The 53,676-nt window shown below is 37.2% G+C and overlaps 1 protein-coding gene across 3 annotated transcripts; it reads left to right on the top strand.

The window, feature by feature from the left end:
* The first annotated feature begins 11,437 nt into the window (after positions 1-11,437).
* sgsm1a (small G protein signaling modulator 1a) lies at positions 11,438-53,252 on the top strand. 3 transcript variants are annotated; one of them, XM_084413556.1, is made up of 27 exons: positions 11,438-11,515; positions 11,631-11,674; positions 24,750-24,825; positions 38,027-38,189; positions 38,495-38,647; positions 38,768-38,835; positions 40,127-40,272; positions 41,907-42,044; positions 42,276-42,400; positions 42,789-42,856; positions 43,483-43,646; positions 43,799-43,928; positions 44,175-44,339; positions 44,816-44,942; positions 45,520-45,584; positions 45,710-45,855; positions 46,277-46,405; positions 47,498-47,680; positions 47,826-47,897; positions 48,090-48,686; positions 48,831-49,478; positions 49,554-49,678; positions 50,974-51,056; positions 51,186-51,295; positions 51,413-51,509; positions 51,930-52,097; positions 53,033-53,252. In XM_084413556.1, the coding sequence occupies exons 1-27, from the start codon at positions 11,497-11,499 to the stop codon at positions 53,119-53,121; spliced, it is 4,098 nt and encodes a 1,365-aa protein (XP_084269682.1). In that variant the 5' UTR covers positions 11,438-11,496; the 3' UTR covers positions 53,122-53,252. The 3 variants fall into 3 exon arrangements, with proteins under 3 accessions (XP_084269682.1, XP_084269681.1, XP_084269683.1); XM_084413555.1 differs by having other exon boundaries at positions 48,090-49,478; XM_084413557.1 differs by lacking the exon at positions 44,175-44,339 and having other exon boundaries at positions 48,090-49,478.
* The last annotated feature ends 424 nt before the right edge of the window (positions 53,253-53,676 follow it).

Raw genomic sequence — 53,676 nt, 5'->3', positions numbered from 1 at the left:
CTAACTTGCGTAAAACAATTATAAAACTCATCTGTTGATCCTTTCATTTATACATTGGATATAGAGAAGGAAAGTGTGATATATTTTCATCAGCCAACAAAGAAGCAGCTCAGCATTACTGAAATAAGCCATTTCCTGATGAACTCATTTTGTCATGGAAACTGAGTAGTGTGTATGATAGAGTGGACATAACTGTGGTTTATTATTGTATATTTCAGAATTGTTGACATAAGTGATGTGCCATTTCTCGGCAGCTTCATTTGCCAGCCGTCTTTTGTGTGTGTGTGTGTGTGTGTGACATGGTGCACTCGCTTGGAAAATACACTTGTCCATACACAAAGCCAAGTTGCCAGTAAGTGTAGCATTGTCTATTTACAATTAGCATGTTAGTGTAATCGATTGCCATCTTTCGCAATAAGAAAGCACAATTTACTGTAAAAAGCTATTTGACTTATGAAATATTGTCCTTTTTGAAACAAGGTCCATATCAGAGCTTTGGTGCAGTGCTCACACGCAGGAGAAAAAAAACTACTGGCTCATGGGGACCCATATTCGAGTCTGACCTGGGCCATATCCCGATAGATCCCTTGGTCTCTTTCTCACCCTTACTTTCCACTTTTCTATAAAATAAAGCCACAAAAAATGATAAAAAATGCAGTACGTTTTGCCCAGCCTATAGGCCTATAACATCATAATGTGTAATTTTTAGGCAGAAGGGGTTTATTTTGAGGTATAAGAGTTATGTAAGAGATATTAGAGTTATGATATGTATGATAGCTCTTCTCTGCAGTTGCATTTGTCAGACAATTCAATTATGTTTTTAATAGGAGACTGTGAAGGCCCCTGGAGAAGGAAATGCACACTACTGGCAGAACATATCGACAGTCTTGGGCTGCCAAGTGAGGTGTGGTGTCTTCATTCAGACTTGCATGGTAAAGAGGCTCCTAAGCTTGACTGAACGAACCTGGAATACTTATTAAGGTATTGAATCAAAGGATCAATGTGCGATACGATGTTATTTTTGTAGTTTGAGAAACTTAATGGAGCTCTCAGCATCATAGGTAATTAAAAAGGTTATCCTATCAAATCTAGGCTGTAAAATCCTTTTTGAATCTTTTGTGTAGAGGTGTTGTTTAATTAATTTAATAATGTTTTATTAAAATCTATCTATCTATCTATCTATCTATCTATCTATCTATCTATCTATCTATCTATCTATCTATCTATCTATCTATATATCTATCTATCTGTCTGTCTGTCTGTCTATCTATCTATCTATATCTGTCTGTCTATCAGTCTGTCTGTCTGTCTATCTATCTATCTGTCTGTCTGTCTATCTATCTATCTGTCTGTCTGTCTATCAGTCTGTCTGTCTGTCTATCAGTCTATCTATCTATCTATCTATCTATCTATCTATCTATCTATCTCTATCTATCGGTCGGTCTGTCTGTCTGTCTATCAGTCTATCTATCTATCTATCTATCTATCTATCTATCTATCTGTCTGTCTGTCTATCTATCTATCTATCTATCTATCTATCTATCTGTCTGTCTGTCTATCTATCTATCTATCTATCTATCTATCTATCTATCTATCTATCTATCTATCTATCTGTCTGTCTATCAGTCTATCTATCTATCTATCTATCTATCTGTCTATCAGTCTGTCTGTCTGTCTATCTATCTATCTCTATCTGTCTATCTATCGGTCTGTTTGTCTGTCTATCTATCTGTCTGTCTGTCTATCTATCTATCTCTATCTGTCTGTCTATCGGTCTGTTTGTCTGTCTATCTATCTGTCTGTCTGTCTATCTATCTATCTGTCTGTCTGTCTATCAGTCTGTCTGTCTGTCTATCAGTCTGTCTGTCTGTCTATCTATCTCTATCTGTCTGTCTATCGGTCTGTCTATCTATCTGTCTGTCTGTCTATCTATCTATCTATCTGTCTGTCTGTCTATCAGTCTGTCTGTCTGTCTATCAGTCTGTCTGTCTGTCTATCAGTCTGTCTGTCTGTCTATCTATCTATCTGTCTGTCTATCAGTCTATCTGTCTATCTATCTGTCTATCTATCTGTCTATCTATCTATCTATCTATCTATCTATCTATCTATCTATCTATCTATCTATCTATCAGTCTGTCTGTCTGTCTGTCTGTCTATCAGTCTGTCTGTCTATCTGTCTATCTATCTATCTTGCATGGATTCAACTTTTTGCCTGTTGATTTTGCTCTTCCAGTCCATAAGTCATGTGCACCGAGGTGAAAACTGGATTTGTCTGGCCTCCTGTCCACCTAAATCGACCTTATCTCCTCTTGCCAGCTCAATCTACATGACAGCTTTCTCCTTTAGGTCTGCCCTCACCTGTACGATCATCATCACTGTGTCAATCAATCTTTCTGATATACAATATCAGCCTGTGGGAACACAGCAGCATGATCTAACTTCCTGCTCTTTCTGGAATATGTTATTGTGTTGTCATGGGAAATATGGATCTCTGTTTTATCTTTTTTTTTATTTTTTATATTTCTACATTATTGAGTAATATACTTTATTTTTAAAATGTTCATTTATTTGTATATTTTGTGATTACTTATATTTATCAGCAGTTTTAATATTTTGAGGCATAAGACACACTGTTATATTTGCTCATTGGTGTTTTAAGGTCACCACCTAGTGGACACTACCATGTATTGCAAGTTTTCATGAAATTGTTTTATGTCCTCTGTTCTAAACAACTTAAATTTGATTGAATTCCTCTGAAAAACGTCATGGATTTGGCTAGGGTGTTTTTTTCTGTTTGAAATAACTCTTTTAAAGGATCAAATAATGTTCTGTTCTCATAATCGTTTAACCATCTGTGATATAGGCTAAGTAAAATCCAGCAAAATTTCTTTTCATGCCGTTGGAAAAATAGAATTATGATAACTGTGTAAATTAACTGTGCTTTTTATTTTCACAAAAAAAAAAAAAAAAAAAAAACCTGTAGTAAAATGTAACATTATGCATTACTCACTTGACATACAATGCTCTTTAGAATCTTACTATTATGAATGATTATATACTGCAGTATGTGGCACTAGTGATTTACACTTTCCATCTCTGTTACTGTGAACAGCTGCGCACCTTAATTGACATGCAAGTCCTTAAAGCATCCAGAGACTTTCAAGACATTTGAAACACATCTGTACAAAAATTCACAATGCAACTGATTTTCAGATTTAATTTCAACCCAAGCTGGGACCGAGATGGGTCTTGTGCATGTTGCCCACTTGGGTCCCTCCTAAGAGCAATCCTACATGAAATCCATCTGGGCAATTAACATGGAGCCATTATGGAACCAGCGGACAATCCTAAATGGGGCCCATTTTTCAGCCCATTTCAGACCCATATACAAATGTTGTCTGGGCCCCTTTATATTGTTACAATGACGGTATATTATGTAAATGAACAATGTTTGCTCATTCTCCATGCTACCTGGACCAAGAAATTCACATTTATTTGTCACCCAAAATCCGCTGGATTATGCAAAACGCATCATCCGGCAGATTTTTGAATTCTCCAGTGCTTTCATGGAAAGATTATACTTCCGCATTCATATCCCCGACCACAGACAGTCGGATCGACAGAGGGTTATTAACAGAACAGTTATTGTAAGGGTATGTTTATCAATGAAAACAGTATTGTACTAGGCCTATGTCGACTCAAAAACAGCATTATTTAATTAGTATAAAATTTTAATACTTTTGCAACAGCTTTCCTACCTGTACGTGATGGCAACGACGTTTTGCTTCAAGGGATTGGACGAAACTGACAAGAATGGCAGTTCCTTTCAGTTTTCCCCTCCTTTTGGCCTAAAACACAGTTTTCGTGGTCACCCAGTTTGAAATGTTGACTACAAACAGAGGTTTTTCAGACTGATCGTCACGATGTTCTCTTCATATTTACGATTCTTTGCAGCTTTTAGCCACTGCCTACAATGCGCTGGATCCTTCACTGGAAACCAAAAGTAACCCACTCCCGCTAAATGTTTACTCTTTGAATTCTTGCACCCGGGAACAATACAAGCTAACTAAAAGTTTGCTAAGAAGAAGGGGTATAAAAACGATACCCTCATGTCATGATTCGATATCACAATACTGAAATAGATACAATATTATTGACCAAGACATATGGTAAAAGGTTAAAGGGATACTCCACTTTAAAATGAAAATTCTGTCATCATATACTCACCCTCATGTTGTTTCAATCCTTTATGAATTTCTTTCTTCTGCTGAACAGAAAGGAAGATATTTAGAAGAATATCAGTAACCAGACAGTTTCTGGTCTCAATGACTTCCATAGTATATTTTTTTCCTACTATGGAAGTCAATGAGACCAGAAACTGTCTGGTTACTGATATTCTTCTAAATATCTTCCTTTCTGTTCAGCAGAAGAAAGAAATTCATACAGGTTTGAAACAACATGAGGGTGAGTATATGATGACAGAATTTTCATTTTAAAGTGGAGTATCCCTTTAACAAAAAAATTGACTGTTGATTAAAATGCTAAAATGTATTGGGGGTGGAAATGAATAGGCTTGGACTTATTGGACAAACGCAATGCACAGGACAATGGTGACACTGATTCTGAAGCTGAAAATACCGAATTATTTTAGACAAATATGGTTGCTCAGTCACTGACTAGATATATTTAAAATAATGTAGGCCACTTTTTACTGGTAACAAAGACATTTGGCATTATCAGGACCCACAAATATTCCCCCATTGCATTATTATATATTATATTCAACATTTATATAGTGGTTTATTGTAGTTCTGACACTAAAACTGTAAACCTGAATTTTTCTCACACAGTAATTTTCATTTTGGGTGAACTTTACACAATACAGATTGTGACTATCCATGATACATATTGTCTGATTTTTGTATTGTGATATATTGTGACACGATATATTGTTACACCGCTACTTAGAACTATTTCCTACTAAAGCAAGGCAGTATTAGATTCTGACAAGCGTATCCATAGCAGACAGGTGGGTGTGGCCTTGGACGTCAATATGCCTAGTGCATTATGGGTTTTGAAGTTCTCTTTTGAGGGAACTTCACGCTGCGTCTGATGACGACACTATGGGAATGCCTCAGCGTGATTGCGTCTGAAGCACATGTGCAGCTATTCCAATCCTGAATGCCGCAACGTCACCCAGTGACATGTGACGGTGTACCACGGAAGCTAAAAAGTATACCCAAAGCATAGCTTCTGTGTCTTCAGCAAGCACTCTGCATTACTGTTCGTCCTATTTGGTGTTTGTTTGACCTGTAAGGCCTTATATACTTTAGATATGGCGAATAAGCGGTTCAGATCCTGTGTGAGCTGCATGGAAGTGGATCATGTGCGGTCAGCTCTCTTTACGACTTGACACGTGTTGTCTAACTCCAATAGAGTTCAGAATGTCTTTAAATGCCAATCCCAAAATAATTCCTTCGTTAATAATTTGTTACACAGAACTTTATTATATTAAATATTAATCAAAAATGCTTCACACCTTCACAAAATCCACACACCCAACCAAAAATCCACACATTTAACACCCTAAAAATGACATAATATTATTTATAATAAGTTTATTTAATTCACAGCTTATATAGTGTTCTGACCTCGACAACCCAACTGCATTTTACCGCAAACTTGCGACTAACGTTAGTTAACTTACTAAAGAAGGCGCAATCGATTGTTAGCTAAGGGTCAGGTCGGGTCGGGACTCCAACATTAACACACTGTATTGTATTGTATTCAGAATATAAAATATTTTTTGATCTCGGATGATCTCGTTTTCATAGAGACAGACGTGGTGTGCACGGAGGGGAGGGGCTCTGTGTGTGTGTGTGTGTATGTGAGAGAGACGCGTGAGTGACAGAGAGACGGAGGGAGAGCAGGGAAAGGAAATGCAGCTGAACGAATAAGCTGCGTGTTTTATATAGCGAAAAAAAAAAAAAAGAATAACGAAACACAATATGTGGCGGTCGGAAAAAAACTTTTCCAATTGTCTATGAATTCTATATTATTTTGCGGACACCACTTAGACAGCCAGGCATTGAGTGAGGACAATCTACTAAGTATCTCATCACTCCAGCGACCAGGAAAGGGGCCAGTGCAAATTACAGTGCCTGACATCGTACTTGCGAGTTCACACACATCTTTAATGTTAATTTTAGTGATCTCCAAATGGCGAAGTCGAACATTATTAGTGCCAACTTGAATAATAATAATCTTAGAGAATTTACGATTAGCATTAGTCCTAATTAGCACTTTTAAATTTGCTTTGATGTTAGGCACTCTGGCTCCCAGCAACATGTGACTATGGTGGTTGGTGTCTCTATTTTCACGTTCCGTGTAATAGAATCGCCAATAACTAGGGCACTTTCAACAGGATTCTCAGTGGGTGTTTCACATGGGAAGAATCTATTTGTTATGGTAATCGGAACGGAAGAGCGGTGTTTTGGCCCGCGACTTACAGCGTCTCACGATCACCCAGTTGCCCTGCTGCACGGGCTCTACAGCTGGAACCGAAGCAGTATCTAAAGCCCTCGCATTCTTACTATCCTCGATTCAAGTTTGGATACGTGTCTCTAGTTCTGATCTCCCTGCATTTATCACATGAAAAGCCCTCTGTGCTGACAGAGAAGGCTATGCTATACATGTGACACAAAGTGCAAGTGACAATAACAGGAGGATGATAGGTAATATTAGACTATATCTAATATATGTTGATGAGTTATATTGAATGATAGTAAATAGAGATTCAGTTTACAATTTACAATTCAATTGTATTGGCCGAGAAACAGGAGGCACGTTGTAAAAGCAAGCTAGATGAGCACTTCCTGCCGTAAAACACAACCTCCACGTCTGGGCCTACCATTCTTTCCGGACCTCTGTATCAAGGTGTCAAGGGTCCTGGAATAAGCTGTTTCGCCTCTTGTATCTCCAGCCCCCCAATCTCCAACTACGCTACTACAAGGAGATTTACAGTCAAAGACCCAGAACCAGATATGATGAATGAAGACCTGGAGTCAGGATTATAATAAATTGAAGACATTTTTTACTGAAGATAGCTTGCAGTTTCATCAGCAGAAGTCAGCTTCAAGACTCACAAGGTAATCACCATTGGCCTTTCAGGGGGGAGCAAATTCCAGAGAACTCACATCTCAGTATCCACCCAGTTTGGAATAGTTGCACACATGCTTCAGACGCAATCATACTGAGGTGTTCCCCATAGCATCGTCATCAGACGCAGCGTCTTGTTCCCTTCTCAGGGAACCATGGTTACTGTTGTAACCTGAGACATTTTCCTTTCTGCTGTAGCCAAGTTTTACTGAAAGCCTATTTTGCCAGCAGTGATGTACCCCTAATTTTCCCATCTCACCACAAGCTAACAAGTGTAGAATAACTCAACTGACATATTTCATATTTGCCAAGACACTACTTGAGAGTCATGTTAGGCTATTCATCATATAGAAGCTGGGGACCGGTATTTGTTTACTGCTATTAAAATGGTTTCCATTCTCTAGTGGAGCAAAGTTGAAAAAAAATGTTTTAAGGCTTCCCTCAAAAAGCCCACACAATTAGCTTAAGTGCTGTCAAGCACAAGAGCCTTGAATTAATTAATTAGGCATTCAAGGACTCAGTATTTGAATGATGACTAATAGCAGGGCTGTTGCTAATTCGTGGCTCAAACATGGCGGCACAGTGGGTATCACTGTCGCCTCACAGCAAGAAGGTCCACAATTTGAGCCAGGAGTCCTTTCTGTGTGGAGTTTGCATGTTCTCCCTGTGTCAGTGTGCGGTTTCTTCTGGATGCTCCGGTTTCCCCCACACAGTCCAAACTAAGACATGCAGGTTAAGTGGATTGGACATGCCAAATTGGCTGTAGGAGTGTGTGTGTGTGTGTGTGTGTGTGTGTGTGTGTGTGTGTGTGTGTGTGTGTGTGTGTGTGTGTGTGTGTGTGTGTGTTTTAGCACTGGATTGTGTTCCATCCACCATAAAGGTTGGCAAAGACACCCAATTTAAGATATTTTGAGCTAAATTAAAAGGGTTATGCATTAAATTGTGAGTTATTTTGAATTTAAGTTGAAAGAATGTGAGGAATGTGCTTAAATTATTTATTTATTATTTATAGATCAAATCTAGTAATTAAAGGTAAATAAAATATAATAAGTAAATAAAAAAAATATTATCAAAAGGAAATAAAATAAGCTTTCTGTAAAAAAGTATCATTTTAGGGCTTCGGGTCATTTTGACCTGCGAGGTAAAGATATGTTACAAAGTGCGAGGGAAGGATAAGGGTAAACTGAGAAACATAATCATGTTTAATGCAAGTACGTTTGGTGCCACTTTTTACCTCAGTTTCTTTTGTTTTATACTACAGTATCTAATAAAAATGTAATATTCCCAGAACTCTAAATTGAGCACCGATATTTAAATGAAGCTCGATTTGTGAATGAAGTGTGAAACTGTTTTCACACCATCTTCTCTATTTTTACCCTTTAACTGTAACTTGGTTGTCTTGATAAAATGTAATTATACAAACAATGAGGTGGCATTTCCCCTGAGAGATGGTGACAAGATCACACAGTTTCCCCAGACTTTACTTTTTCGCAGGAGTTTGATTGATAGGGGATCTGACCAATCATAATCCGCCATTTTTGTCCGACAAATCAGTCAGGAGAGTTAGATTAACGTTGCGGATTTGAACTTGAAAAACGGAGTGCAGTGCAAAGACGTCTTTCTGCGGTTAAAACAACATTCCTTCTTATGTTCATTCGTGTTTATTTGATGCTATAAATTAACTAGAAGGAAGAGATGATCGGTTCACGAGAAGCTTTAAGTGAGGCGCCACAGCGATCTGTCATGACACATTAAAGAGCATTAAAGAGCCACAAAACGGTATTTATTGTTAACATTTCTTTAAAAAATGACCAAATTTGAAAGTTGAGACTTTGTTTCATATCAAAAGTTACCCAAAGCCAGGTAACCTGGTCTGTCCTCTGTCAGCGCGTTGTCAGTGTCCTCTTTGCTCCGGGATGTATTTTTCACTGCGTGAGAACATGGTGTAGGGCGGCATGGCTTGTCAGACATAGCAACTGTAACTAAAGGGGGCGGGTCTTTGCGAACGGTCAATTTAAGGTAGCGCCAGAGAAAGTCTAATGAGGGGAGAAGTGCCACTCAATAAACTTCCGGTTGCAGTTCCACTCTTGTTCCATTTGAGGGCGCTCACAGGACGAGTGCAGAATGAATGGAGGTCTATGGCGCTATACCCCTCAAAATCCACTTTTCTCAGGATATAATTTTTTGTCTAGTAATTTGAATGTTGTTTTCGAAAGGGGGTGCAAAGAAATTACATATTGCTTGGTGTTAGATTTTTTAGAGTCACTTGTTTGCTTTAAAAAGTCTTTCAAAATGTCAATGACGTCATACACATCGTACGACCAGAGATACATGCTTCACGGCAATCCTTCAGTCACTTTGGTGCTTTCGCGCTCTGCACTTTCTTTTCTCTCGAGGCATCGACAACACAGCTGACACAGGTAAATACACGTGCTAGAAGAGTTTTTGTTTTGTTTGTTTCTGGTCCCGCTTCCGATGCCACGATGCCATCAAGCGGTATCTCTGGTCGTAATCAGTCCTTCACTGACCAATCAGCGTTCATTAGCAGAATGCTAGCGTGTAATGGGCAACAACAACTCAACCTGTAAGAAATCGAAAGGACATATTTAAGTAGCCTACTCGTTCATTCAACTTTCGACCTATAACCCATGTTGAACTTGCAAAACCTACTATCGAATCTGAGATTTCTCAACGGCAATCGGGTGAAAGAGACAAATTTAGCCGTCTAGCCCCATAGTCTCCCATACATTCTGCACTCATGGGCGATTGCCCCCAGTGGAACTCTGGTGGAACTACAACCAGAATTCGGTACAATAGGGTATATGTCGAACGCGCATTACGAAACCGGAAAACAGAACGCATCGCTTCCGGTTCAGGTCTTTTGTATGTGCTTCATGCATTTTTTTACCGTTTTACTCAAGATAACTTAAAAGGAGCGAGCAAAGATGATCATAACCAATGTCCCTCGCATGTGAAGATCGATATTTAAAAGTAAAAAAAAAAAAAATCTTCACACTAACGTTTAGATATTTAAATAGAATAAAAAGCCAATAACAAAGTGAGATAGGTCGGTTAGCTGATTACCTTAAAATTCCATAGATATCGGCATCAGTTCATACGGCTGTTAACACTTTCTATGACAAGCGGATGCGATGAGACCAGGTTTCCGGTTTCGTCATGCGACGTTCGACATATACCCTATACGACTTAATAGGGAGTGGGCAGGCTCTCTGTAGACGGGCTCTGGTAGCGCTATAGGCCTATGTCACACTTCCTGCTTCCGGAACGCGGAGCAAGGATTCATTTTTTTCGATAAGGATTTAGATTATCAGCCATAATGTCTAAACCATCCGAGGTAGACTGACCACGAGCTATGAGGTTGTGAAACGAAGGTTTTTGCTCCTGTAGAAGCTATAAGTTCGTATGAAATCAACCTTGTTTTAAGAAAAACATGTTTTATCCGCGATCTTATGAAAAAAAAACTTAGCAACACATGTAGCTGCTGAAGGTTTGGTCCTGGAAGCTTTTTCAAATTTTTTCTCTGAACTGTTTCTCAGTTCAATTTCATTCCGAAGTGAGAACATATTGTCTTAGTGCAGCAGGAGAGACAGAGAAAACAGACTAATACTAGGGAGCAGGATGCACTTTCAATGGGGATTTCAATTGCAAACACTCTTTTTGTTTTTACATCATTTATGCAGTAGAGACCAATGTCAATAGCTTGCTGCTCTTGTTAATAATGTCAGTAGCATGTCAATAGGAGATTGGAACCTCACCGTAAAAAACTGGTTTGGACTTACATTGCATAGGCTACACAATTCACCAGTTAATATTGTTTACAGTTTACATTTATGGTGCTTTAGCCGTTTTGATCTGCCATTTATTCCTAGTTTGATCCTCAACCCTATAAAACGTTGCTCTTTGGAGACATGTCTGTAAACCTGAAATCCTGCTTCTCTGATTGGCTAGAAATGTTCTGGTCAAGACGTGGTTGGATAGTTTGGATTTCTGTTGACACCTATTTTATAGTAATACTTTACAATAAGGTCCCGTTATTCCTGTACTTTTTGTTTAAAACACCGAGTCGTTTACAAACGAAACACTTTACACACTTGATTCGAGCAGATGAATATGAATTCGAACGTATAACTCACTCTAGGTTTAAAATCTTTGATTCAACGAGTTCGCCATCTCCACCTCTATGGAACATCTCTGGCAGCTCACGTGATCTCGCAGAAGCGCTCGCCGCCAGTCAGGAAGATTGAACAGCTTTGCCTTCATCCAGTCGAGTGTCGAGCGTCAGGGGAGTGAAGCGCGTGAGAGCTCAACACCAGAATCATGGCAACCGCAACAGCAGGTGAGAATATTCTGCTTTCATTTTTCCCAAACACTTGTAAACCACAATATCACACGTTTTCTTTACTTATTCACATTTAATAATTAATTTTCTACCGTTCTTCTGTTCCGGCTAGAAGTCGAAACCCGTCAGAGATTGCTGCGAAACGTGAAGAAGGAGGTAAGTGATAGTAAAAACAAATAAAGCCAAGCGAACATTAGGCTGAAACGCCCTTTTAAAATGTGACTCATATTTCCGACATGTCTACAAAATGTGTGATAGTTAACCAAACACCGGAGTAACCGTTATATCTAAAAGAAACCTGCGAAAGCAAAATAAGCATATCTTTATCCGATTTAATTGTTTGTATAGTTGTTGTTGTACTGTGCAAAAATAGAGTGCTAGAGTAGCCTATATAGTGAATTATTTATTTGTTTTTACATGTCTATTTTTTTAATGAATATGCTACAGCTGTTTATCCTTTTCCCCATCAAGCACCTGTCAAACTTAATACCAGCTTTTATCATACTATGTATTTCTTTGCAAAGCATACTCATGTCTGTTTTAATAAAATAGTGAGGATGAGTAGATTTGCAATAATTACATTATTATATTTATATCTTGTTTTTAAATAACACATTTGCATCAGGTGTAGCTACTATTTATTTCCATTTAACAAACCAGAAAAAACATTCTATAAGCACTTTCTACATGTTTAAACTGCCCATCTCACTCCTCAGGCTGACTGAAAAATAGCTGTTTGTTCATAGATTATCTTCTTTTGGAAATTTAAAATTCAGCTTAAGGCTCACGGCATCTTTTGATTGATTTGTGCTATTGATTTTAGGCCAGTCCACAAATTGCATTGTATTGTCTTTGCCTTTCAGTCCTTTCACTTGATTAATAGGTTTCAATAATCCTTTTGGGTTAAGCAGGCATGCATGTATGTAAGTCTATGGTTAAGCATTTGCTCAATGGATAAGGTTTTGTATATGAATTTGGGTGTGAATTTGTCGATGATTTCCTAGTATTTGCACATGCCCTGTACGGATTCTAATTTGATTTATGGTTCATTATTATGTTGTGATTGCAGTCACTGGTGTACTTATCAGTCCTGTGTGGCAGCGACTCACTCACTGATACTGTGGTAGATTTCTGTTTTTAAATGTAAAACTCTTATCTTTGTGCCAAATGACAGATTATGATCCATCCATGCACCAGCCTTGTTCTCATCATGTGATGCCCAAACGATGTGAAAATGTGAAAAGTTATGAGAAAAAATTCCAGTTACAAGACTGAGCATTTGCCGTCCGTCTATCAATATGAATTTTACATCTGTGGTGGCTTTTTTGCAAAGGTTGGGCATCTCAACATGAGGTTCTTGGCAGTCAGAGTCTGGTCCATAATCTGTCATTGCATTGTGTCTGTGTATCCCAGTAGATGCATAAAATGACATTTTGGCACTTGAAAGACATTATTATGATGACTGAAACAGCCAATCAAGAAGAGTGGAGGGAGGTGAACCCTCACCCTGCGCCGTATGGTGCTCATAATGAAAATGTTTTCTTGATCCACCACACTGTGTTTACAGCAAAGCTTCCTGAAACCTGCCACTTCGAGAGTCGTTTGGCATTTGCAGTGCATGTTTACCCTTTTGCAGCTGTTAACTAAAATTACGGCAGACCATTATTACAGATATTACATTGCTGATATGATGAGCATAGGCAAAGCAACAAAAAGGCTCATCCTGTGTCTTGTCACTATCTATTTGTGTCTCTCTCTCTCTCTCTCTCTCTCTCTCTCTCTCTCTCTCTCTCTCTCTCTCTCTCTCTCTCTCTCTCTCTCTCTCTCTCTCTCTCTCTCTCTCTCTCTCTCTCTCTCTCTCTCTCTCTCTCTCACACCTGTGTTGACACAAGCAGAGGGTCATGCGCAGAAAGCCTTTCCACACTACCCAGCAGCCCACCATTTGTTTACCTTTCTCTCTCAGCTTCCTTTAACAAAGCTAGTTTAATCCATTGCTTATCAGTATCCTCAAAGAACCTCTTTATCCATCTTGAACTGAATTATACCTATTTTTTCTACTTTATTTGTATGCAAAGGTATTTAAATGCAATGAAAGCTGGTGTTGAAAGACTTTAGACTTCGACTGTATTGATAGACTTTAGCTATACAGTAGTGAAGACTAGATGACTAACATAACATGATATCTGCATCGGCTTTCTCAATGTTCATGGTAGCACTGAAACCCTACATCGTGTCAATATTGTTTTTGTGCTTGATTAGCATTTATTAAACAATAGATTGAATAGCCATAGAGTCAGAGTCTAAATAATATTTCTTAAGTGATTCTAGAGATTTTAACAATCCAAGATTGAACATAGTATACTTTTTAAGGGGTCACAAATGATTCAGCCTTAATTAAATCATGTAACATGCCTATGTATATATTTCTATGAAAAACATCTGTTAGAGTCCATAAGCCAATTAATCTCTGTGAGCAGAGACCAGTGTTTGAATATGTTGTTACAAAACAACTCCGCAAGATGTTATTTCAGTGTGTGCAAGAAACACTTAAACCTCATGCCAAATATCAGCAAACCAAAAAAGCTTAAAGTGTCGAGACACTGAGAATCATTATACCTAATGAATTTGTAAGTGATTAAACAAAAGCCTTATTGCTGATGTGGTTGAGAAGAACTATTTATGTGCTGTATCTGGACTGTTTGTATTAAATCTTCCAGGTCTCTGAATACCAACTCCAGTTGAATCAAACATTGGTTTACAAAAAGCCATATGCAATGTTTTGTTTCAGATTTGTAGATTCTATTAATTTACAGTTGCAATCAAAACCAAACCAAATTTAACTGAAAATGCAACTTTCAATGACTTATGCACTTTCAAAATTATTCAACTCCCTGAATAGAATCCCTCACAACAGCATAAATCTGCAAAAAAGGGCGTTATCTTAAGCACACCTGATGCAACTAATCAAGGGCTTCATTAGTTGCACCAGGTTTGCTTGAGCTAGAACACATGGCTAAGTCAAAAGAATGGTCCAAAAAGTTAAGAGAAGATTGAATTGCCCTTCACAAACAAGGAACAGGATACATAAAGATAGTGAAGGCACTAAATGTTCCTAGAGACACAGTTGGAAGCATAGTTTGCAAGTTGAAAGTTAAAGTAACAGTGGTTACACACACTACCTGGACGGGGCAGAAAAAGGAAGCTATCAACGGCTGCAACCATATTTCTGAGAAGGCAGGTTCAGAAAACCCTTGAGTGACTGCAAAAGACCTGCAGAAAGACTTGGTGGCAACAGGCACTGAGGTTTCAGCTGCACAGTAAGGCGCGCTAAATGCATGCCAGAACTCCAAGACGTACACCATTACTGAACCAAAAGCACTAGAAAAGTCTGCTCCAATTCGCTCAAAATCATAAAAATAAGCCACATAAGTTTTGGGATTCTGTTCTGTGGAGCGATGAAACAAAACTAGAACTTTTCGGCCCTATGGATCAGCGGTATGTCTGGAGGAAGAAGAATGAAGCATATGCTGAAAAGAACCTCTGTCTACAGTTAAGCATGGTGGGGCTCGGTGATGCTCTGCGGCTGATTTGCATCCTCTGGCACTGGAAACCTGCAAATGGATTCATTGAAGTATCAGGAAATCCTAGGAGAAAACGTCATGCCGTCAGTTAGGAAGCTGAAGCTTGGGCCTTCCAACAGGACAATGATCCCAAGCAGAAGAAGTCCTGGAAGATACTAGTGGCCATCAGAGTCACCTGACTTGAACCCCATAGAAAATCTCTGGTGGGATTTGAAGAAGGCAGTTGCAGCAGCAAACCCAAGAATATTTCTGAACTGGAGGCCATTGCTCATGAGGACAGATTCATCATTCATCAGATTCCTCAGAAACGCTGCCAGAAGCTGGTGTCTGGTTATACATCTCGTTTGCAGCAGGTCATAACAGCAAAAGGGTTTTCTACTAAGTGCTAAAGATGCTTGCCATGAAGGGGTTGAATAATTTTGAAACTGCAGAAATCTTTAAAAGTTCCATTTTCAGTTGAATTTGGGGAAACCACTTGAAACTTTTGTGTTGAACTATTTCAACTACTTTTGTTTGATTTGTTCATTTGCAAACAGCTGAAAGTCTGTGCATTTTGCCAATAAACCTGATTTGCAATGGGGGTTGAATAATTTTGATTGCAACTATATATTATTTTTTATCTTTATTTATTTTATAAATTATATTATATGATAAGATTTTACCTTATATTTATACTCAGACTCCCTTATTTATTATAGTTTATATGATAATGCATAGTTAAAATAGGCATAAATGTTTTTTGATGGTGGATCATGCACAGATGAAATGGCATAGAATTCAGGTCACCTGGTAGTAAAACATGAACTTAAGGAGATGAAATGTTTCTTCCAGATCCTCACTGATGAGTCATATGCCTGTAATGGTACCAGGTCCACAGTACATGCATTGCTTTTGAGATAATTTCAGGATAATATATTATAAAATATAATTCAGTAATGCTCGGTGCCATTAGTATTTGTTAAATCTTTTCCCTTTGTAATTAGAGTGGTTTATTATTTAAGTAAAATGTTATGTTCTAATACTTTAGCATTATTAAATTATATATTATATTATTATAGCAATATTAGTATTTATTACTATTATTATAGTAATGCGTAAGCGTAATACATCCACCATTGTCATGTGACCTATACGGTATCAGTTGCGTGGCTTCACTGCCACACAAATTCTTTCCGGTCTCCTAATGGGATTGTAAAGTGTCCATCGTATGCACACTTCACTATCTCGCAAAAAAGTAGCAAGTCATCCGAGTACTTTTCGCCCACTGTTTTGAGTACTGTGAATTGGGACATACTACTCGGCTCATGTTTTTTGCCTTTACAGTATGGAAGTGGGCATATTCGGATGCAGCAAATGACTTGCTTTTTTCTTAAAACACAGGGGGCAATAAAGGAAAATTCAGAGCAAAGCTCTGCACCTGTTACAGATCATCTGCCCATTAGGAGAAAGGTCTATTAACTTAGCCCCGTGTGTCAGATAAGAAAGACATACAAGATGTTCAGTGCTGAGAAGCCCATTCAGGACCAGAATTGAAAACATTAATTTGTTTTGTTTACGGAGAAAGGAAAGAAGGGAATGTTGGTAAGGGGTAATAACTGATTAACTGCTTTTTTGCTAAATTAACCCACAAAGATAACGACTGGGTGAGTTGAATTTATTTGTAAGAAGAATTGAACCGCAGAGTGCAACAAGAGAAATGATACTAGCAAAGCTGCAAAGGAAATCGGGTTGCCTTGGACAACAGTCAATTATACAGTTTTGTGGTTATTATGCAAATATATATTTGGCTGCAGTATGTCACAAATGACTTATCAGAGCCGTATAATAAGGCATTATTAGGGCAAAGCTGTTTTTAGTGTAGCAGATAAACAAATAGATCAGTAGAGAACATCATTTAATGTTTAGTGAAGGAACAGTTCCATCAATAATCAGATCTAAAATATGTACATGTATCCCCTTGTAATAGTAAAGTAGTCCAATTTTAGACAGTGCTTCAAGATATTTGTGATTGGTCCTGCTGTGCATTAACACCATGCATGTATGTGTCATGGGAAATGTTTCTCCAAGAAACATGAAACCTTTTCCTGTAGAGCCATATGGATCGTGGACTGATTTAGATCAACACCACCCACAGAGCATCTCTAAGGGTGTGAAACTTCAACTATATATTTTATATATACCATGCAAATGCTAACTTTTCATTGTGCATTTCTTTTTTCAAAGCTCACTTTGGCGTCATTTCAATGTTTTGGTCTCTCTTCAGCGTAACTAAATAATTAGCAGCTATGTGATACTGTATAATGCATTTTGCTATGTACACAATTGATTTGCACGCTTAATATGATTTAATAACACAGCATGTGGCATTTTTTTAATGATATTTTATTGCTCCCAGGAGGTTGTTGTGGTGGACAGCATCTAGACCTAGATGGCACATGATGATAAATATAATATCAATAAAAAAGGAGGTCTGGGTACTGGCACTGGGGAGGATGCTTTCCAGAGCGCTGGAAGTCTTTCTAGGTCAGGCTGAGGGTGAAGTAGCAGTTTGTAGCATCAAGCACATTGGCATGTTCACACTAAGTGACCAGGTATATAACTATAACAATAAAGATAAAGTTCTGAAAATCGTTATATATAAAATTTGTGATGTAAAAGAATAGCAGAGTCTACACCACAACTATAACAATAACGGCACAGAGAAAGTTGTTGTCCTTGGTGTGAACAGGCTTTAAAGGGATAGTTCACTCAAAAATGAAAATTAGCCAATGATTTATTCAGCCTCAAGTCATCCTAGGTGTATATGACATTCTTCTTTCAGACGAATACAATCAAAGTTATATTAAAAAATGTCCTTGCTCTTCCAAGCTTTATAATGGCAGTGAATGGCTGTTTCTGTTTTGAAGTCCTTAAAAGTGAATCTATCCATCATAAAAGTGCTCCACACGGCTCCGTGGGGTTTATAAAGGCCTTCTGAAGCGAAGAGATGCTAGAATTTTGCCGGAAGCTAGAATTTTACTTTGTAACTTGTTAAATATGAATATTTTTCTTACACAAACGCATCGCTTCGCTTCAGAAGGCCTTTATTAACCCTCCAGAGCCGTGTGGAGAACTTTAATGATGGATAGATGCACTTTTATGGACTTCAAAACAGAAACAGGTATTCGCTGCCATTATAAAGCTGGGAAGAGCCAGGATTTTTTTTTTAAATAACTCTGATTGTATTCGTGGGCTTATTTTCATTTTTGGGTGGACTATCCCTTTAAAGGATGGCCTTCGGTTCTAAAGTATTAAATTTGTGTTTTATAAACCGTGGCAGCAGTAAATGTCAGATAATGCTAATATTACATAACACCAAATGAGAGTCCTCTGGATTTGTTGTCCATTGACAGCTTTGAAGTATGATTGAGACCGTAATTGCTTTCATTGTGAGAATTTGCCTGTTCTTATGGAGTAGTGTAATAATCCACTCAACCTCTTAGCCTTTCAATTCACACATTCGCTCTCTCAGGGTGATGAAGCGTGGTAATATGTGGCAAATCATTTTTGTGCTGGTAGAATAAATAGTGGCAAATGCCATTCCTATTCATAGTTGGAATTGTTCATCGGGGTCTGCGTAGAGTTTAAGCAACAGTTTAATGTGGTGCCAACACATTTGGGAAGTAACTTGGCAACCCAAGCTGTGAGACTTTCCATGCTATCTCCATGGAAACCTTTGTCATGCTGCTGAGACATCAGGGACAGCTGAGCTCCAAATAGACCCCTACAGTCTCTCTCTCTCACACACACACACACACACACACACACACACACACACACACACACACACACACACACACACACACACACACACACAAACAGCATGACAGAGTCTCTACAATGCACACTGATTGATTGATAAGAGTTTAGACTACATTAGTAAACATTTATTGATGACTTTATTTGCTCTTATCGCATCAGTGATCTTTAATTCAGCCATGGCAATGCACTCACTGATGTATGAATGTTGTTGTCTTTTAGTTTTTTGGTATCCTTAAAATATTATCTCTGTTGAATAAATTATCAAAAGGCTCCATAGAGTAGGGATGGTCCAAACAATAATTTCTTTTCTTATACTGATTGCGGTATCAGAATTCCGAGTATCAGCCTAGTGACTCTAGTCAAGTACAAATCTGATATCAGAACAGATTTTTTTTTCTTGATAAATTTAGAATATTTATAGATCTGTTTATTTATAGTTTGGACGGGGTAAGAATTATTGTTTTTGAAAGAAGTCTCTTGTGCTTAAGACTGCATTTAATAGTATTGTAAAATATTGTTACAACTTAAAAAAAATAAGAAAATATATATATATATATATATATATATTAGGGTTGGGCGGTATTACGGTAATATCGGATACCGCGGGATCTTAAAATAGCACCGGTATCAGTTTCAATACCGTCATTACCGGCACTTATATAGCCTATAATATATATAATTTATTTATTGCCTAAAAAATGCTTGTGTGGTTGCAGTTTGGCAATATTTCTGGTTCGAACAGAATGAGAAGGGAGAGGCGGTAAATACTGACGAGGCAATTTGTAAATTGTGCAATAAAAAGGTGACCGCGAGAGATGTAAACATCTCTAACCTAATGTCGCATCTCCGAAACAACCCCCACTCACTGCTGCCAGGATGCATTTTGTTCTCGAGTTCATTAAATAAGCGCATTAAGTTTCGTATTTGTTAAAATATTATAATGTTATTTTTTCCATCTTTGTTGATTATGAAAAGTGAACGGCACAAATAAGATGGGATGCATCGGGAGTCAGACGATTTGACCACTTCAATAAATTTAGTTTTGTAAAAGGCCTCTTTAAAACGAATTTCGTTTTATTGTTTCTTAATTTTAATAAATTTTTCATCAACCAATTGCCTGGATAATCATGACATGATGGGCATGCCGCGGTCACTTGCATTGAAATCTCATAAATTAACCGAAACTCAGTGTAGGCTATGCCTCACAGACATGACAAATATATATAAATAAAGCTTGAAATTTATTTAAACTAAACAATTAAAAACGAAAGAAATAGGCTACTCACTGATTAGGCTAAGTAATCCATGATGTGCATTTCTCTCTAGGCGCTCATACTGTTCATACGGAGATGCGATCATCAATTTCATTAAACGAAACCATTCAAAACGAAAATAAATAGACTAGCCTACTCTCTGTAATCCATGATGTGCATTTCTCTCTATAGCGTTCACTACGGAGATGCCGATCGTCAATTTCTTTAAACGAAACAATTCAAAACGAAAAGAAAAAGGCCACTCTCTGATTGTGTAATGATGTGCATTTCTCTCTATATGCGCGTTCACTACAGAGATGGCGATCGTCAACTTCCATCTTTGCAGAAAAGTTTTATTAATAAAAATCAATGGACACGTGTCACCGGATTACAAAGGCACTTCTTGCTTGTTGCACGCACACAGATATTATGTTGAATAATGGTGGACTCGGGCTCATAATAACAGTTAATGCCGTCGGCCGGACTCAGACACAACGTGCACGGGTTGGGCGTGAAAATTTTTTTTTTTTTTTTTTGCCCGATCTGGCATTCAGTTTCTGAACGGTGTAGGCACAAGCCAACAGTTTGGTGACGCCGTCTGAGCCCATTATGTCATAATTTTTAATTAGTCACGGTAATACATATATATATTTATATTTATATTTATATATATATATATATATATATATATATATATATATATATATATATATATATATATATATATATATATATATATATATATATATATATATATATATATATATATATATATATATATATTTTTTTTTTTTTTTTATCATTTATATATATATATACATAATCTTTTTTTTTTAGATTATTCCTGTGATGGCAAAGCTGAATTTTCAGCATCATTGCTCCAGTCGTCAGTGTCACATGATCCTTCTGAAATCATAATATGCTGATTTGGTGACGAAAATTATTATTTTATTTTTTTTATTTAATGGAAAAGAAAACGTGGAATAGTGTGCAAGTTGTATCCGATTTAATGGTTTTTATGACTGACACACTATTTTGAATTGGTTACATTAGAGTCACTAGATCCATTAAAAAAGGTCAGTTTTGGTGCCCGTATCAGTCCAGGTATCGGATTTGTGTATCCCTGTAATGGAGAGCTAAACATCTCATTTGTTTATCTTTGTATCGAGTCAGCCACAAAGTAAGAGCTTTCATGAACTTCTAACCTCCTGAAAGATGCACTGAAGGGTTCATCAACAAGACTGCCTGGCATGCTGTCCTCCAGCTCAACTCATCAGTCCAGTGAATTTTTCCTCTCTCTCCTCTTTCTAGTGTATGCAGACTCCCAATGTATTGGTCGTATTGGTTAAATATGCATGAAGCATGACCCTATACCATTCTTCCACCTCCACTGAAGCTGCACATTTTGTAGCATCATTCAGGTCAATAGCATGCAGCAAGCACCACTAAGGATGATAACGACTGAAATTTCTCTCTTAAATTCTCTTTCAGATGTTGCTTTACAGTATTTTCGTGTCTTACAAGGGAGAGAAAAAACCAGTCAGTGCATCAGACACAGATGTTACACTTTCAAACCAGCCTTAAACGTTTAAGTAGAATTTGTGCTTTGGCAGCATCATAATCTTCTTGGTGTCACAAAACGTATGCCTGTTTCTAAAAATAACAGGCTTTTGTTCTGTGGTTGTGCTTCTGATCTGCACCTTTGTGAATCACACTGTCGTGATCTGTTGAGTTCAAGTCATTTGGTCTCTCAGCGTAAGTGTTTCCTTTGCATACTTCTTTCTCCCTCTCTGGAAGTATGGATAGATGTGATTCAATAGTATGCAAGAGGAGAAACATTTACCTCCAGTGTTATGTATAGCGCTCAGGTGAGTCATACATGGTGTTTAAACTCTTGGGGTTAAGTTGATTGGAACAGAGTTAAGCTGCTATGTTTTGAAAATGAAATAGAACGTGAGAATAAATCAATACACTGGATTAGATTTCACCATCGGTGTCAAGCATGTGGATGTAGGAAGTCTTTTTCAATAAGTAAAGCACTTTCAAAACATTAATCTCTTGTTTTGACAGGTGGTTTGAGATCAAGTTTGTTAGAAATATATTTTTTAGGTTTTTTTATAGTTTGATCTGGGATTTTTAAATGCTAGATTTTAGGAAATAAAATGCCAGAAAGACCTTGACGCTTTCTCAGGACAGTGGGGTCACACCAAATCAACAAGTTTTGCTCTGAAGAGCTTGTGTTGTCCTGCTGCATTAGTTATGGGGAAATGGAAGAGAAGGTCAGGGAGTAAATATCAGAATCGGAGTACACCCACAGACTGAATGCTAAAGCAGGATGCTATGACGAATCCTCCCTTGTCTGGCTTATGCTACTCTGAGCAATGCCTGAACTTTGTATTTTGAGCACTTCTTGCGTTGTTTTTGCCTCTTCGCTTAATTTAGTCCTCATTTGTAAGTTGCTTTGGACAAAGGCGTCTGCTAAATGACTAAATGCAATATATGAGCACAGTAATGGGATTTTCTCGCTCGTTTTAACGCTGTTAATGCTTTACCATACAATATTAATTGATTCTGGGTCATCAGGGTTTAAGATTTCAAAATGCATATTTGTAAACCTTAGGTTATTGTTCTGATTTGCATACTTACAAGCTGAGTTACTTTGATTTCACAAGCGCAGCATGTGACAAACAAAATGTGATCAATTTTAATAGCTGTTCCAAGGAAAAATTGGATCTCTTTTATATCTAGATTAGACTGCAATGCAAATGGCGACTTTTCCTTAATTTTCAGGCAGATTTTTTTTTGAGCTCACCAAGGCTGCATTTATTTGATTAAAAATATAGGAAAAACAATAATACTCTGAAATATTATTACACTGTAAAATAACTGTTCTTTTTTAATATATTTTAAAATGTAGGCTAATTTATTCCTGTGATGGCTAAGCTGAATTTCATCTTCATCACATTATGCTTCAAAAATCATTCTAATATGCTGATTTGCTGCTTAATATTTTTGTGAAAACCGTGTTTTTCATGAATAGAAAGTTCAAAATAACAGCATTTACTTGAAATAAAGTTTTTAAAATATCAATTTTATGTTTCTTTGTTGAATAAAATATTTAATTTCTTCTTCTAAAAAAAAAATCAAACTGACCCCAAACCTTTGAATGGTAGTTTCTATAATATGCAAGGGATTTCAGTAGAAGCATCTGAGAAAAAGCTGAAATGTAACTGAGAAATCTATTGAAGTCTCCTGATCTAAGAAATGTATTCCTCAAAAGGATATCCTTTTTCCTTTGGGCTTGAAATGTTACCACGTAAAGCCATCCTGGTTGTTAAAAACAAGGCAAAAAACAAGGAAAACTGTGGAGAATCTGGCATTTTGGCCCTTTTGACTCTTTCTTTCAGATGTTAACACTGAGAAGTGCATCACAGTTTCTACAACTGTGAGAAGCGTATAAATATTTCATGAGGCAAGCCTTAAGGTGAAACAGGAGGGAACTTAACCCCTTTCAAAATTACAAGTGTAAAACATTGCTTAACCCAGGTTTATTTTCACATCTCCTGCCCGCACTTTCATGTCATGTCCAGTGTATCAACGGAAGAAACCTACAACAGGAAATTTCCATTAGCCACTTCCTGAAGACAATCAGCAGGCTAATTTCTTTCAGCCAGACCCTTCCATACTGGAAAATGTTCAGAAAAGCCCTTATGCACAAGTACACGTGTTTTAGTGTCATTTTATCTCTCATTGAAACTAGGCCAATAATACATTCTGAACGCACGCAAATGCAGTTTACCTTCACTTAAAGTTACTTAAACGCCCACAAAATCTGACGTAATCATCTATTGAATGTGTGTTTCTTTGTATGTGTGTGTGTGTGTGTGTGTGTGTGTGTGTGTGTGCAGTCTATCCAGGACATTTATAAAAAGTGACATTTTATTTGAATGATTTCTACTGTTAAAGCACCATCCACCGTCACGATGAGAAAGTGCTTTATACATAAATCACGCATGCCGACTCTCAATTTCTCCTTTTCCTCTTTATAGTCAGGGGAGATGAGTCATGCATTCTTCCAACTCACCACGTATACACTCTCTCCTTCCTGTCATTTATTGCAGAGTTTTTTTGTTTTTTTTTTTAGGTTTGAGTGTTTGATGGCACTAATGAGGATACTTGTTAGAGAAAATATATTCATAAGCTATGGAAGAAAATTAATGACAAATGTATTTGAAACAACAAAGCTTATTGAATTGCATTAATTTAAAAAAATATCCATTGCATTAACTGTTTGCATTTTAAAAATGTTGTTGCTCGAATTTTGTAAAGTGAAATAAAATGGACCGAAAATGACCTCAGAATATTTTATAATGAAAATGTGTGAAATGTTTTTAATTGAAATATTCACAGCTTAAATATACGACCATGTTGAATTTCAGCCCATAAAAATGCAAGCCCTAAAAATACACAGATTCACCAATAATGGGAACATCCACAATGTGTTAAATAAGCTGTTCAATGTTTGCAATAATTCCTCATGCTGTATCCATTCAGCTGACTCAGTCAGTCTCTGCTGTGTCTCCATGTCCAACACAGGTCAAGCAGATCATGGAGGAAGCAGTCACAAGGAAGTTTGTTCATGAAGACAGCAGCCATATTGTCTCATTCTGTGGTAAGTCAAATATCATTGAACCATTTAGCTGAAATGTGTTGAAGGGGCGTGCACCTGAGACTCGTTTCAATAGCGTAAGCGCAGATGAGTTGCCATATGAGAACGACTGACATCTCTATCTTTTCATACAGATTACATAAACAGAGAATATTTGTTTTCGTTTTGAATTAGATAATTGAATAGCAGAGACTTAAATGTTTATAAAGATATATTGCTCATGCCTGGGTGAATAGTATTCGCTTAGTTTTGTTTAAGTTTAGAGATGTGCTCCAGAAAAACTTAATGGAGACGGAGAGGTAGAAAGCACACCCTGTTTATTTTCTTTACTTTACAAAAGCACAATGTTTTGTTTCGATTGTAAGTGGACACAAAAAATGAGACATTTAACAGTTTATTTTTTCAAATTTCTTAAGTCTGTATGATCATAAATGACGGAGTATTTTAAGTCTATTTTGCTGCTATGTGAAAAAATCCAGCAAAACGTGCCGGCGCATTTGTCGACCCCAGAGGATTAACTTTAGCCTAATAGGAAGGAACATAAATTGTGACTAAAAATATATGCTCGCTCACACAAGACGCCACTGCGGTGGTGGAGTCCATGCAGGAGGACCAGCGTTTGGCACTGTGTCGCTTTTCAGCGCGAGCAGTGCTGTTGCAACTAGCAACACTACACCTACGTCCCATCCTAACCACTGTACTAAATACAGATAAAGCTAATGCTAAAAATCTACGCTAACTTGAAGCTATCCTAACTGATGCAATACTATGCTACTAACTAACTAACTATGCTTCTAACAATACTACACTAACTGCGAATTAACCGCCTAGGCTACACAAAATATTTTCAATACTCGCAATTCAAACTCCTGACCCGCTACAGTGGTTTTGACGGAACAAGATGCTTTTATACCAGGGGCTGCCCAGGGCGTGGTGAGCCCGTACCAAGGGCTTGGTGAGCTGGTACCTGCTTACGTCACAGGGTACCACAACTTCACAGTACACTTAATAATAACACTGGGCTACCACAATGTACCTAATTAAATAACATCTTTGTACATCTTTAGGTCTAACAAAAAAAACATGTCTGTGTGTATATATTAATCTACCAAACAAACGTACTTAACGGTATACTTAATAAACACTACTACAATGTACCAGATTAAAGAACATTGTACATCTTTAAGTCTAACAAAAAATAACATGTCAATGTGCGTGTGTCTATGTGTGTATTAGAGATGCGCGGATGGGCTATTATTTCATCCGCAACCGCATCACAAAACTCATCATCCGTCCGCCATCCATCCGCACCAACGTTTTTGACCAATTTTCAAAACCGCACCCGCCCGCCATCCGCTGATTGGTGTATACATATATTTTTCATTTGATTGGTTCAACCGCCCGCCACCCGCCCGAATTTAATTAAAATATTATTTTTCGTCACGTCATCCGCCCGATCCGCGGTTTATCCGCGGAGTCCGCGGCTGTAACCGCCAACCGCGCATCTCTAGTGTGTATATTCTTTTTTTGCTTTTTTTGCTTTTTTTTTGCTTTTTAGATTACATAACAAAGATGACATAATATGACAACACAAACTTTGACATAAACATTCACTTATTCACATACAGATAATCAAATGAAAAGAAAGGGAAACAAATCAATATATACACCAACAAATACATACCCCCCCCCCAAAAAAAATTAAAATTAAGGCCTCCTAGTACAAGACGCATCCAACAATACTTTCCTTACATATCTTCTAATATACCATCAGATATATCCCCATTGTTTTCTTTTTCCAAGAAACACATAAAGGGTTTCCAAGCATCTTCAAAAGCCCTATATCCGCCTTTGATAATGTTATTTTTTCCAACGACATATTGATTGCCATCTCCTTGAGCCATCTCCCTATACTTGGTGCCTCCAACTTTTTCCAATGAAGCGCTATAAGACGCTTAGCTTGTAGAATACACATCTAGACAAAAATATGTTCTCCTCTTCACAATTTAAGATTACTAGGATATAAGTTTAATATAAAACATTTTGATTCAAGAGAAATTGTAACATTGATTATTTTCTCTATCATAGTCTGCACTCCCTTCCAGAATTTCAAGATATATGTGTGTATATTCTTAATCAGAGTCACAGTTCTGACAGATGAATGATGCTGGTAACCTTGGAGTGCAGGCTTGATGGGCCCAGAAACTGCATAGGGCGCATTTCACCCAAACCTTCTTTGGCTTTGAGTTGTTAAATTGCTCCATGCAAACCACTTTATATAAAACACTGGCAGAGACACCTCTATTAGTCTTTCTTTTTTCCATGCCCTAGTTATTCTTTAAAAACATTAAAATCAAGAAAATTCTTAGTTATATTCTTAGTAAGGGGATGGTTGTAACACTTTTTAAATAAGTGTTACAACCCATCCCACCCCTGTCAGCCAATGTTTAGCTAGCTGTATTAGCATAGTGGTTTGAAATTAGCAGGGGGGAAATCCATCACATATTGCCTAAGAAACTACTGTTTAATCTAATATAAGTCATACAGTTTTATCTGTAATAGTACAGATATTACACAAAATATAGTCTTGGTCAAAAATGTTACTTTTTGACCTCAAAATCAGTTTTTTTCTCTATATATTCTGCATGTGCCTGTTTCCAGCCTTGATAATCATCATGATGGATTGGGGAGGAAGTAGGAAAATACTGAAGTGATCACATGACTCATATCTTATCCCTAATTGGTGGAATTGATGGTGTTACAACCAAACCCCCGGTCTCCCTACTCTACCTAATGTATTTTGGTGTATTTAAAAGCATTAGAGTCCAAAGAGTTTTTTTGCTCAAAGTTTGCCTTTTCATTTTACAAACAGCACCATCTACACTGCAAGATTACCTGGTGCAGATATTCTCGTTTAGAAAGTTTATATCCACTGCATTTTGTACACAGAATAAAAAGGTCTAAACAATACACAAAAGATTTCATCAAAAATATCATTGAAAAGCTCTAAACTCAAAAGCATTTTTATAAACCTATAAGTTTAAATGTAATTGGATAAAAAAATAGTTTTCAAACATAGGGTTGACAGTACTAAGTGAAAGTATAAACTATATGCTTTAGTTACTGGTTCTTGGTTATTAGAAAACATAATGCAGTTCTTAGTTATGGTTAATTTACGTGTCTAATTGGTCTCAAATTAAATAAATACAAATAAATAAATAAAGAATCTACATTCTTGACCTCCATTAATAGAGCTATAATATTAATGTGGATAGCAAAAGATAATTTGGTCCTTGAAAAACTTGTTTAAGTTAATAGAATTACACTACAGTTGAAAACTTTGGGGTCAGTAAGATTTTATTTTGTGTTTTTTAAAGAAGGCTGCATTTATTTAATAAAAAATAAAAAAATACAATAAAGACATTAATATTGTGAAAGATTATTACAATTTCAAATAACTGTTTTCTATTTTAAAATGCAATTTATTCCTGTGATGGACAAAGCAGAATTTTCATAAATTAACATTATAAATGTTTTACTGTCACTTTTGATCAATTTTATCCTTGCTGAATGAAAGAATTGCTGAATTTTATTATTGCATTTCATTTTGTTTTGTTTTTTTGTCTGTGAACCTGTGAAATATCAGTTTTTCTGTGTGTTTGCAGACTCTGGTCTGGTGTCTTTACAAATTTGAGAAGTTTGTAACATTGTTGAGATGTTTTATGAGACTAAGATGCATGTTAGATTATTGGGGTTTTCTCCAAAAATGTCTATCCATTTACTCTCCATTTAATCTTACGTGTTTAATCATTTCAAGGAGAAACAGTAAGAGGTACTATAAAAACTTCCTATTAGTTTCAGAACTCAGATCTTGCTTGTTAGTCCAACAACAGCTTTTATTGAATCCAAGCTCTGAAAATAACTCGTATATCGAATTTTGTCACATTATGACATAATAGTGTGACGAAAGACCTCCTTTGCAGAATCAGATCAATGCCTACTTCTATATCATCGCATCTTTGTCCCCGCCCACTGGCACGTTTGTGAGATGAGAAGGAGAGATCCAAATGATCCTAATTTCCCGCTTGGAAAGTGTTTATTTATTTTCAACTATGTGAATGTCTCAGAAGAGCATTATTTGTTTATTCGGTACATTTCACTGTGAATTCTTTGGCAAATCAGTCGCAATTTCAGCACAGCCTTTCTTTCTTACTGTAAGATATGAACCGTACAGTAATCCCACAACATGTAAGTAAAGGTGTTAATTCTAATGCAGAATCTGTGATAAGTGATTCTGATATGTAATGATTAATGTACAGTCAGACGTTCTTTGTCTCATAATTGTTTATGTGTCAGTAAATTAAGCCAGTGACTAAACGATCAACTTCACATTGTTTCTCTTATTAGCATGAAAATAATCTGTTAATTAAATTATATGATTAAATTATATACAGAAAGCAATCAAATGCTCTGTTTATAATCGCTGGAGCTGTCAATCACATAGCGCAAGTTTATCAGTGTTTATCACCAAAACTCACGTTATAATCAATGACTTTGTCTACACTACACAACAAATCTTTTATTTGCATTGTGTTTTCAGTTATGATGGAAGCATTTGTGAGTGTGCAGAAATCGAGTTGCAATGACGAGATCACTGTATTCATGCACTCAACAGACATGTCTGTCATTGGCTACAATGCTTGTCACTGATTTCATGCAACGGGAGTAGATCTAAATACAAAATATAGTGCTGCAAACAACGCTTTTTATGATTAGTTAATTTTGACAACTGTAAAAGTAAAAACGTAAGTATAGTATAGTTTTACTCCAATAGTAAAAGTTTTCAAGAGAGTTCGAAATGTAATGCATATTTCATATGCAAAGATATTAGCCATCATACCAGTGGCCGTTTACATTCTCACAGCAGACACGTCTAACACGGCATTCAAATCAGAACACTAAAATCAGGGTAGAAAAGGTCCTTTTATTTCTAAATTATGACCATTTTTAAATCATACTAACATTCATCATACATTATAAGTGATAACAAAATGCAGTTCATGACCACTTTAAAGAGATGTAATTTTTCATTTTCATGGGAGACTCTGGGGATCAGTAGTGTTTCAGTACTCGCCAAATGTTGGGCAGCATGATGGTTTGGCTAATTCCCAGGTAGAACATTCGACATTTAACTGGCCGTGGAAAGCGCCAAAGTGCATTAATGTCAGAGTGGGAGTAAAAGGAGAAGTGTCACGTTTATTGAGTGTAGATTAACATAGAGTGATAATTCCAACATATATAGACCAATAAGTGAATGTGTGATCGAGCATGCTGCAGTAAGTGCTACCCACTGTTTGTGAGCAATAAATCTGTCCACATAATAAAGTTATCACTCTTCCACACACACTGACACACACCTTCTCCATTGCTGTGCAAATTCACATCAAGGTAAAATAACACGATGTTTAATGATCGAGCAGTGCGTAAACAAAATAAATGAGTAGTCATTAATAATGCAGTTTCTGGTCATGTTCACAGTGTTGGGTGAAGGCTTTATTGTCCTGTCCAGCTTTATATTCACATTTGCATTTTACATTTTCTAAATCGCTTTTATTTCTCGTGCGCAGGGAGGTGGCTGCAGGGCACAAGTCACTGCCTTTTTTGGGGAGGTCTTTTTCTATCATTTTGCGAGCAAAGTGTAGTGGTGATGAAGAAAAATGTCACGTTGCATAGAAATATTTCACCCAAAATGAGATTATATATATATAAGTATAACCTGTAAGAGTATAACCTGTAAGAGTTATACAGGTAAAGGAGTCTCAAACCACAGTCAATTATTCCCTGAAGGTGAAAGCAAAAACTGACCGAGCTTTTGGCATCTGACGCTGCACGGCACATTATTTCTCTCATACACAACGAGAGCGGAATCTACCTCAGAGCTGATAACTGTCATGTCATGTCAGGCTATCTTAATTTATTGGCTTAATATTTCTTTTGTGGACCATACATTAATGACAGTGAATGTTAAATGTTGTCTTGTTAAATGTTAAAACAGATTTAGGCCTATTTGAAGCTGCATTTGACTTTCATCGATGTCTATTAGGCTATTATGCTGTGTTCGGACCTTAAGACTGTTAGTAGGCCTATATAATAATAATAATAATAATAATATTATTAATAATTATCATTTGTAATTGTATTGTTATTAGTGTAATTTAAAATGTTTTATTAATGTGCTATGGAAACAAAACCAAATGTTTGCTGGCGAACAACGATGCCGTGCTGAGTTCTGCTGCTCCAGATCCACCCCGGGGTTTCAATTTCTCACTCTCACCAGGCATCTAGTGAATCCGTGCTCTCCCGTAATTCTAGCAGCGTGTCAATATTAATTTTACATTCCAGTAAACTCCTCTGATTTTGTTTTGTTGGTAGTGTTTTAATCCTTTTCTGCTGATTATTGAACTTGAATTGCAGAGTGACCAGCTGTGCCGGTAAACTTGACAACCGCACCATCGCTGTTGTAAAGCGCCACTGCGGTGGCTGACTAGCACCGGCGGTGGTCTGTCAAAACTCGTTTTTTGTATGTGATTACTGTTTTATATGAATATTATGACAAGAGTGAAGCACAAAGCTTTGTTTACAAAAGAAATAATAGGTTAGCAATTAAATGTTACATCGCAGTCATGGAAACATTTGGATTCATGACGAATGAGAGAGTTGTGCGTGAGCCAAAGCCTTTGTCGGCTTTGAATTCTGCTTTGCGATCTGGTCACCCGATTATCAGCGAATTTAACAATATTCCATTAGTTATTCCATATAGAAAGCTTGAATTGGCTACTTTTAAACAAAACAATTCAAAACAAAAAGAAACCGACTAGCCTAGGCTAGCCTACTCTCTATGTAGGCTAATCTGTATGAAATGTGCATTTCTCTATATAGGCGCGTTCACTGCGAAGATGACGAGAGTCAGCATCGTCAACATCTTTGCAGCCGACACTGACACAGAAAACACTAGTTTAATAAGCAATTAAAATGTCTCCTTGCTATATTTGACACATTCATAATCACTTTTGCTGGTTCTTTGTGACAGCTGTTATGTGTGTTGTTGGCAGCATCACCCTCTGGTTACATGAACGCATCACCACCGCATCAGCACCGAACACATGGAGATTTTATTTATAGAGAATAATCGCACAACCTATTCGATATTCTATAAACTAATCGAATATTCAAAAATCGTGACTTATCCCTGCATGGAATCTCTTGTGTCGTTTACCAAATCTTCACTCACGTCACACCCATTTTCGAAAGGGATTATAAACGTTTCTCCCTTGGTTCGCTTTTATTTAGGTCTAGAAATTAGAAAGGTCTCTTTCCTGCTCGTGTCCCACATCCCTCTCAAAGCGCAGAGCGGTAGGCTATATGATGCGTCTTTGTGTGGAAATATAAAACAAATTATTTTTTTATATATATTTAACTTTATTATATTTTTTAAGTTACCATTATTTACTAATATTTATTTCAATGCTTTACAGGCTTTAGTGTGTTGTTTCTTTGACGAAATTGCTCAAATAAACGCTTTTTTGCTCACACTAGCCTACTTTTTTTCTTTTTCTTTTTTTTTTTTTCAAAACAACCCCCCAACAACCGCACCACCGCCGGTAATTGGCCGGTAGTTGGAAAAAACTGCCACCGTCACAGCCCAGTCACGATTTCTTCTTTTCACCTTTAAATAGTTGTCTTCGGTTAAATTCATGATTTGTCTAAACTCGGGCAAGGGTGATTTTTGCCGCACGGCCCAAGCTGAACTCAGCAGACTGAATGTGCTAAACCTCTTTATCAACCGGATCTTTTGCAGCTAAAAATACTGAAGTGAAATAATCACACACTGCTTAAATGTCTATTAGGCTTGATGCAGATTAAACAAGCAGTGACGGGTACACAAACAGTATCTATACAGTAGCCTAAAGTTGACTCGATCTGAAAGCTTAAGCCATATATTCTGTGGTTTACAAGAAAATCAGTCTGTTTTTAAGATTGACATATTTCAATTATATGACACATTTTTAACAAATTGAATATCTTGATGTTTAAATGGTGTTCATCATAACGTTATCTAGAATAAAGTGTAGACTGTAAGAATGTGCAGTCTTCTTTTATTATAATATTTGTAACAGGATATAACAAGATCATCATCCAGTTACTTCCTTGACACCATCAAGTATATAAGAATTTTAGAGGACTAGTGTGTATATGTACAGTTATGATGTATTGTTATTGGTGCCCTCTTTCTTGGTTTGGGCCACTGCCCCTAAAAATGTCTGCGCACTGCCCTGCTGACAGCAATATTACCTTCCGTGGAATTTAATCAGCACAGCTCTGTGAGGGGTCAAATGCTGTTGGCAGGTTTGAAGTGTTTGTAAATTACACTGTTTTTCTCTCTCTGCATCCAAGCAATTATTGTTCTCAAAAGTGTCTTGTTGGGGTAGAAATACAACAAAACCTTGCAGTTAAAGCTCACTGAAACAGCTTTTGGAGGCACTTTTTGTTTATGAATAACACCAATCAAAGTAGCTTTAAAAATGCCTTTTGATAAATGGCCTCTAACTCGTTTTATTATGTGCCTGTGTTAGTGGCAGTGGGATTCGGTAGGTGATTATAGGGCACGTGCGCATTGCTGGTTTCTGGTTTCAGCCGGTTGTTCCTGTAATTCACTGAGTTCTGATTCATCGTGACTTTTTTTCTGCCCGGCTCTGTCTCCATCTCAAGTCCACTCAACTGTCTCCTGCCACATCACTGAACCTCTGCTGCTTGAAATACTAGAGGTCATTGAAGAGGCAAGTATAGGAAAAACATCCCAAATGAGATCTTTTTAATATTACAGCAGCATTTAGATTAAATTGATAGCTCTTTGCTGACTCCAAAATACTCCAGTAGTTTCACATGTGTATCATCCAGAGTTTCAGAAGAGGCCTCAACAACGTCTCAGACTGTCCCCAGATGTGCCAAGGTACCAACGTATGCAAGATTTCAATATAAACTCAAACATTTCTCATAAAATTCCTCAAGCTAAAAAATCTGTTGGTGGATCAACAATTGTCTAATTTGTGTCTTTATATTTCTTCTAAGACATCTGAGACAGAATTGATAAAGTTGTCATTTCACTTCTTTGGATTTTGTCCATGAAAGTTAATATGGTCCAGTGTTGTTTGGGTCCTATTGACTTTCATTATATAGACCAGAACAGTTCAAATATTCTTGAAAATATTCTTCTTTTTTTTAAATTGTATTCTGTGCAGAAGAAAGGAAGCTTAGCAATAACATGAGGATGAGTAAATTATGAAAATAATCTTCATGAACTTCAATAAATGCCCTGGTCTAAGAAAGGGCAACCTCTGAGCAAATTTTCCTCTGGGCACTTTTGAACAGAATCAGAAAAAAAAAAACGAAATACTTTAAGAGAAAGGAAAGATTGTCTAATCTAATCATTATGCCATAATGGATGAATTCCATTACAAGTGTGTATGCTATTACTGTAATGATGTAATATTGCTGCTGCTTCTAGTGTGGTACTGGCAGATAATAGGAGATGGATGGAGGGTAGCCAGATTTTGCTGGCTGCCCATGGGGGAGTAATTAGCCATCATGATTATAGTGATGTTTACACACTGCAGATGGAAATGTCAACATGTTTCCATCCTCCTATTTTTATGAGTATTTTGGGATATAGCATAAAAGCGCTGAATGGAAATGGCAAAATGCGCATAAGAAAAACATATGTGCTCAAATTTGTCGGATAAACTTTTTATCCGATAAGAAAACATGTGCATAAACTACGATGGAAACACATTTACCGAATAAATTCCTCGATGCGCATCAAAGTCATGTGACTATGTGATGCATGCGATATTTCAGTTTTGCGCACAAGTTAAATTTGCAACTTTGGGTGGAAACATGACATTTCTCATCATCACAGATATAGGATACAATTATCAAACGTGCACATTGATTCTGTAAGACATCTCTTAATTTGATCTCTAATCTACGTGTGGCTTTAAAAGCATGCTCTTAGTCACTCAGACGCTTTTACATCATTATGTTGCAGTGTAAATTGCTGGTCAGTGTGAGTGGAGGGGATCATAAATATCCAGGTTTCACTCCGTTCACACCGTGACAGTGTGATTAGAAACCATTAGCGCAGGCGGTATGATTATATTTTTAATGAGCGTTTGAGATCAGTGTCGGGGTGGCTGCCTGCTTCCTGTGCCATTTCCTATGACACCGAATGAGTTGTGCTGCTTTATTGTTGCTTGAATATTGCTTTGGAAACTGGAAATCATTTTCTTCCTCGTCCAATCTCTCTCGCTCTCTCTCTCTCTCCCTCTCTGCATGTTCCCTTTCATTTTACTTTGGGATAAAGCTGCTTTCATTTTCTTGCTTTGTCATGTCACTCTCACAGTAAAACGACTGAATTGAGAATCAGTCGTAATAAAAATAATTTAGGCCTACTTTGCATCCAGGCCGTCATGCAGTGAAATGAAAGCAAGTGTAAAGGAATGGTTCAGCTAAAAATGACAAATCTGTCATTCACTCAAGCTCATGTCTTTCCAAACCCATATTTCTTTCATTGATGAAGGAACGCAAAACAAAAAAGCTGATTTTTCAGCTTGCTCTTTTTGTTTTTATAAGTAGCTTGTACAACTTTATGAGTGAAATTGAATGTCATTTAACCTGAAGTTCACCTGAAGGCTATGCCTTATTTTAAAATATAATTTACACTTGTATTTTGCATTGGGGTCAGTAAGATTGAATATTTATTTGGAAAATGAATACTTTTATTCAGCAAGGATGCATTAAATGGATCAAAAGTGTCAGTAAAGACATTTACATTGTTACAAACTAATTGTATTTCAAATAAATGTTGTTCTTTTTCTATTTTCTATCCACCAGAGGATCCTGTAAAGAATTGTATCAAGGTTTCCAGACAAAATTAAGCAGCACAACTGTTTTCAACATTGATGATGATGATAATAAATGTTTCTTGAGCACCAAATCATGATATTAGAATGATTTCTGAAGGATCATGTGACACTGAAAACTGGAGTAAAGATGCTGAAAATTCAGCTTTTCCATCGCAGGAATAAACTACATTTTAAAACAGAAAACAGTTATTTAAAATTGTGGTAATATTTTACAGTATTACTGTTTTTACTGTATTTTTTATATCAAGTAGATACAGCTTTGGTTAGCATAATAACTGTTTTTACCAACCCCAACACTTGAATGATTAGTTTTTGATGCAGTCAGTCACAAGACAAGAGATTTGAGGGGACGATTTTCAGTGATTTACTTCACATTTTAGTTTGTTACATACACAAACCTATTGTATTGTGGCTTTAATGGAGCTTTTTGTCCTTTTTTGGTAAATTAAGGAATCTAAACAACTTCTTTTACTAGAAACAGTCATATAGTTCTGAATGGCATGATGGGAAGTAAACTGAATATTCAGCTATTGTGATTCAACTAAAGATCCTGCCTTTAGACAGTGTGTCTGTAGCATCATTTGAGACCTTTGAACCTGTTTGATGGTCTGTGCGTCCACTGCTCATTCATTTCATCTGCTCATTTTTATCTGTCCTTCTCTCTTCAGCATGAATCCATTTAGGGTGGTCAAAGAGAAGCGATGAATACAGCATCAGATGAAAGCAGCTACTGTGTTTGTATCGATGTGCATCCTTCTGAATTGTTAAGAGATCTTTAGACCTGTTTTTATCACGTTTATCTCTCATGCATTTCAGTCTGCCACACCAGATACTAGGAGACGAATGATGTTTAAGAGAACGAGATAAACAAGTGGCACTCTGATGCAAGCAGAGAAGGAGATTGTAGAGATTATAAACAGGGGAATGTCATAAAGTGCTGGAGTCAGATGAGTAAGACCAAATATCGAGACGGTCACAGAGAACAACTATAAAAGAGAACAAAAAGTGACACATTGGAGACAAGAAAAGACAGAAAAGGACTGGATGAGGAAAGAGGCAGAGAGATAAAACAGCTGATGTTGTTTCTGAGCCATGCCCAGTTCTCACTGAGCACAAGTGCTCCATCAGTGAGGGTTTCCATGGCTACGCAGGCTTTCCCCCGACCCCATCCGAGCAGATCCACAAGATTAGTCCTGAGAGAGCCTCCGTATCAGCTCTGCAGTCACTGCCACGTAGTGCAGTGTGTCTCATCTGTGCATCTCTGTCCACATATTTGTATTCCATCTCATTGTCCCTCTCTGTCTGGGTGTTTTAGTTCGATTACATATTCACATTTTCAATTACATATTTACATGTTTTCACAAACTATAACAAAACCTTCTGTTTTTCCTGTTTTGATTGGTCAGAATCATTCTGTGATATAGCTTTTCATACATGAAATAATTACTTGATATTTTATGTCTTTTTATTTATTTGTTTGGAAGTAGACGTATAAGAGCTATAATGTACAGTCAGCCTGTCTTTATCGCAAAATAAACCCGTTTGGGGTCCTACAGAATCCCTCCATTTTACATCTAGGTCTCAGGGATTGTTTTGCAATAATTACCAGCTGACTGTACATTATCATTTACTAATACAGTAGGTTCACTACCATTCAGAAGTTTGGGGTTGGAATTTCTTAGAAAGTAGTCTCCTATGCTCACCAAAGCTGCACTTATTTAATAAAAATGCAGTCATATTTTTAAATATTATTACAAATTAAAATATATATTTTTAAATGTAATTTATTTCTGTGATGGCAAAGCAGATTTTTTTAGCATCATTGCTCCAGTCTTCAGTGTCACATGATCCTTCAGAAATCATTCTAATATGCTGATTTGATGCTCAAGAAGCATTTCTTATTATTATCAATGTTGAAAAAAATGATTTTTTTTTTTTAAGGATTCTTTGAATAGAACGTTCATAAGAACAGAATTTGTTTGAAATAGTAATCTTTTGTAACATTTATAAAAGTATTCATTGTCACTTTTGATCAATTTAATGCATCCTTGCTGAATAAAAGTATTAATTTCTTTCAAAAAAAAAAAAAAGAAAGAGTACACAAGTATTATTACCCTATTTTCTTGTTGCTCAGATACGCAAAAAGCCTTTCATGGATTGGGGATCCATTAATTTGCTATTGTCCATTTTCTCTCTTTCTGTGGGTGTGTGTATGTGAGTAGCTGCTGTTGAAGCCTGTGTGCTTCATGGGTTGAAGCGGAGAGCTGCCGGTTTCCTACGAAGCAACAAAATAGCTGCTCTCTTCACCAAAGTGGGCAAAAGCTTCCCTCCAGCTGAAGAGCTGTGCAGAAAAGCCCAGGAGCTGGAGATGGTCTTTGAGAGCAAGTGAGACCAGACTTTGTGATTCTCCAACACACAACTCAAAATATATACAATACATAAATTGTGTACAGAACCTAAAACCTGCAATGTATTTGCTTTCATTAGCATGTTTTTAGATTTCTGCATTGCATAGATATCACCAACATATGTCCAGTACAGGCAAAGTACTAGTAAATATCATTCCTGGAAAGCATATATGATATAAGAGTTACCACATTGTTAACAAAAGCTCCTTTCAAAGCACAAGTATCTACATAGAATTTTGATTTTGACTTTTGCTGACTTTGACTGTTTTTTTTCTTCTTCAGACGAAGTCAGTCTCTCTCATACAGCGAGAGCACCCGTAAGATGCCCAAGGTCCCAAACTTCTCGCCTCAGGCCGTCAGACATGTGTGGATCCACACCGCACTCATTGAGAAAGTGCTGGACAAGATCGTGCTGTACCTGGTGGAAAACAGCAGGTGAGAGAGGTGGGATAGAGATATTAAGAGAAACCAAGCTTGACCAGTTTTCTTTCAGGTACAACCAAATTTGCCACATTGCATTATGTTAAATTAAAGTTGCTTCTAATGTTGTTTCAGTAAGTTTTATGAGAAAGAGGCTATCCTAATGGACCCGGTGGATGGCCCTATCCTCGCCTCTTTGTTAGGTAGACCTGCTTTTTAAATCTTTCTTATTCTTAAAGTGCCCATATTATGCTATTTTAAAGGTTCCTTTTTTGGAGGTCTACTACAATAGGTTTACATGCTTCCAAGATAAAAAACACTTTCATTTTCCTCATTATATACATTGCAGCATCACCTCTTTTCTCAGTGTCAGAAACGGTTCGATAAAGTATTCGGTCTCTCTAAACCCCTCCTTTCCAAGAGTACTCTGCTCTGATTGGTCAGATGTCTATTGTAATTGGTCCACCATTTGCCGCATGTGTCTACCGAAATTAATCTACCATTAACATATCTGAATTTCAGTTCCAGAGGCTTTCTCAACACTTACAATGATACAAACAGTAACAATGGCTTTGGTTTTAACGTATCAATTTGAGCCCAACTCCCAAATCCTTTTAAAGTGCATGCAAGGTGGATTTGCTTTCCTGTGCAGAAAACAGTGTCTTCTCAACATGTAAACAGCACAAACCAAACTCTACCAGGCCTCAGCCACAACTACAGTGTTTGAGGGCGGGTCAAAGTAGACGTTGTTCGCAGACGGCCAAAAAAGACCACATGCTGGCATTATGCAAATTTGTTACAAACCTACATAGGTTCATGCAGAAAGTAAGACTGGAATTACTGAGGACTCGTTTCAGCAGTTCAGAATCTGTTCTTTCTTTTGTGAGACAATAACTCAATTTATCATGCACATTGATCTTTGAAACTGCAGACCTTTAACATTCACAAACAGCTATATTACACAATAAATGTAATATCAGAAAAAGCATAATGGGGCACTTTAAGGCCACAGGTCATCTGGTGACATAATGGCATTTACTCTGTTTTAAATCCTAGTGAGGTTGGTAATCGGATCATTTTTTTCACAAGCTCAATGGAAAACATAAATCCAAGAAGCTGGTGGATGAGAGAAATATTTCATACTGAAAAGTAAAGTATAAATAAGTTGATAATGTTATCTAATTTGAATGTACTATCCACTAGTTAATTTTATTATTTTATACAATATTTGTTTGAGCTACATAATTATGCTTAGGAGTGTCAGGCCATTAGCTTAGCAACAGTATAACAAGTCAGTTTTGAGTTTCCCATGCAGAGTGCTAATTGAGTAGCACATGGAGTTGCTGCCTACAGTATGTGGTACTTTTCAAATCAGCTTCGTATTTAGGGAAGCACTTCACTAGGTTTTGGAACAGAGATATTTTGTCCTTTTTTTCCCCTTTATGTTGTTGGCATTGTGCAGATAATCTGTTTTCAACTTTATTTCTTCTTTAGTGGGCCCCTGTGCATTAGAGTACACAAAAATGAAGACAGCAGATCATTTCTGGACGGATCCTTCAGCTGATGAGTTGGTGCAAAGGCATCGTATTCACAGTGGACACTGTCGACAAGACTCACCTACAAAGAGACCTGCCCTCTGCGTGAGTAACCTGTGGCTAAATGAATTGTGTGGATTTTTTTTTTGTGTGTTCAATACTTTAACGAGACGACTGAGTAAATGTGCAGTTCTGTTTGATGCTGTTATTGGTGCAGAAATTACACACATCACCTTTAAAATTATTATGTGCAGGATGAGAAATTGATCTTAGCGTTCCGGGTTATGGTGCTGTACACCAAGAATTCATAAATGCTGCAATATTTAAAAGGGTATGTTCTTAAAAAGGGTCAAGAATTAAAGCTAATCTTATAACTTATACAAATATTGATATTTTCTGTCTGTTTGCACTTATAAAAATATGCAAGAGTTAAAGGGTTAGTTCACCCAAAAAGGACATTTCTGTCATTAATAACTCACCCTCATGTCGTTCCAAACCCATAAGACCTTTGTTTATCTTCGTAACACAAATTAAGATATTTTTGATGAAATCCGAGAGCTTTCTGACCCCCCCAACCCTTTTGTAGTCATATTGACTATTTTAACAATGTCTTTACTACCTTTCTGGGCCTTGAAAGTGACAGTTACGTTGCTGTCTATGGGGGGATGTCAGAAAGCTCTCGGATTTCATTAAAAATATCTTAATTTATGTTAGAAGATGACCGGAGGTCTTACGGGTTTGGAACGACATTTTTGAGTAAACCAACCCTTTAAAGCTCTTGTGCATTTGAACAAGGTGGACATGCCGTTCAGGCCATTTAAAATTCACGTGCCCCCAGAAAATGTCAGGAGTCAAGAGCAGTTTATAGTCAGTCAATTGCATGTCACATTAAAGTCATAATACATAGTGACAACCAATAAGGCTTGTTTTTCAGTATTATTCTACAGTACTTTCAACACTGTGTATGTTGGTTAGCAGTTTTGAATGCACAACAACTGAGCTTTAGGATGCTGGACTCGTAAGATCCATTTAATGGTAATGATCTTTTGTTTAATTGTTCAGAATTGTTTGTCAGTGTTGGTAAGGGTATTTTCTACGTCTAAACTAAGTTTTTATGATAAAGCAAAATCAAAATAAACAAAATCTCAACATTTCAGAGCAAGCCAGTTTAGTTTGTGGATGTGCTCGTGTTCAGTCGTGTTTTAGCCTTTGAAAATCAGTGTGGTTCCTCCATCAAAGACCTTTGAAGAGGGTTGTGGTCCATAAAAGTCATGCTGTGGTCAGTGTATTTGAGTGTGACTGCTGTTTCTGAGGAGAATATGAACCTCTACTCAAGAGAAATGCTTCACATCATTACCCAGCTCCATTACCAACCCAGCCGTCAGATTCCTGACTGATCACCCTCTCTGGCCATAGCCAACACCCACACAACAGCAGGACACACAGTGCTTGTTTTTCGTCTCCGATAGATCTGAGTACATTACACTTCAGGCTTGTTTTCTGATGTATAACAAATATCTGCTAGAGAGATGTAAAAGCCCGGTTTTTGCTGCGGAGTGGCTTTTTGATATATGAAAGAGGAGACTTTAAGTATTCATCTAATGACTCGCCTGCGGGCAAACATTTTTCCACCTTGAACGGATAGATGTAGAGGCATAATATTAGGAAAACAAGATGAATAGTTACCATAACTCTTTGTTTGCTAGGTTGCTGATGTCATATTTTGCGTGTGTGTTCAGATTCAGAAAAGGCACTCCAGTAGTAGTATGGATGAAAGGCCATCTCCTTCCCCCTCTGCCAGAGACTACGTAGAGTCTCTTCATCAGAATTCCAGAGCGACCCTCTTGTTCGGCAAGAACAACGTACTGGTGCAGCCGGTAAATAATACATGACACGGCTATGGATTATCACAGATCTTTAGGGGGTTCTTTCTGTATATTGCATATTTTATCTAAACATTAAATTACTTTTTTTTTTATTGTGATTTAAATAGATAATAAATAAAAAGTGCAAAACAAACCTAGTCGCCGAAACCAGTATGAACAGAATTTATTATTGATTAAAGGTTTGCTTTGTAACATGGGCTTCTGTTGTTGTGGTAATTTCAGAGGGATGATATGGAAGCAATCCCAGGATACCTCTCTCTGCACCAGACGGCTTACTGCATGACTCTGAAATGGACGCCAAATCAGCTAATGAACGGCTCCATGGGGGATCTCGACTATGAGAAGAGGTGGGACTCTGTTCAGTTTATAAGATAAACAGAATAAACACTTTTTAAAAAGGAAAGAAGGTTGGTTCATATTTTATTAAAAAGATGTCTAAACCAATGACAATATGGTTGAATTTTGAATTATATATGTAGTATTTTGTATTATCTCTTTGAATGGGAGTTTTCACTTGATATGATAAGATGTAATATTACAGGATTGTTCATTTCCCCATTTTGAATCGCTGTTTTGAGAATCGTTTATAAATCTGGTGGCAACAAAAGAGAAGCTTTAAGGTCTTGTGAATGTTTCAAAATGTTTATTTAAACTGCAGCGTTTCTATTATTTATTGGTTTATATTATTCAGTTATGTTGGTCATAAGCCACTTAATCTAACCTGTTTTCCTGCAGTGTTTACTGGGACTACGCCATGACAATCCGCCTGGAGGAGATTGTGTACTTGCACTGTCATCAGCAGGGTAGGTGACATTGTGCCAGTTTGAGAAACCGTCAACTGGAACCCAAATGACACACACATCCTGATATTTCTTATTTGTCCATCATTTTGACAGATCAGTATAAGTCATACACAAATAATATGACCTTAATGTAAGTAGTAAATTCTACAGAGTTGCTAAAGGTTAAAAGCATATCTAACATTAACATTAATCAGTATCTAGTCTCTTTTGATGAAGTAGCCTAAATCCACTTGGATATACTCAAATTTTCAGCCAATATCCTCAATTGTACTTGCCCTTTTCATATTAGTCCATGCACAAGATCAGTGAACCGAATAGAGAGAGTAGAATCAATCAGAACATAATTGCTTCGAGAGAGAGATGAGAATTTAAAGTGAGGCTGTATGATTATAAAGCAATGTAATTCTGCTAATAATGGCAATGAATAATTCCTTATTGTACAGGCTGTGTCATGGCTTCAATATTAAGAATATCAAAACATTTCCTCTTTTAACTGTACATATGTACAAAACATTAAGTATTTAACCTAGTAAGATGTGATGGCAAGAAACTCATTTAATAGTCAATGAACATATGGATCACATTATGTAATAATAATTCCATTGTGTATATATTTTTGTCTGCAGTGGACTGCGGTGGAACAGTGGTTCTGGTTAGTCAGGATGGGATTCAAAGGCCTCCGATTCGTTTTCCCCGTGGTGGTCACCTCCTTCAGTTCCTTTCCTGTCTGGAAAATGGTCTCCTGCCTCACGGCCAGTTAGACCCACCACTTTGGTCCCAGAGAGGAAAGGTAAGAAATTGATCTGTACAATATGTAATGTTAGTATAGACCAGGGGTGTCCAATTTGTGCTGTAATTTGTATGTCTTGATTTCGAGGCTGTGCTTTGCTTGTCTGTCGCAGTCATTGTATCCTGAACTAATGCTTCAATTTTCTTTTTCAGGGTAAAGTATTTCCTAAGCTAAAAAATAGATGTTCGCAGGGATCCTCAGGTTCTGTCTCAGACAAAGAAGAGGAAGAAGCAACAGATTATGTCTTCCGCATTATTTTCCCGAACAGACAATCAGAATTTGGTAAGAGACTGAATAATAGTGTCAGACAAGCTCTTGAGCCAATAAATGTTTCCCCATCATGGTACAGCTATTATAGATGTCAGCTTTTAGAAAGGGATAATAGAAAAAAGTCCCTCTCTTATCCATCAAGGTATTTTATGTCACTTCTGTTTGTTTTTTGTGTTTTTTTTTTTTTTGGTCTATTTATGTGTACCATCCATCATAAACATTCTTTTGGTTTTACTGAGCTGTTTTGACTCATTACAGTGACTGTTACCCACACCTCCCATCTCTCCCTGGGTACTGTCTTCCTGGCCCGATCTCTGTCCCTGAACTCGAGGGGGCTATGGCCTCCTAAACGCCAGACCCTGGTGATGCCAATGCGCCACTGCAGCTGCCCGGGAGAGCCCCCATCCTCCCCTGAGCCCGGCTGTAATTCTCCCTGTCACGTCTCATTTATGTGTTCATGTATCTGTCTGATGCTCCAACTTTCTGGTTTATTGCTTTTATGGCCTCTGCGTCTGCAAGCAATCACGTAGTCGCCAGTGTGAGTCTTCTGTTTTGTTCAGGAGTCATTCTCCTGTGAAATTTCTTGACCCTTGGTTAATTGTGGGCTAATGGTTGTGTTTTCAGGGAGCCTTGAAATGTATGTATACTATATAATGATCATAAGTGTTTGTAATCGTAATAGTGGCTTTTAAATCTGACCCGCAATATAATCCTGTTAATTTAGAGTGTCACAGCAGCCATTATTACTTTGTTAAATCCATGCAGACTGGTATTATTTCTTCTTCTTTTTTAAGGTTGGGTGTAATTGTGGGTTCTTGTTGCTCTGCTTGCATAAGCTCCTTTTTGTAACCAGATGTACAATGCATAATCAGATTTCTCTGTGTGTGTTTGTGTGGTAGTGGCTCCAGAATTGATTGATCAGGGAGCGAACATGTGGCACCCAACACCAAGGAAATCATCTTGCTCTTCCTGCTCACAGAGTAGTTTCTCTGATGGAGCACCTCCCAATGGATGCAACCATGAAAGGTACAATGACAGAATATAATATTGTCCAATTTATAGAAGTAAATAGAAAAATAGAAGTGATTTATTTAATCAGAAATTGAAAAGTAAACCTACATTTAAACAAGATTAGTGGTCAAAGGCACTCAAAGTAGAATACATTTTTTACTTTAAATTCGTTTAATTTTAATCTAATTAATTAATTAATACACTAAATTTGAGTACAAATGTAAATATTATTATTATTATTATCATTATGTTGGCTTGAGAAACTTATTCTTCTTTTGAGACAAAAATTTCTGACTTTAACTCCTAGAGATTTAAAGCTACATTTATCACCAAATGTACTTTAAGTACCTTGGACTGCTATTTCAGCATTCAATTGAACATCCCTTACCCAAAAGCACCAATAGGTTGTTGTTTTTTACCCAAGTTACCACTCTTTGCATACCTTGTTTATTTGCAAAACCTATACATATTCTGTACTAAAGTATAAATGTATAACTTTAAAATAAATCAAATAATAAATGTTAATAATAACAAATGTAAATGAGAAAATGTTCAAAATATATTTAAGGAAATACCATAATCTCATTGACAGGGCCCCTCTGAAGTTGCTATGTGACAATATGAAGAACCAAATCATCTCCCGGGCTTTCTACGGATGTTCGTATTCATTACTCATCCATTTTATAGTCTCACAACACCATCTTTTTTTCATCAAACGTGACCTTTACATACTCAAATGTCTCTCTTATTTATTCAACCACACACACATTTTGCTCCCTCAGGGTTGGCGTACTGCCGTCACCTGTCCACAGTACGCACTCACCTGTCTGGCCTTGTTAATCATACTATTGTGGAACCAGATGTGCCTGGTGATGCGTATGTTGGCCTCACGACAGAAGTGTGGCAGAAGTTTCTTCAAGACTGTAGCGTAAGTGCACATACACAACCCTGCCTGGAGTCCAAAGCAGCCACATTCAAATTAGCGTCTTTGCCAGACACTCATTAATATTCATTTGTCTCTAATCGCAGTTCTCTCATTCTTATCACACAAACAATATGTTTGGATGACTAATGCTGAGACCGAGTGCCAGAGTGGTGGCACTAAAGGGTGAAAATCAATGATAAATCCATACAGAAGTACCCTTGTGGCTGTGATCGTTAGTGTGCTTATACTAGCAGACTATTTTATGCTCTAAACAGGCAAACCAATGTATATTGGATGTTGATTTGACTGGTCAACATAGTAAAATAATGGAAAAAATGTAAATAGCACATTCAAATACCTTTTTTCCCCCCTTTTTCTTTGAAGTCAGTTTACCTACTTTCAGTGTGTGCCTGCTCTCTTGCAGGCCTATGAAGAAAATGAGTTATTGCGGCTAGTTTATTTTGGTGGAGTTGAGCCCTCTTTGCGCAAGGAGGTCTGGCCCTTCCTGCTGGGTCATTACCGATTTGGGATGTCTGAGGCTGAGAGAAAAGAGGTTGGTGTTTGTTTTGTTTTTTTGGTTAAAACTGTCCTCCCAAACAGTTTTAAGGTGCTGTCACATTTATCATTGCTCTGTGAGATTTACTCTGCTGTAAGGAATTATAATCTGCTCCAACTTCCACTCCAATATATACATTTAAATATGCGCCATCCCTAAAAAGAGATTATTTATCATAGAGACAATTCCTTCCGATCTCAGTAATATGTAAATGGTATCACCGGAGTGATATGTTATCACTTATAGCGTGGGAGCACTATAGAACCATCTATATAGGGCAATCAAGAACCATCCTGACTACAGGGATTTCAAACACTCTTATCTCCTTAACATTTAGCTGTTCTTATTTGAAAGAATATCGAAGATGTGGGAACAGAAGGCTATTACTTTCATTGTTATCCTCAATTTACATTTAAGCTTCATTTACATGCTGAAAGGGAAGACGGACGATGTAATACAGTATAAAATGTTTAAGCAGAGATTATTCTGCGTTCATTCTGACGCCGGTGAACCCAAGGTGCTTTGTGTACTTTGCCACTGCTATGCCATAATAAACTTCATTTTTGAGATCTTCGACATCCACATACTTTTTTTTTTCCTTACACTGCGGAAAATCCAGTCATTTCAATAGGAATTGGCACGATTGGGAATTTCACGTAAGGGCGAAACACTTTCCCATGCAGATTTTGCATTCAAGGTTTGAGTTAAGTTTTTCATGAATTGGCCAACAACACCACAAATTACTTTTATCGGACAATTACTTTGGTGCTTTTTGCATCACTATGCTATTGGCCATGGACTTTTTTTTTGGCAGCAAACTTTTGCTAAAATTATGCTAATGTGAACGCTAATAGTCTTTGTTCTCTGTAAGATTTCCAGTGAATGTCCTTGAATATGGGAAACATGGCATCCCCCAGTTGCTTTTCCTCTGACAAAAGCTATAATTTTTTTTAGTCAGCTTCTTTCCAAACCTAGGTTAATTGAATTTCAGATGGTTTGTGAATTAAAGCACTTCTTCCACTGTTATCGAGGGACTTTCGTTTTAAGATCATCTCATATTTGCCATCTTTGAAACTCTGAACTCTGCAGGTGGATGAGCAGATGCGAGCGTGCTACGAACAGAACATGAGCGAATGGCTGGGGTGTGAGGCCATTGTTAGGCAGAGAGAGAAAGAACAGCATGCAGTGGCATTAGCCAAGTGTTCGTCTGGGACGAGTATGGACAGCACCACGCAGAGAATTATGCACCGTGACTCCACCATCAGCAATGAGGTGAGTGCAGATCCATAAAACACAAGACTTTCTTAGACCTAAATGCTTCTTTGGCAGGCATTGAAGACTTTTTTGTCCACACTAAAAGGTTTGCTTTTGATTTGATGCAATATTTACTTAAGGAGGTGTTGTGTTTGTCTTTCAGTCGTCGCAGAGCTGTAGTTCAGGCAGGCAAAGAGATTCCAGGCTGCAGAGTGACTCCAGCAGCAGCACTCAGGTAAACCTCAGACTAATGTTGCTGCCAGTCCATGAAAAGTTTAATAAATTTACATTTTCCTAAAAAATGTGAGTACAAATGGTGCCCGACTTGACTGATCTTCCTCACCCTCACACTCTTTCCTGGAAGTTCTTCACTTCCCAAAACCCCTTCCTCTGGAGTTGCCTACTTACCTTTGGTTTGTTTTTCCAGGTGTTTGAATCCATTGAAGAGGTCGACCAGATTGAGTCTGAGCTCAAGAGTGACGACGTCAAACATCTTTCCAAAATCTCAAATGGAACACCACAAATTGGCACCAGTTCTCCAGACTCTGGTCACCCCTCTTCCAGAAATTTCTCTGTTACTTCTGGTCAGTCGGACTCCTTGAGTACAGAGGACAGTGGGATACATGAGCCAAACCTCAAAGCCCAACCACAGCTAGTAGTATCAAAGCTGACAGAGGAAGGTGAGACCAAAGAGGTGGAGAAACAGTGTGAAGATAACAAAATTGAGGTTAACAGAGAGTCTTTGGGTGCAGTGGTGACATTATCAGAGGGAAGCAAGAAGGCCACGGAGAGCTCTGATGAAACGGCAGAGGTTAAGACAGAGGGGTTAAAAACAGCTCGAGATGCCTTTGAGACACCTGAAGCAGCTCACAGCCACATGACCAAAATGGAAGTGGGTGAATCTCCAGAGAAAACTTTGACATCGGAAAATGAAGCACTGACACTGCGAACTGAGCCAGATATTCCCAAAGCAACAGAGGTCATGGAATCGACTCCTCCAGAGCCAAAGATAAACGAGAATCAGGTAAGAGTGGACATTGAAAGGTCCCAAGTGGGAATTAAAGATATTAGAGTAATTCAAAAGGAACCTTTGGTAACAAAAGATCACAAGGAATCAGATGCACTTGAGCAGACGATTGTCACTGACATGGTGGTGTCTGTTTCAAAGGACGATGGTACAGAGAAAGAAACGGTGAAAACCAACGAAACAAGCAAAGATGAAGACTCTGAGACATGGATGGATGACGCCAACAATGTAAGTGCCACACAAAGAGTGTTAAGATCAGATAATGAGAACGAAAAGAAGACTATGAAGACCAATGATTTACCCAATGAAGCTGAAACAACAGGAAAGAGGAAATCAGCTTCAGATCTCCCAATAACCATTGGCGCAGAGCAAACAGAAGGAGAGGTTGTCACAAAGAAGACCATGCATAAGAGGAATGCTCCAGTAGTTGAAGAGATGGTGGTGCCGTTGGTGCATGAAGCTTTTAGCACAAGAAAGATGAGCGAGGCCCAAGATGAAACGGAGTCAGACGAGTCTCCCTCTGCCATTGAAATGGAAGAAATTCCTATAGCTAAAGTGTCATTGGTTTGGGAAAGGAAGAGTTCATCCAAAAGCAAGATAAGTGAGCAGGCATCTGTACCTGTATTAGAGCTCAGGCTGGAGGAAGCTCATGGAAAGCCCAGCTCTGAAGGAAAGGACTCTGAAGAGCCAGAGATGGAGAGTCTCTGCCCACAGCTTGATTCACTGGCTGTGAACACTGAGAAGAATGAAGCTGCCTCTCCAGTGTCTTCTATAGGGACCACTTATTCTGTAAGCATGTTTTTATATTTTATAAGGTGAATTGAGACACTCATGATCTAAATCAGTTCACCTTTGTAATTGCAGCAAGAGCTTTTGGACATGTACACTTTAAATCTGCATCGCATAGATAAAGACGTTCAGCGCTGTGACCGAAATTACTGGTTCTTCACACCTGCTAACTTGGAGAAACTGCGCAACATCATGTGCAGGTAACAAAACCCTTCCTTCACTGGCCTTCACTGCTTGTGCTCTGGACATGAATGATACCTCAAATTATGTGTCTGCTATTACTTTTCTAAGAAGTAATGCACAATATAACAGTATAGTACAGTAATAGTTGTTGGCCAATATTAGTGTTTTTTTTTTGTTGTTTTTTTTTCAGTTGATCAATATCATTCAATATAGAATATGCTACTGTTCAAAAGTTTGGGGTCAGTAAGAGTTTCTAATGCTTTTGAAAGAAGTCTCTTCTTACTCACCAAGGATTTGATCAAAAATATCGTAATATTGTGAAATATTACAATTTAAAAAGACTGTTTTAAACATATTTTAAGATGTAATTTATTCTCGTGATTCTTGCCAGACTGCATCTGTGTGCAGTGTGAATGCTCTAACCTGTTAACATGGGCACTGAAAAAAAGATGTACCGCATGCAGACTGCATATGTACTAGAAACGGGCATAATATGCTAATTTGCTGATCATTTTTTTTCAGGATTCTTTTATGAATAGAAAGTTCAAAAGAACAAAATGTATGAATTTGATCAATTTAATGCATCCTTGTTGAATAAAAGTATAGTTGTTGGTTTTTTTGTAAACAAAAAAATCGTACTGTCCTTAGTCAATATATAGTGTATATATTGGCCGATGGTGGATATTTAATTGTACATGCTAATTTCTAATTTACATTATTTCTAATTTACATTATTTTCTAATTTACATTATTTTCCATAATAATTGCTCATTTACATTATTTTTTTTAATTAGATAGCCTTTGCAGTCACCTAATGCTCAATTTAGGTTAATCTTTAATAACATTAATCATTTAATAAATAATTAAATGTAATTCTTAGCATTTTTCAAAATGAATATCCATTTTCGTACTGAATATCATAATATTCCCTTGTAGTTCACATATTTTTAATGTAAAATAGGACTTCTGAAAATAATCAAATTTCAGTTTATCGTATTGGCCAGATTTTTTTATATCAGCGCTTCTTTTTTGTAATCGGACTCATGATTTTCACCTGGCCGATGGTAAAAAAATGCCATGTAAAAACACAGACAGACTTGCATTAAGTCATATCTAGGAGCCAGAATATTATAGACCCTTGAAGATGGGCTGTTTGACTTTGGCCATTGAGCAGCCACCCAGAAGACCCTAGAAACCATCTAGGAACACCCTAGTAACCACCCAAAAGACTTCAGCAACTGCATGGCTAAGCACTCAGAACATCTGGTGTTGTGATGTAGCTCAAATATCCCTGTATTGACTGTTTCTGCAGTTATATCTGGCAGCACCTTGAAATCGGATATGTCCAGGGCATGTGTGACCTGCTCGCTCCCTTGCTAGTTATTCTAGATGATGGTGAGTCTGTCTTTGTGAAACCTGCTCCTCGTTATCCATGTGTCTTTGAGTTCATGCCACTGGTTAAAAAGAACAAATGATTAACAAGTGTTTTGCTTTTCTCATATTCGTTTTCTCTGAATCTTTCAGAGGCCATGGCTTTCAGTTGTTTCACCGAACTAATGAAAAGGATGAATCAAAATTTTCCTCACGGAGGTGCGATGGACACCCACTTTGCCAACATGAGATCTCTGATCCAGGTCAAACGTCTGCTAAAGACCCGTTTGTTCAACAACATGCCTTTAAATGTAAAATGTGGATGTTATTTTTATTTTATTTAAAATTTCTTTGCTCTTTTCCTCACTGTGTGTAATTAGATTCTAGACGCAGAGCTGTTTGAGCTAATGCATCAGAATGGAGATTACACCCACTTCTACTTTTGTTATCGCTGGTTTCTTCTTGACTTCAAAAGAGGTAATGATGTTTTTCACATAAAAGAGAAAAGAAACGTCTTTAAAAACTTGCATACAATGAATATAAAAGTCGAAATCTCTTCTATTAGTTCTCATCTGCAGTGAGATGAAGCCATTTTTTGCTCCTAATAAGCAATTGCAATACCATCTTGTTGACTCTGACTCAGCCTAATATTAATGTAATATGTTTTAAATTACTAAGCACACGGCTCTTCTCACATTACCATGTGCTTTATGTAAGAAACATTTAATTATATTAAACTAGAATATGAGATTCTGCTCAGGGCTAAGGTTTAAACCAATTCAGAAATGACAGCTCCCCCTGCTGTCCATGGAGACTGTTTAAGTTATACTGAAACATGAATAATATGCCTATTAAATATTACAGGTACTGCATAACATATGTATTTCAAATCCTCAGAGTTGGTGTATGATGATGTGTTTGCTGTTTGGGAGGCCATCTGGGCTGCTAAGTGTGTTTCCTCCAGCCATTTTGTGCTCTTCATTGCTCTTGCATTGGTGGAGATCTACAGAGACATCATCCTAGAGAACAATATGGACTTCACAGACATCATCAAGTTTTTCAATGGTAAATATGTATTCATTTTATATATATATTCAGTAACATGTCTCAATGTCAAGAACCTCTTTTTTTTAGAAAAGAGGACCAATCAATCTATAAGGGTGTGTGTGTGTATATATCTCTATCTCAAACTGACAAGTAAATTGGCATTTAAATTAATTTTAAACTATTTTATTCATGTTAAATTGTAGATAAATGTAGAAATCATATAATAAATTTATCAATAATTTTAAATGCCACATTTAAATTGCATTTTGATAATGTACAAATTGGCTTTCTTTATTTCCAGTTGTATTTAAAATGATGTATGAATCTATTGTTACACGTAACTACATTTTTAAATATTAAATAAAATAAATGGTTTTCTAAATCTAATATTTATTTCTCAATTATAAAGTCATTTATTTATATTTTGTTTTATTTTTACCTACTTTTGGATATACACACAATTGGAGAAATTGCATAATGGTTATTCGTTTGATTATTTTATTATTCAGTTGAATAGGCAACTGTGTTAGGGTCACAGCCATAAGATAAAAGACGGTCAACACAAAAGGCTCAGCCCATTAGGGGAATTTATACAAGGACAATAATCATAATATAAAATGTGGGAGAAAATGAATCGGGAAAACGGAAAAAGACGAAGCGGAGCGCAACTGGACCGACGCAAATATCCCGCCTCCCAGATGTAGCAACGAGGCTCCTTACATCCACGCTGGTACGGTCCACAGGTGTAGGGAATCTGCTCATAATAAGACACAGGCACAGGTAACAAACATTTCTGACCCCTAGAGGGCAGACAAATCATTACACAAGAAAAGAGTAACCGGTCAGACTACATGCACATGTAAAAAACTGAATAATATAGATGTTATAAAATCATTTGAATTATTGCACCCTCATATCCCTTAATGTTGTCTTTTTTTCTTTTCTTTTTTCAGAAATGGCTGAGCACCACAATATCAAGCAGATTCTGACTCTAGCTAGAGACCTGGTGTGCAAAGTGCAGACACTTATAGAAAACAAGTAATTCTGAAACCTCTCGAGGAAACCATCTCATGTTCACAATGTATCCCATCAGCCCTTGCTACTTAACAACAGGGAACATTTGGCCAAAGCTTAATGAGCTTCAAGTTTAGCATAACATTTCTAATGCCAAACATCTTGATCTACCTGAAATCAGTCAGTGTGCAATTTTTTTTTTTTATTGGAGTCATCTGGCTCTTTAATCAGGTTTTACTGAACATCATAGTACATCAAATTTCATAAGTAGATGCTGCTAATGAGTGGTCATTCACTGTATGACAGGATTACCCGTCACTGGTGACTCGTGAGCTCTATTCCACAACCTAGTGTGCTGCCTTGCTGTCTACTGCCTACATAAACTGAAATTCAATCTCATAAGTGACAATGGTGTTGTATGATGCTAAGCTAACAAAATACTGGGTAAAATAGTCCGTTTTAATCATATTTATTGATACTTTTAAGTGAAAATAAGTATTTAGAATTGTCCACATGTATTGTCCACCGTTTTCTTTTTACTGTATTGTTGCAGTGCATTCTGGGATTGCCTTCTCCATGCATG

The sequence above is a fragment of the Rutilus rutilus genome (assembly GCF_951802725.1).
Source record: "Rutilus rutilus genome assembly, chromosome: 7".
NCBI lineage: Eukaryota > Metazoa > Chordata > Actinopteri > Cypriniformes > Leuciscidae > Rutilus > Rutilus rutilus.
The sequence above is the reverse complement of the archived record's forward strand: the minus strand, read 5'-3'. Positions and strand labels throughout refer to the sequence as shown.

What these genes read in the sequence shown, in the direction of transcription:
- sgsm1a (XM_084413555.1), top strand. An exon ending in CCATATTGTCTCATTCTGTG is followed by an intron (nt 24,826 to 38,026) that starts GTAAGTCAAATA and finishes GTATGTGAGTAG; the next exon opens with CTGCTGTTGAAGCCTGTGTG. An exon ending in CATCATCAAGTTTTTCAATG is followed by an intron (nt 52,098 to 53,032) that starts GTAAATATGTAT and finishes TTCTTTTTTCAG; the next exon opens with AAATGGCTGAGCACCACAAT.